Raw genomic sequence first — 72,089 nt, forward strand, 5'->3', positions numbered from 1 at the left:
TCTGTTGTTGATATTCTATGTCCATTATGTTGCTGTAGCCTCTGCCTTTGCTATTTCTTCTGTCTGTACCTCTGCCTCGCTGTTACCTCTTCATTTCTCTCTCCCTCGCTGCGTGTCTCTGGCTTAGGCACCTTGTTGATAGTTGGATTGGCCTTAATTACATTCTCTTGCCAAACGTCCAAAATCTCTACATTTATAACACTGTCCTTTTATTTTTGCATGGAATGCACTAGACTCATTTTTGCTTTTACTTTTAACACTTTTCTTTGTAAGATTTTTTTCTTTGATCTTAGATTTCACGAATTCCACAGTTCTTTGTTCTTTGGGTATTGAACCTATATTGTCTCCAATATGAAAATCTTAAGATTTTTCGTAAGTGTCATAAGGCAATGATTTAAATCACTTATTATAATATCATCGTTTAACCCTTTTAGCCCGTAAACTTCTTGCGTACAATAATTCTTATGCTTTTTTATATTGTAAGGTGAATATTTAAATGGGTGGGATGGTTTAATTAACCATACACACACTGATAAAGTTTGCGTGTATCGATACCATTGCAACTTCTTTTGGTATAAAATGCCTGTTAGAGTCGTAAGAACCTTGAATGTCTATAAAAAAATCCATGATGATAAACTACTACACTCTCTTATAGTATTTGTTCTCTGGACTAGATTTTTGGTTACTGGAGAACCGACTGGTCGTAAATTTTTTTACCGATAAAAACAGCGATTTCTCTTTTTCTTCTAGTCCTTTCTGCTAAGAAGTGAGGTCTGTTATTCTATAGTACCCTTTTTTATCTTACTACTTGTAAACATCATGAAATACTTAGTAAAAATTAAGTTGCAATATGCATTGATATTATGTTCTTACACAATGTAGCGAGATCTCCCTTACATGTTTGAGTTAATCATCAAAAATACAGGTGTAAGATTAACCATGTTAGGATAACGTGTACACAAACATTTTTTTATAACAGTATTTTCCTTGTCACCCTTTCCCCCTCCTTCCTGTATCCCTCTCTCCTTTATCTTAACGAGCACTCCAAAAAAAACCATGAAAACAATTGTCCTGTAACTAAAAGAAATAATAGAAGCAAGTGACTCACTTTTAAAAACTATTACCATCATTGTGTCTTTTTTTACGGCGTTGGTATTTAATACATGTTTACTATCAAAACCTTATAAAAAAAATATAAAATGAAAAAAAATGAAAGGTTAGTTAGTGGCTCAAGTGATAGCTATAGTCTATTAATAAAACAACTTTGGTGGTTTCACTATCCAAAGATACTTGATTTAAATAAACAGGCTTGTAGACACTTTACATATTTGTAAATATAAATTATTTGTTGCACCTGAAGAGGGCCATGGTATATCCGAAATGGCCAAAGCGTTGGTTTTCTTTTGAATGAAGTATCTTTGGATAGCGAGACTACCAGAGTTGTTTTATTCATAAAAATAAAAGGTTTTTTAATTATGTTGGGAAAATACTTTATTGATTAATAAGTTTTTTTATTTATGATTACAATACATTTTGTCATTATCTTTTGTAAGTGCACACCAACAGACGCACACTAGTTATTTCGACAATCGTCATTCTGTATGGCTATCGCATAAATATCTGTTTAAATATTTGTATTTATCATTAATAAAATTTTAGCAATTGTAATGATTTTAAATTCTTAAATATTATCGTTATGCTCTGCAAAGCTATGATAATTTATTCTACTTGAACTTTTTAAATAGCCTATAAATTTAACATGAAACATTATATCTGAAAGTGTTTTTTTGATGTACACTTTTTTTATACGATTATCTGTAGGCACATATCTGCTTTTTTCTTTTTAGTTCTATCAAGGTACAACAGAATAAGTGCCCCAATAAGCCTTGCAACGTTTGGCAAAAAGTTGGAAAGCGTACACATTTGGAAAATCTGCAAACTTTTTCAAAACATGAACATTTTGATAAAAAGCAGTATATTTAAATAGTGCGTTAGAGATCTATAATAAACCGATTAAGGTATCAAAGTAATTTTCATATACATAAAAACATGTTTTTTTTTAAATTTGATTTTCAACAACCTTAGAAAACGTCTATGTTTAACTACGTTCATTCATCGGTTGTAATATGTTTTTTCATTAAATGACCGTTGCAACATTTATGAACTACACTGGTATCACGTTGCTTTTTATTTAAACGTTGAACTTCATGAATATGAATTCTTATAATTCTATTTGTATCGATTTACTGCAGGAGTTCTAGTGTTCTTATGTTTAAGAAATATGCACACACAGAAGATGATTATATACGGTACGGTGTTTAACTGATCGTCGAGCTCTAAGCTTTTAATGGGTTTTTGAAGCATTTATATGACGTCTATAAAATGCCATTTATACTTAAATTACTGAATACTCTTTCTGGTGGACCCCACCCTTAAGGAAGTTGGATGTATGTCATCTCAACTTCTAGAGTTTTCGTGATGTTGATTATTAGTTTACTCTGTTTGATCTCTTTTCTTGGATCCCAGATATCTTGAAAATTTGAAATAGATACCTGCCGATCCTTTAGTTAACGTCTCCAAGTGCAAGTCTATCCTCACAAGATAATTACTCGTTGTGTAGTTTTTTTAATTACTGTTATAATTTTCCAGAAAGCATTTTTGAGCCATTATAAAGCATTTGCTGTATCCGTGGGATTGATAATTTTGAATTTTTTAGCGTGACAAGTTTTTTTAATGATTTTATAAATTTCTTCTTCATTGTTTTGTGTACTAAAGTAATACATTCTTTTAATCTTGATGTGTCTGGTTTATTTTTGCATGGCAACGCACTCAACGCCTTTTCCATCTTGACGCTCGTGATGATACGGGGGAGGCTCCTGGGGTTCTTCGATAGGAGCACTCTTATTCCTATCGGCTCTATCTATATAATAAAAAATAGTCGTAGCTAGAATGTAATACAAAAGTTTTGACGGATTTAAATGTATAATTTATTGTTTACCTTTGTTGGTGTTACGCGTCATAGCTACTTCCAACGAATCAGATGTCAGATACTTTCTCTAGCGGGCGGTCAGATTGATTTTCTACGCAATACTTTAAAATAAATATAATTTAAAAGTTACAAGTAATGATAAAAAAAGACATGTCTTTAAATATCTTAATTTATCTCAAGACATTTTTTTTTTTTTGTAAGAAAGGCTCACTCCTGACAACTCAGGCATACCATGGTCTGAAGAAACCTCCTGCTTTCTTTTGACTGTACAATCAACGTTTGGAAGATTCTTGGAACCTTCGAAATATATTTTTGGCAAATAATAAAGTATTCCGTTTAATTTTTTTCCCATCATGCAAAATTTTGTAAGCATAAAAATTTTTTTAAGCCTGTAGTATATCACTGACCAATTTTATCGTATGCCTTGTTCATTTCCTTCAAAATCCTGTTGTTCCTTGCAAAGCACTTCCTTGAACCACTTTACAGAGTACACTTTACGTACAGTATGGTCGCATATTGAGCACAACAGCATACGACTATAAACAGAGCAGTGATCATGGATACTCCAATTTTTAATTTTTTTATCAACATGTAGAAAACTAAGGTAAGCGCTGTAACTACCAAAAACTTATGCAACGCAACTGTAGAAATACACTGTTTCAGAACTTAAACAAGTTCAAGTAAAACAAAAAAAATACACGAACTAAGAAAAAATGGTGAAAAATGGTGTAGCTAGAGAAAACTAATGCAACGTAACAGTAGAAACAAACTGTTACAGAATTTATACAAGCTTAAGAAAATGCAAAAAATTCATTGTATAAGACATTCAAGTAAATTAAAAATGGCAGAGACTACGAATGCAATGTCACAAGTAAAGTTATTGCAGCGTATCAGCAAAAAAACATGATTCAGCTAAGAGTGTCAAATGAAAACTGGCTTTCAGTTACGTTTTTTGTTTTTTCCTTACTTACTTTCTTACTTTCTCCTTTTGGGCCAACACTTTGGATAAAATATGATTAACGTAACAGGTAAACGCAGTCAGACACGCTCACTCTAGTCATAGTCTGAGGAATTCTAGAGTTAAAGTTTGGTAGTAAAATATTTCACTGAAGGAGAAATCACTCACGTCCACCGTGGCTACTTACTCTTCTTCATATTGCACTACCACTGTAATCACTTACTTTCCTCTGCAACCGTTCGCAGATATTTTTCGGTTGACTAAGTAAGGGATGTCTTTTAATTTTAGGATGTTTGACGAGTTTTTCCACAGCATTTTATATAATACAATGAAAGACACACCATCTTTTCTTATAAACCACATATTAACAAAAAGTGTGAATGGGAGATTGCGCTACATATAAAAATTTTGAGTGGGGGGGAGTGCAACAGCTATACAAGTTTTTTAAACACGAGGGTCTTACTTTTGTATAGACCCATTAGTCTTCTCTACAACTTAGAAAACGGTTGACATAGATAATTTCTTCAGTGTCCGGAAAATTTTGTCGGTAAAGTAATTTTTAATTTAAAATAATTGTGTTGTGTGAATCTTTAAAAATGGCTAGTATAAAATCAAAACAAGTGCATTTTTCATCGCGTAATTTTTCTAAACATTTATCGGATCGTTTGAATTCTATAGAAAATCAAGAAGACAACAAAAGTAGTATAATATCTACTGCAAAGGTATAACTGCATTTGTATCCACCTAACAAGACGGCTACGAAAAAAGTCGTCGTAAGGCTTTGTTATAATGTAAGTCGTCAGTGTTTTAAGCATTTATTGCAGCTTTTCAAATGTCAGTTTACAAAAGGTGTAATTATAAATGCACATTTATGGAGCGAGCTTAAGAATTATTTTGCATTTGTAAATGAATAATTTAATGACAAAAACATTAGTTACGTGGAACTCATACAAGTGGGTAATATCAAGTTGATATTTACATTATCTTGTACAACACTGTACCTTTTTAAGATTGACTTATGCTGACATATGTGTAGATAAAAGACTACACCATATCGAGTGTACATAAATGCTAGTCATTAAATGCAAGAAATTTATTGTAAATATGTTAGCTGTCTTATTAGAAAGTATAAATCTAGTGAACAAAACCAGTGTGTCAAATTTGGAAAAGCTGATTCAAAATCGTTACGCAACTGTGTATCGTTACAAACATGTGTATTCTGCAATTTATAATTTTGTTTTAAAACAAAATTTTGACATGGTATTTTTAAAATTAACTACGTACCACTTAGAAATACTTTTAAATGGCATACATTTTAAATTGAATGGAAAAAGTATTATTGTAAAATATTGGAATATTTTGTTTAACGCTTCGTATCAAAATATTGTTTGTTTTATAAAACAGTTTTGCAAACTATTTTTAAATTTTCATACATCACCACTAAGACTTATAAATACTGTTAGGTTGTGTGAGTTATACGACTTCTTAATTTTTCCTTACGTTTTTATTTTTGTGATTAATCCACCTTCATGACCCTAGCGCCTTATGAGTAACAAACTGTTTCTTTAAATGTGAACACATTCAAAAATTTTATTTTATTTTCTTTATCATGGCTTTACATCGGCTCCGTCAGTGTTCAGTTATACGGAGAATCTATTTCGATACTTATTCTATGCATTTATATTTTACAAGTTATTTAATAAAAATAGTGAAATCTCGTAATCGTCAGTTAGAAAAATATCTTATACACAAAAACGTAGAGAATGTTTTTTTCGTAAATGCATGTCTGCAGAAGAGAAGATTTAAAAGAAGAAGTGTTATAATTTTAGAAATAATGAAATCAAGCTTAGAAAAGTGTTCTTGTTCCATTTTGGTGCATCCCGACCAACAGTGTAACACCCTCGCTAAGTTTTACTAAGTGTTTCTTAAACATCGACAATTAGAGGGAAAAATGTGTGCAGAGTATCACCTTTGTAAAAGTGCCCAGAATGCAGAATGATTAAAGCCAAGACATAGAGGTATTTTAGCCTTTTTGGAACTCCTGTTAGGAAGGTAGTGTTTATATGTGTTTAGATTATCAACCGATGTTGGACATGCAGTTTGGGAGGCTACTTTAATGTTTCGGACCCACCACTTTAGTCTTGATAAAGAAAACATACTGGAAGTGGATTTTGAAACAAATATAACTCAAGAGTATTTACCACCGATGGTCAACTTGTTATGTACCCAAAAAAGTGTTAAAAATGTGACTTTTTTTTTAGTAAAATAAGTAAGCTAAGAAGTATAAATAGGACAACACATTTCTATTAAAAAAGAATAATAATACTTAAACTTAATTAAGCAACTAACAAAATATATACTACCATAATTTTTGCTTTTAATATGGTACGTTTCCTAGATATTAGTCGATTTGAAAAATTTTTTCAGACTCAATGAACATTGAGAGTCATATAGTCATAGATTTTTAGGGTTACTTCTGGTGTCCTAGGGCTCAAAAGATTGGATTTAGAGTCTGAGACTGTGATAGCTTATGTCTAAATCACTAAAAAGTTTATAAACTTTGGGTAGTAAAGCTATTTTGTCAAAGATTATTTTTACTGGATTACCAAATTTTTTGAGGTAATGTTAGGTGTCTTATACGTCATAGGTTTGGCTCAAGAGTTTGGAGAGTTGAAGAGCTCATATCTAAAATAGTAACGAATTTATAGACATTTTTTCGTAAGGCTGTTAGGTTTAAAGATTTTCGTTACGAGGTTATGGGCATTTTGAGGGTTATGTTGGATGTTCTAAAGGTCATGTAATGATTTCAAGAGTCCAGAGACTTTAAAAACTTCTGCATGAAAGTAGTTAGGAGCTTATGGATTCTTATTAGAAAAGTTATTCAAAGTAAAGATTTACATTATGGAGTTGTGTGGGTTTTTAAGATAAGGTTAGGTAGATAACAGGTGTCTGATCAAATGACCTCTCAGGATAAAGTTCTAATGACAGCTGACGTGATGTATGCAATAAATAACACATTTAGATAAGATCGTTATACTTCCAACAACTTATGTCTTTTTTTTTGTAGATATGGACAATTCTTTAAGGTTAGAGAGTAAATGCAAGCTAAAAGAAGACTTCTGAGCTCAAATGTGTTTTCAGCAACCCAAAAACATAATATACAAGTGGTCCGGTTTTGGCATTATTTTGTGGTGCTCCGTAATTTTTGAATTTTTCCGTAATTATGGCAATTCCATTAAAAAATTAGCAGAAGACATTTTTTATTTAGAAATTTATGCAGAATAACACAATATTTTTTTCATTCAAACTACTTTTACTTTTTAATAATGAGCTGCCATATTAAACATCCCATTTTAAATATCTTGACATCTAATATTAAATTTTTAACGAGTGTCCTCCCTTCACCAGAGTATTTAACAATTTTGTCTTATATGCCAATGGTCAATTTCTTTTAATATGAGACCAAAATCTAGAATTTAAGCCAACTAGAATATTCTTGAGACTTTCTTTAAAATGCTGGGTCAATTTTCCAAGCGTGTTAATAGACCAAAAATCTAAACCCAAAAATAGTTTCTTAGATCTCAAGGATTTTTGGCCATACAAGTGTCTCGGTTAACGTAAAATTTCTTATATACGTGCGCGCGCGCGCGCGTGTGTGTGTGTATGTGTGTGTGTGTGGTTTATTTTACAAAAAATGCGATATTTCATGACGCCTGTGCTTACAAATGAAGAATCGAATAATTTCGAGTCAGAACTTTTTTCAAACCATGTTAACCAATTTTTCATTAACGCATTTTTGAGATCATGTCAAAATATTTTATGCGTGGCTGTAAGCCTGAAAAACAGGCAAAAATGTCTTAACGGTATTACAAAGCATTAAAAAATTGCATTTGCTATAGCTTTCGGTCCCTAGATGTTAATTTTTTAATTTTTAAAAGATGTATCATCTTTATGTTTAAAGTGTTAAGCACCTAATCTTATAGCTTAGAACCGAGAAATAATCTCATTTTTATGTACAGGACGTTTTATTTGTAAAACTTTCTTTTGCCACTTTTGAATTGTTTTTCACAAATAATTTAATTTGGCTCATTGATCGATTTTTTAACCCTTGGAATAGTTCATTTTGTGTTTTTGAGTATACTAGAATACTTTCAATTCTTTTGCAACGCCTTATTTTAATGTGGCTACTTGTAGTATCGCTGCTAGTACCTAGCACTTTTCCAGTAAAATAAGCGGTCACGACCGTAGCGCCCCTAATCTCAAAGGAATTTGAAATCATCAAGTTGATGACTGTTGTGAACGAAGGTGTATAAGGTGCAAGAGTGACAAACTGAACTTTGTTAAAAAGTTTTATCTTGGAGCTTCACAATTGCAAGGAAAAAACCGTTACGGTTATGACATACTTGCCATTCACGTAACGCTCTTTATAAATTAAAATAAAAATTCATTTAATTTCACATGAGTTTTTAATAAGAAGTTGTAAAAATGGGCTCAAAAGATTTCAACTACTAAAGACCTTATATAACATGAAAAAAATAATGAAAAAAAAAACACTCTAAGCATTTAATTTTAAAAATCTTGATCAGGTCATGAAAATATTGCAAATTTTGTAGAATGACCCATGTACACTAGTGAAGCTATGCCTTCTGTTTGCTCCGCATGCCTACTTCTATTAGCAAAATAAGAAATCAGATGGCATGGTCATATAACCAAACAATAATAATACACAAAATCATACCACAATAGTTCAAACAGACTTAGTGTCTTACTTACATGCTTATTACTCAATAACGATTGTAAAATGGCTACTTTTGTAATGTATGGATACCATAATTTTTAAACTACTACATTTATTCTTAGTCCAAAATAATATTTAAAAATAAAAATAAATAAAAAATTGTTTATTAGTTAAAAGCTTAATGTAAAGGTTCGAAGGGGTAATACACTTACTAAGGATTTTTTTAACAGCTTGTTAGAAAATGGATATTGTCAAGGATTTACTTGTACGACCCAGCCACTGAAAAATAATGGAACTGGCTTGTATACTAATGACATAATGAAAAAAGCTGAAACCTTACAAGCAATTCCTTTTAAATAAAAGTTTTCAACACTTGATCATTTTCTATTCTTTGTTAAATAAAATAAAGCTTGAAACAGTACATTGAAAAAACCCTACATTTTATTTGAATCACAATAAACCTTATTTAATAGCAGAACTCATTGATTTTAATTTACCACTTCCAATAAGTAACCCAAAAAAAGAAATAAATACTTTTATTCATGGCATATAGTATTATATGGAATCGTATTAAACGTAAGGCAAGCCGAAGCGGAAAAAGTACTGCATGATACTAAACAAAACATGAATTTCTACAGCAATAGCTGAATCTTGTACAAGGAAAAAAATGTTATGATGGAAAATTAAAAATAATGAAGACAATATACCTTAAAAATGTAATACGAAAATAATGTTAAAATTTTGGACGAAGCAATATAAAACGTGTCAGTAAAACATTTGAAAAAATTAATAATAATAATTGTAACAAAGCAAAGCAACTATGACCAATTAGTACTTTTCAGTTCAGCAAAAAACTACTAGACAATAACAGTGCAATGACTATTGCTTACGACAAATACAGTAATGCACCACGAGAAAAAAAATTTTATTTTAATATGTTATTTAATAATTTTAATAATGCAGGTGAGATTTAAAGTGATAAATTTACTTAAATAATGAATTAAACAAGACATTTACCTTCAGTGTACAAAGAACCAGTTTGTATACTACCTACTAATACATATGACATCTAAAGTACAATATGGCAACTAAAAAGTAGAAATGGTAAGACAAATGAAATGAGTTTATTGTTCTTTGATATTTTAATTTATGAATGGTACATTTAACATGACCTTGTGCTTTAAAATAAGTTAAAGTAATACCCATTTAGAAATTTGGAAGCAAGTAGAAATATAAAAATTATAAACAAATCTTACTTTTATCAAACTTTGGTAAGATATTTGGAAAATCATTACATTATGGACTTTCAACTTTTTTTTTTAAAACAACATATTCACTGAAAACCAATTCAGAATTGTGTGGACTAAGCAAACAGTGCTTTTGATAATATTTTTATATTTATTTATAATAAGTCAAACAATAGAAGCCAACACAATATAATACACCACAGTGGTAGTGTCACCAGAAAAATTAAGAATACTATAAAAAAAGACAATACAAACAGTAGAACACCACCTTTATGTAGGGTTAGTTTTTTATTTTAACTTTAAAAGTAACAAATATGTTAAACATACAATAAAAAGTGCTTAATAGTTAGTTTACATTTTTTACGAAATTTATGAATAAATATATTATGATACTCAAAAACAAACTTTTTACGCCTTTCTTTATAGCGAAGCAAGTAATGTGATAGTAGCATTTAAAAGGCTCACGATAATACTGTGAAAGTTGTTTAAGCAATACAAAATAGAATACTTAATACAATTAGCATAAATAGTTTAATATTAAACAATCTCGTAACTATGAGACAAAACTTTGCTCATAAATCCTTTTACTGACACTACCAAAAGCTAAAAAAAAAGTACATAAGTTTAAAAGCATAACCATAAAAAAATTGGTACCATTACTAGAATGTTAAAAACAGTTAGTACTTATAACGGTTATATATGTTCCAAGATATTTAGCTAAGGGATATCAGTGTATGAGATTTTGCGCTTTTATTAAATACTTTATCATAAGTTTGCCCACATTCTCTGTATTTCAGATTGATAAAGAGCAAAAAGTCATCGTTCTATAAATGGTTGATTTTTCAGGTACAAGTTTTAATTACAAAAAGTGAAGTTTAATGCAGGTTGTAGAAAATAAGACAAAAAAATTCAATATATACCTACATCTATGATAAAATTATCATTATATATGATAAGAACTTTATATACATTCAGAGAAAAGATTTGGTTTTATAACAATAAATTTTATTAAAATTATTTAAGGATTACTACGATCCAACTTGTTTAGAGTGTAATTAAAACTGACTTCATCAAAATTATTGTTAACTGATTCAAAATTCTTATTTAGCTGCCTAGTTGTCAACGTATGGTCTAGATGGATAATTTATACATATAGATGTTTTTTGTTTCTAACATTGCTTCCAAAGAGTACGTGAACATATTTGACTAATATGTACAGCAAAGTTCTAAGAGTCGTTATTATTACTAAACACGAAAAAGACTCAATAGGTTTTGCTAAAATTTAGCACGCCGATTCATGACACTCTCTACAGAGTTTTTATTTGGCCTGAATTTGGAAAAAAATTAATAACAATAGCGATGTATAAGCTTACAGTTTGGCAAAAGTAGGGTAGCTCTTCACTTCAGTTTAGTGAAATCTACTAGGTGCCGTTCAAGTAAAATAAAAACTACCTGCAATCAAAAAAAGTGAGCCTAGTTATAATATCTCTAAGCAAACAGTCAATTACTATGACCGTTCACTAGCAGGAGATCAAGAACACAGTTGTTACTCAAGCAGCTGTGTAACCCAGCCACCAATGACACTCTTCTCTCATAGACAAGCGAATTACGTCAAACTCTACCCTGATGACACTCTTCTCTAATAGACAAGCAAATTACTTTAAACTTTCTCTAAAACCACCAAGATCACCAAGTATCATGAAAAAACAAACGTATCTGGCGTAGTACATTGAGACGTCCATCCAGAGATCAATTTGCTCTAACACTTCAGGGTTTTACGGTTGTTCTTTTTACCAACGTGCTACCAGAGCAACTTATAATGCAACAGTAGGTTGAAAAAAATAACCCCAAATAGTTCGGGTAGCCTGATTGGGTAAGAATCTTATCAGCCTTCTCCTTAGTCGTACGTCCAAATAGCATACTTATTAAAAAGGTATTCTTAGTTTCTACTTCCTCAACCAACGGTCAACAGTTAAGTATCTTGAAAACAATCAGAAGACAAGATATTTTTATGGTAAGAATACAATACACAAAAATAGACAAGATAAAAATATGGTCTAAACATTGGCTCTGGGAGCGCAAAATTACAAAATACTCTGAAGCCAACCTAAACATGCAACTTTTTTGCTAAAAACTGTCTAACTTACTATTCAATAAATAAAATTTCATTAAAATTGGTACACAAACTTGTCTGGTAATGCCTAACATGATTCTATGCTTAAAACAGTGGCGAAGTAATCAAGAACACAAAATTTTTTAGTTAACAAAGATTCGTCGCACTTTGTACGTTATTCTTATTAAAAAGTAAATTGAGTAAAATTTCGATTTAAGTTATTGTTTTTGAAAGAAAAATTATAAGTATATCATTATTTCTCTCAACTTGCAAAAATGTTCTTTTTTTATGTATAAAAAAAAAATTTGTCATACTCATCAAGTTTCTGTAGACTTCTAGTCTTCCGGGGATGTTAACTACAAACGTATAGTCAGATCTCTGAAAATTCACAATAGTAATTCCAATGTGGAGGCCTACCATAAAAAAAGTTATTATATTTTAAATTTAAAAAATACTGTTTTATTGAACACTAAAATTTAAGTAAAAATTGTGTCTAGCATAATATTAGCTACAATCGTTGTTATCGGAAAGAAATTATAAATATGCAAACTATTTTTCTCACCTGGAAATACTGTATTACTAACAGTCTCAAGATTTTACTAAACGGTTACCTGATAACTAAGTATAATTTAATTATTTAAGAAGAAATGTGGTCAAACTAGAGAATTATTTGCATTAACAATACTAGTTTAAGCTTTATTATACCATCTTAATTATAAAAAAGTATCTTACGTACTAACCATGGACCTAAACTGACACCACGCTACTCTCAAACAAGCTAGCTATACAAATTAATGTTAATACTCAAACGCTCACACGTTTTATATCTATTGTAAATTCTTACAAACTTTTCACATCGAAAATATATTCACTACAATTATTGACCCTTATAACCACTGTATATTGTAAGTATACTTTAATTTGAAAGTTTGTAAAAAAGGGCTTCATTGCATGTAATCAACCAGCTTTTCATCGTCTCTCGATAGAATAATTCTATACTGCAGATTCTTCAGTATGCCAAGATCTCCCCGTAGAATGAAACGAATCCCAAGTGGTACTACAGGTTGACCAAGAAAATTGAAAAGGCCTTATAGCACTAAAGAAGGTAGACCCACAAAACATTTGAAAGAGGGGCTTAAGACAATGCATTACAAGCAAGCTAATGATATCATTTACTTAGCAGAAAACAATCTTAAAATATTACAAATAGTAATGAAATAGTAGATGAAATACCACTTAAGCCATGTATTGTATGCAGCAGACGTATTCGTAAGTCTGTTATTAGGTGTTTTGACAGTAAATAAATAGGATGCTTCTGATCACCATGAATTTTAGATTCTCTTTTCTCTGCTTTATTAAATTTACTTCTATCACGAAACGCTTGGCTTGCATTAAATGCAAAATTATTTTCTCCACCTCATGCTTCTCTTCCACGTAAATGTTTTTAACATGGTAATTTTTGTTAGACTTTTCAAAACATAAATAATCCGTAATTAATCCCGTTGAGTGATTTGAATAAGAAAATTGAGCAAACAAATCACAACAATAAACTGTTGGTAAGCAATTACCACGAAGTAAACGCTCAAAGCAGATAACTTTGACGCCCCTCGGCTAACAAGACTCATGCTGTATGAGCCACGACGAACCCAAAAGCCTAGTTGGATTTTGTATGAAGTTGGCAGGAGTTTGACCACGCGATAAGACATTGGCTGGATTGTCCATTGATCGCACGTGCCACCGTACTACTCTGCCATCGAGCGCTCGAATTTTTCCTTCTCTATTTGCGTCGAATACTTCTAAATCACGAGGTGACTTTTTAAGCTTAGAAGCACGATAGTAGCATCATAAAAGAAAATGATATTTTTGATAAGAAATTTAAATGCTGTGATACATTCTCTAAATAATCGGGCTTGTATTTCTGCTCCGTATAACTTCAAGCGTGAAGTGATAAGTGAGCTGTTAGAAGAAGCAACGCAGTGTGGTGATAATAACTACAACGTTTACAATAATAGGCATCGCTCTTATTTTGATGTGCATGCAAGAAACTTCTGCACAACTTTTTTATCTTTACCAGATCTGCTAATTCACTGTAAGTTTATGAATAGCTGGACATGTGTCAAGCAGATGCTTGGCATTAAAACTCACGCAAAAGCTTTTAACAGAGACATACGATATAGTGCTAAGCGTGATAGATGAATAGTGTCGTTATTGCCAAAGTTTTTGATGAACTTGGCAATGGCCGTGCTTCTACACGTTACCAACAGCTAAGTGTCCTATAAATCTAACCTCATAGGAAGCACTACATTGATTAAACGAAATACATTTTTTCCATCAAATATAAAAGAATAATTAATAAATTATTCTTACGTACATAGACATAAAGTCCTAGAGGGTACAACTTCAGGGGTAATTTCTCCATTCAAATTTTTATGTTTTACAATTAAAGTTGGATGTTATTCAAGAAGCTAACTTAAATGCATAAAAGTAAAAAACTTTGTATAACAAGAAGTAAAAATTATAAATATGCATACTTACTTAATTAGAATACGTAAACAGGATGTTAAATACATAGAAAGAATAGTTAAAGGTATTTAGAATTGAAGTCATAGTTTGGCGAGTCCAATGATATAACTTGATAAATCTTGATGATATCAAAGTGAATCTATGAGGATTTAAAGCGCGTTGTCCCTTTTCTCTAATCATCGCACTTATAAAGTAGAAGTGGCTCTTTTCCAGCGAGAACGGCACGAGTCGGCCAGTCCGTGACTGATCGTCATGCCCCTACATACTCAAGGCGAGAGTTCTATTGTTTAGTTCAAGTCTCGATACATTTCAATAATTTTTTTTTGTAAACTTGCTCAGCGTTCAGGCATCAACTATATTTACGATTATTCGTAATTGATCGTAGAAGTTAGACAGTTATAATAGTTAGTGGTGTAATAAGGATTGAAGTTACTTATATTTAAATGAAGTTAAGTATTAACAAGTGTCTCAATTCTTGGGTATGATTACTTAATTACTTGAGTACAAATCCCTTAATTCATGAGTATTAATACTTAATTACTTGAGTACAAATTTCTCATTTCAATTTAGTTCCCAAACATTTGGAAATAGCAGCTGCAAATAGCAGAAGTATAAATGTGATTGATTAGAGACATTAAGGTATTATATTTAATTATATGCAGGTGTGTATCGTTTGGATAGAACTTTGCCTTTTCTCTCGTTATTTTGATTTGTTATTTTAAATAAAAAACCTATATAAAAAACAAGTTAATGTACATACGAAAATAAGTAATTATTTTGAGAACTTTAAGAAAACTGGTTGAGAGAAAATGACTAGGGGAAGAGCAGAGACTTCTATAAAGGCCTTAGATTAACTTCTGTTGAAATTGAATGAGAATCATGAAGCGATTATGTCAATTAATTCTTTTGATGAGAATCACTTATATTTCACATCTGAGTTAATCGAGAAAGTCAAAGATCTGTATTATGCAGATTAAGAAGATTTTATACAATTTTATAAGAAAGGTTAAAGCTTAAGAGTCACCTATTATTTTCCCAACTCAATTTAATCTGATAGTTCAGGTAACTAGTAACTCGTATCTTTTTCGTATTGATCTACCTAAATTTTCAGGAAAGTATTCTGAGTGGGAGATCTTTCGTGATACTTTTGGATAGTTGATAGCAAAGATGACGTAGAGAATATTCATGTAAAATTCTACCAACTACGTGCGTACATAAGTGGAGAAGCTCTTGAAATGATTTAATCTATTCAATGGACTGCCGATTAATAGCCTTCAGCTTAGCAGACCTTGTCAAATTATAACAATAGTTGGTGCCATCTTGTAAATCATTATCTTCAAGGTACTATTTTATGTTAACCTATGAAGTTGGAAGCAGGGTTAGAACTAAAATGCCTTTGTTAAGAGATGCTCAACCCCATGGACTTACTTTATGCCTTCGGCCATGACTTGGGAACCGGTGATTCTTACATTGCTCTAGTTGTTTGCAAATTTGATGTTCTTACTACTCACGATTGGCACAATTTTTTTGGAAGTAGTACAGAACCACCCACTCTTGCTAATTTACGTGAATTCATCTCATCTTAGATGATAACTTTAAAATCTTGTGAGATCGTTAACACCACTCCTAAATCTCAAATAGTGAAATCGAATTCTAGATATCTCTCTACAATCTCCCACCAATCCCATGCTTATTCTGAGCCAATTGAAAACCAGCGTACTGTTAAGGAAATGCCGACTTGTTTAATGTCCAAAGGCGCTTACACTTTGAGTAAGTGTGATTGTTTTGAAGCTTTTTTTATCGAGGTTGGTAATAAATTTATTGTAAATGATAAACTATGCTCAAATTGCTTAGGTCAGCATTGGTTAAAGGATTGCAAATCCAAGTATAGTTGTCTAACGTACAAGAGAAGTCACCATACCTTCCTGCATTAACAAAAGTTTACTCAGAGTTAGGAACACGAGGATTATGTTATTTCCTTAGCACTAAAGAGACAAAATTTCAAGAAAACCTTGCATCATGTCAAGTTACTTCTCTCTAGTAAAAGTGGTGTATTTTTAGGTACGTTCTGTGTTCATGTCATTGGTCCAAGTGGTGTACGTTTGTTAGTAAGAGCTCTTATAGATCAATGCTCGCAATGCTTTATTGTGTATAGTTCTCTTTGCAACATATTAAAGCTAAAACGACATCGTTTTAGCATTCCCATCCCTGAATCTGGTGGCACTATTGTCGAAGTGGCGAAGGTAACTATTAGTTTCAGAACGAATCCAAGGTTTGCATCACAATTTAAGATGTTGGTAGAAGCTAAGGTTTTGCCACAGATCTTTTCTTATCAACCTTCAATTAGTCGATACGGAACTAGTTTAAGGTACTTGAAAGGCCTTAAACTAGCTGACATACATTTTACTAGCTTTGACAAAATAGACATTATCCTAAAAGATGAAGTTCATGCAAGGGCTGTAGAGGAAGAAATCTAAAGAGGTAGTCCTGACGAATCAATCGCCACTCATACTCTTCTAGGATGTATCTTATTGGGTCCAATAAATTCAGTTAAATCTTTTATTCACAGTACTATCTCTCTACACTGTTCAGAAGAGCCTCAGGTTTTTACAACGATTTTGGGAGATAGTGGAGTGTTCGGGTTTTCTTACCGACCGAGCGGGGACCCGCGCCCTGCCATGCAACGTCGGTCGCTGCACTCTCTCCCGGTTTCCCACCTCGTGCGTCACCGCGCTTGGCCGGTGGGACTCACTCGTGTACGAGGGCTCAGTGAGGACAGTCGCACGCCACACCTGAGAAGGAGAGAAGAAGAAGACGACGACTACACGCCGAAGCGACTATCCCTGGTGCCTTTCCTTTTGATTAAAGTGTTGTAACGCATTTGTAATCCAATACGAATAAATAAAGCAGTAAAAACAAACATTTGGTCCTTCGAGCCGGATCCCGAGGAGAAGAGCGTCCAACGCCACAGCTAGGGTGGTCACAGTCTGCGATTCGACTTACACAGCGTAATGTAAGTACAGTTTAAAGAAATGTTGTGTAATGGAGGTCGTCGTGGTCGACACAGTTCCCACGATTTGACACAGGTGTTCGCCACGACAAAGTCGTGCCGCCATTAATACTTGCCTTGCTGGCACTCGCGTTATCAACAGCGTGCACACGGTGGCTGCCACGGTCGCCACAGAGCCCGCGGTCCAGCAGCTGTGCTCGGCCACGGCAGAGATGAGGCCGTACAGCTGTCGATGTGACGCTTTGTTCGACGCCATTAAAACGTCGGAAAGCGAGGCTTTCGCGGCCGCCATTGTTAGCCACGATCAAGCGCTCGTGGTATCCTCATCGGTCGCGGCCACCATGTTGGCCCCGTATCGCGCGCGTCCGCCTCGCGTGGCGGAGCTGTTGCGCTTCGCTGGCCCGGGGGGTCGACGCTGAGGAACAGGCTTCGAAGCTTGTGTAGCTTGCGTGCGCGTGGTCTACGCACGTCCCTTCTGGCATCCTCGCCCTTTCGTGTTCTCTCTCACACTCTTTCTCTTTTACTCTCCTTCTATTTGTTTTGTCTGCCGTCGATGCGCCGTGCGTCGACAGCTGTGTCGCGTCTGGCGATGACATGGCCCTGCCACTCGTGGCCCGGAGGCAAGACATGCTTCGTGCAAACGTCAAGCTAGTGATCGTTTTTTCAGGTCGAACGACGATTGGACGAGCCTGCTCGGCTCCCAGAGCGCCTTCGCCAGCGTCATCAGCCGGTTCGCACGTGACGTCGAGAAGATCGACCCCCCGAACTGGAGCCTAGGTCTCGTGGAAGTGAGGCTCGAGCTGCTGGACGGCTACTGAAACACGTTCCAGGCCAATCACGTGAGTCTCCTGGAGTCACCATCGCCCAAGAAGCCAAAAGTCGACCCTGCGGGCCCACCTACCACCGACTCACAGCATCAGGGGCCTCCATCGTCTTGACTCACCGTACTTCCGAACGCTCTTGTCTAGCTAACAGGTCCCACTGGCCGACGAGTCGCCGGTCGAGCTCTCCCTGATGCGTGCTCTGAGGTTACACTCATCTCCATCCGGTTGGCCCAGCAGCTCGGCACAGCGCTAGAAGTCAACGAGGCGAGCATTCATGGGGTTTGGGGAGGGTTGACCATCCCTTCGAGAACCCAAGCGCATCTACGCCTTGAAACTGGAGAGCATGCACCGCCAATCCAACTGACAGCGCTGTGCTTGCCGCGGCTCAGGCTCACCTCTCTGTCTGGCCCCTTGCACCCAGCCGTGATGAGACAGTGGCTCGATCTTCAGCCTCTGGCCAATCCAGCGTTTGGCACACCTCGCCGTGTAAACATTCTGCTCAGAGTCGACGTTTACCACCGCCTCATCGAACCAGGTTACGTTCAGCGTGACAAGCTCGTCGGACAGCGCACGGCTATTGGCTGGACTCTCGTCGGCCGTGCCCCTGGTCTGGGCTCGAACGCCCTCATCGCAGGCACAACTCTGCACACGAACACCCAGTCGCCCTGGGATCAAGAGCTGGCTGCGCAGCTTTAGCGGTTCTGGGAGATCGAGGAGGTGCCACATGTCAGCCGCCAAGCGCCTGAGGATGTGGAATGCGAGCGAATCTTCGCCGATTATCATCGCGCTGACGACGGGCGTTACATTGTGCGACTTCTGCTGAAACATGACGCTGTGCGCCTTCTAGGTGACAGTCTTCAGGGCACCACCGCTGGCTTGCGCTCGTTGCATCGTCGGCTACATCGGACTCCCGAGATGGCTTCTGAGTACGCCTGGTTCATGGCAGAGTACATTACCCTCGGTTATATGAAGCCCCTTACTGATGACCAACTCGCTGCATCGCACCGTCCAGTGTACTATATCCGACATCATGGCACGCAGCACGGTGACCAAGGTCGCAAACTGCGCGTTGTTTTCAACGCGTTGAGCCCGACTTTCAGTGGTTATAGCCTAAGTGACGTGCTCCATGCTGGTCTTTGGCTCCAGACGGCTCTTCCCAGTGTGCTCCTGCGAAGGTTGGCCAGTGGGCTGGATGAGTCTTCAGCCAGTCCAGCACCACGCGTGAGTCTGACCAGAGGTGGATGCGACTCAGCTTGATTGGTGAAGCGTCCGACACGTGCTTGGCCAATCGTACGGCCAGCACTGCGCCGCACAGTTCGAGTCTAGGCAGCGACTAAACTTTGGTGGGCGCCAACTTTGTTTTTGCAAAGAGGAGCTGAGCAGAGCGATTTGGGTACACCGCATAAATCGCTGCTGAATAAGCTCGCTTTGAGGCGTCAGCGAATCTATGCAGGTGCCATTCCTCGGCCTTGAGGCCACCCAGCCACCACGGGAGGCTTATGAGCGAGATCTGTTGCATCTCACTTCGAAAGCGCGTCCAGCGTGGCTGGAGGTCATCGGGAAGCAGCTCATCCCACTCGAGGTTGAGGAGCCAAATATCCTGTAAAACAATCTTTGCACTTACGATCATCGGAGCTATCCAGCCAAGAGGGTCAAAGAGTCGCGCAATCTCTGACAGCACGACGCGCTTGGTGATTTCATGACCGAAGAACATCCCCTTTGGTTTGAAGGTGAAGGAGTCTGAGCTGGGCAGCCACTGCAGGCCCAGTGTTGACACGGCGTCATCCTGCTTGAGGTTAATGGCCTTAGCCGCTATTGCTCCAAGCCCCTCAAGGATGAAGGAGTTGTTGCTTGCCCATTTGCCTAGCGCCATGCCGGCGGATGACAGCAGCTGAATCGTCTCGTCGCGCAGCTCGCGCGCCTGGTCCAGCGTGTTCGCTCCAGCAAATAGGTCGTCGACGTAGAGTCGACGGCGTAGTGTCTCAGCGGCATGTGGGTGAGTCTCGGCGCCGTCCGTGGCGAGAGTTTGCATGACCTTGAGCGCCAAGTAAGGCGCAGAGGCCGTCCCGTAGGTGATAGTCGTGCACCGATAGTCCGTGATGGGCTCGGCGGTGGAGGAGCGCCAGAGCACTCGTTGCCAGTCCCTGTCGTCCGGGTGTATAAGGATCTGTCGAAACATTTGGACTACGTCCGTTGTAAATACAAACTTAAAAAATCTCCACAGCGTTAGCACTTGAGCGATATCCGCTTAAAGCTTGGGACCTGCCAGCAGCAAGTCTTTGAGCGAGACGCCATTTGAGTCCTTTTGCGACGCGTTGAAGACTACGCGCACCTTACTCGGATTCTCGGGCCGTCTCACTGCATGATGAGGCAAATAAAAGGATGGCCTGCTGAGCTCGTCAGCTGGCACGGGTTTCATGTGACGCTGGTCTATGTAGTCCTGCATGAAGCTACCATAAGACTCAGCGAGATCGCAATCGCGATGTCTGCGCTTCTCGGAGCGAATGAAGCAAGCAGCGGCGATATCTCAAGAGGCGGAAAACTTTGGCGTGCTTTGGAAAGGCAGCTTAACCACGAAATGGCCGTCGGCGTTGCGAAAAGAAGTCTGATGAAACGACTCCTCGCATTTGCTCTCGTCGCTCATGAGCAAGGATTTGCGTGGCGCGTCCTTGATTTCCCAAGACTTCTGTAATTCTACTGCAAGTAGATTATCAGTGTGAATGTGAAACGCACGAACGTGCATCGTGTTGCTTGTGTCAACGCTGACCAGGGGACCCGTGAGCAGCCATCCAAAAGCGGAGTTTTGAGCTAAAGGGGCGCCCGCTGGACCGCGCTTTGTCCCATCTTGAATCACTGACGGATAGACGTCGGCACCGAGGATGCAGTCTATCTGTCGAGACTCGAAGAACTGTGGATCGGCTAACTTGAGCCCTCGGATATGAGGCAATTCCGAGGTAACCGCATGCTTGTAAGGCAGAGGCTGAGAGAGCTTAGGCAACACTAACGCCGAGACCGAGATCGTTAAGTTGGATTCGCCTCGGGGTGCCACCTTGAGTTCAGCTTCGCAGTGCACTGTAGAAGAAGCGCTCCCGCCTACTCCGACGACCTTGATATTCACGGAACTACAAGGAAGTCCCAGCTCTGAGATCACATGATGCGTAATGAAGGAGCGCTCGGCCCCAGGGTTAACAAGAGCGTGAATGCGCAGCCGCTTGCCGTTGGGGCCAATCGCGATTAGTTCAGCGGTCGCAAGAAGAATAGTGCGACCAACTAATGCATTGTGCGCAGCAACAGGAGGGTAGGCAGGCTCGTCCGAAGGATTGTCATCCTTGCGAGGGGCGCTAGCGCGCGAGGAAACCTCCTCGTTGCGGGGCTTTGCTATTCTCTCGAAGTGCAACTTTGAGTGGTGCTTTTCATCGCAAGTCACACAACGATTGGGAGAGGGGCATTTTTCCTCAAAATGCGACACTCTCAGGCAATTTACGCAAAGCCTCTCGCGTTTGCATAAATCCCAGCGCTGCCATACCAGCATGGATTTAAAATCGCGGCATCTATTTACGTAGTGATTGCCTTTGCTAGCTACGCAGCTCTTTGTTGTTCCGGCGGACTCGTCCATTTGCGCAGCGTTCGCCGCGACGCGTTTAGAACGATCGCCGCTTTGTTTTGATGCCGAGTTAGCTTTTCCGGCGTCGCTCGACTGTGGGCCGACGTAAGCCTGCTCGAGCGTGTGAATTCGGCGCTCCAGGAAAGTGGTTAAATCTGCGTATGAAGGAAAGCCAACCGTCCTTTCCTGTTAAACTTCCCACGCTTCGCGAGACGTTAAGTCGAGCTTACGAATGACGCAATGAACAACAAAATTATTAGCTTGCTCGATCGGACAGCCGAGATCTATTAGCGCGCGAACCGATTCCTCCGCACGATCCATTGTATCGTTAAGATCCGCAACATTGCGAGCTTTAACAGCTGGAAGCTGAATCAAGCTCTCGATACCGTTAAACAAACGTATGCGTGGATTATCATAGCGACGAGTAAGCTTTGTCCATGCGACCATGAAGTTTGCGTCTGTGAGTTCGATACCCTTCAGACGTTGCGCAGCCGCGCCCTGCACAGCATTGAGCAAGTGCTGCAATTTTGCTATCGAAGGGACGGTGGCCTTCGAGACGACAAGCGAAGAAAAGCGCTGCTTGAAGCTCTCCCATTCCTCTTGTTTACCCGAGAAAGTGGGCAGAGCAATCCGCGGCAAAGACGCGTATTGCTCCGCAGCATTAGCGTTAATAATAGGCACGGGAAGTTGACCAGGAAACGGCGTGGGGCCCCTGAGCTCCAAAATTCGCGTCAAGAGGCGCGCTTTCGCGTCGCTATACGCCAGCTCAACTAGCGAGTATACATCGTCCTTGAAGTAGCTATCGCCAGCTAGCTGCTCTTTGTACTCGAGCAAGTCCTCGTGACGAGAAATGAAAGTTGACCAATAGTTCTCGAAAATACCTAGCCGCGTCTCGAAATGTGACAGAGTTTGTTTTTCTACGGCGACCTTGACGGTAGAGTTATCGTAGAAATTTGTTATATTTGTCGTCAATTTTGTTTGGAATCGGTGAAGCTTATCCATGCTGCTTAGAGACGTAAGCGTTTAACGCGATCAAAACAATGACTCGAGAAGTATGCTTGTGAGTCGCGGCTCACTGTGAGGCCAAGCGACTACAGCGAACAACAGAGAAAAGCGAGCGCGCTAGTAAACAAACGCTCTCCTAGTAAGCGACTAGATGTATCGGCGTACTCGCTCGATATAGCACGATCGGAATGTGGCCTTGAAGCCTTTAAAAACGAAATTTGCCGAACCAGTTGAGATAATTGTCTACTCACAGACCTTTTTCCGTTTGCTCTATTTATCGTAGCCGAAGAATGGCTCTCGGAGTAGCTGTTAGTGAAACCGATAAGACGAGTAGACAAAAGAAGCTGCTCGTTGCAATGCCACCAGAGAGCCCTGCTGTCCCGGCTAGCTGCACAGCTCTGTTATCGAAGATTTCCTCGTGTTTGTCAAGTTTCGCTGCTCTCGTACAGGCAACCACGCTCTGCTACCAATGTTTCGTTTTGAGCCTCTAGGTCGCGATGGACCGTTATCAAGGTCGCGGGGGGAAAATGTACCCGTTATCGTTGGCAAATGCCTGTAGAGAGTAGGAAAAATAAAACGCTTAACACGAACTCTTTGATGATAGGAAACAACTTGTATTTTTTCTTTACAGCAAACATGAAGATGAAGGCAAATCAGCAAAGAAGACCGGAAAAATGACGCTAATAATTAAATCAATTGTAAATATGGACTGTGCTTAGACGACGGAGAGAGAGGAAGGCTCTCCTTGGCCAGCGTGCGTCGCTTGGTCAGTGCGATAAAGACCAAAAACATGCCAATCGAAGCAGACGAGTACTTAAGTCACGCTCGTTCTAATGCTCTTCGATTGCAACTGACTCCCTCGCGGTTTGTCTGGAGAGACTGGACAACGCGGCGACAATTAAGGTAGGGGGGCCCTTTTGGAAGAGACCCCCCCGCGTTGCGGTACCACGAGGCCTTCGTCTCTCTCTCTTTCTTGCTCTCAATAAGCGTATACATACATACGTAAACATAGGCACTCGGTCATCCTGCCAAGCCGTTGCACGATCGTCAGGAGACTCGTCAAAGACACTCACCAGCGGACCCTTCATGGCGGGGTCCAATTGATGCTGTCGCACTTACGTCGCTCCGTTTGGATTTTACGGGGCCAGCGCCTAGCGGTTGGAGTACTCCACCGCTGTGCTAAGTGCACGCACCACGCTGCACGGAGCCCTAGCCAACTCATGGGCCAACTGCCGACTGCACGAGTCTCCTCGTCTCGTCCGTTCTCGCACACGGGTGTGGATTTCGCTGGACCGATCCCCGTCCTGTTTTCAAGAGGACGAGGCGCCAAAACAACCAAAGGCTACATCGCCATCTGTATTTGCACTGTCACGCGGGCAGTTCACCTCGAGGTAGCCTCTGACCTTTCAACCCATGCCTTTCTTGCAGCCTACTCTTGTTTCGCTGCACGCCGTGGAGTTTGCGCTGTGCTGTACTCGGACAACGCCACGAACTTCAAAGGCGCAGCTTACGAGCTTCAGCGCATGCTGGCCAGCTCTTTATTTGCTTCAAACATCGCCAAGAAGCTGGCAGCTCAAGGGACGGACTGGTCCTTTATCCCCTCTCGAGCTCCTCATTTTGTCGGGCATTAAAAAGTCGCCGTCCAAAGCGCAAAGCATCACCTCCAGCGCGTGATCGGCGAGACAAGACTCACCTTCAAGGAACTGTCGACGTTGTGCGCCAAAATTAAGGCCTGCCTCAACTCAAGGCCACTGTGCGCCTTGAGCAATGAAGTTACGGGCGAGCTCGCCCTTACTCCAGCACATTTCCTGGTCGGCTCTGCGTTGCTCTCTCACCCCGAGCCATATGACGAAGCGCAGAGGCCAATGTCACCTTCCAACCGCTGGAAGCTAATAGTCGACCTTCGTAACTCATTTTGGTCCAGCTGGAGAAAGGAGGTCCTGCATCAGCATCTCAAGCGATGCAAGTGGCAGACTCCTCGAACCAATTTACAAGAAGGAGACGTCGTTCTCGTGCGTAATGAACTAGCGCCCCCAGCCACCTGGCCCTTGGGTGTGGTAATTGCCACGCAGGCCGGGGCGGACAACCTTGTGCGCGTAGCCACGGTGAAGACGGCTGCCTCAACGCTTTCACGACCAATTGTGAAGCTCGTTTAACTGTTAACTCAACCCGAGCTCGAGAAGTGCTATTCCGAGCAATCAAAATAAACTCAGTGCTATTTAGTAGTTTATTCACTTACTAACCCATTAATTATTTTGAGTTTATGTTTGTTTGTTTTTTTTTTAATTGCAAAATTTGTAAATCCTTCATGTTCATGTCAGCTCGTGGCCAGGGTAAGCTACTAACACTATTGTATATAGCTGCACTAGCTCTCGCCGTAGCAGTAGGTTTAGCTCTATCCGCTTACATGCTTTTTTTCTATCTCACTTTTTTCAATTCATTTTGACGCGGTTGCCTCAAGGTCGGGGGTATGTTCACGTATGTGTGTATACGCTTATTGAGAGCGAGAAAGAGAGAGAGACGAAGGCCTCGTGGTACCGCAACGCGGGGGGTCTCTCCCAAAAAGGCCTCCCCTACCTTAATTGTCGCCGCGTTGTCCAGTCTCTCCAGACAAACCGCGAGCGAGTCAGTTGCAATCGAAGAGCGTTAGAACGAGCGTGACTTAAGTACTCGTCTGCTTCGATCGGCATGTTTTTGGTCTTTATCGCACTGACCAAGCGACGCACGCTGGCCAAGGAGAGCCTTCCTCTCTCTCCGTCGTCTAAGCACAGTCCATATTTACAATTGATTTAATTATTAGCGTCATTTTTCCGGTCTTCTTTGCTGATTCGCCTTCATCTTCATGTTTGCTGTAAAGAAAAAATACAAGTTGTTTCCTATCATCGAAGAGTTCGTGTTAAGCGTTTTATTTTTCCTACTCTCTACAGGCATTTGCCAACGATAACGGGTACATTTTCCCCCCGCGACCTTGATAACGGTCCATCGCGACCTAGAGGCTCGAAACGAAACAGAAAGTTTGCCCAATGCCTCACTAACTGCCACTTTGACGATTACCATAAGTAATTAAGATGTTTCTGTCCAAGTTGTTGGACTTATGTGGTTACCGTCCGAGAGTGTATTTCATTATTGTACCGGTGAACCTCTTACCTGAAAAATATGGTCTAAAAGATCTATACTTTCTTACATAGCTCGATTGTATGAACCTCTCAGTTGGTTAGCCCCAGTTATCGCTTGTGTTAAAATTCTTCTATAATCACTGTGGCTCGTAAGACTTGGGTGAGACTCTTAAGTTTTTAAGGACATATCGAATAAGTTTCAGAAATACATAAATTAAATAAGATTAAGGTCCCGAGGTGAAATTAACTTACTCTTACAGTCCAACAGATCGAATAACATGGTTACTCTGACGCCTCAATATCCGCTTGTGCAACTGCTTTATATACTTGCATAGCTTAAGGGAAACAAGTTAGCATATCACTTCAGCATTCTAAAACAAAGGTAGCTTTATTAAAGGTTATTAGTATGGCTTGACTTGAACTTGGGGTGGCTCACCTACTAGCTAAATTTGCCATTCATTTTTTTGAAAATTTGAAGATACGCATCAATTCTATACATTTATGGTTGGATTCGAAAGACGTTTTACACTGGATAAGGCCTCAACCATCTATATGGCTCACGTTTATAGCCAACCGTTATAGTGATATTCATCAGCTGGTTCCTAACGCTATTTGGCACCATGTATCGGATCAATACAACCCTGCTTATATTGCCTCTCGAGATACCAGGCCATCCTAGCTATTAGAACATTCTTTATAGTTTCTTGACCCTGAAGTCCTTTACCAAATCACCCATGAATTTCCTGCGTTCAAACTCGGCTCAGAATTTTGAGACATGCAAGCCAGTAAAACACATTTGTTTACTAGTCATCAACAGACTGTTATGCCTAACACTTGGGACCTGTATTATAGATTTTCTTGTTTAGGCAAACTTCTACGCGTTACGGCGTATTGTTTCAGATTCTTTTATAAATTGCTAGACTGAATTGGTTAAACATCTCAGTTACTTTTCCTTAATGTTGCCCTATAGCTTCACGTGCTAACTATACGATTACCGTTCCTGAACTTATAAGCGCAAAATCTTTTTTGGTTTATCTACATGAAACCATACATTTCAAATCTGAGTTAAAGTTGCTAAACGATTCTACAGTTAAAATAACCTCTGATTCTTCTCAATAAGAAACTATAAGTTTAACCCCTAACAATTCGTTGATTAAGCTCAAGCCATTTCTCAAAGATGGTTTGATTAATGTCAGTGGTCGTTTAAGTCATTTACTATTACTCTCCGAAGTTGAACATTTGTTAGTATTTGCCACCTTGGATCATCTTACAAGGTTGGTTATTGAATATGACCACACTTTAACGCTTCATTGTCGTATTAAGGTTATTTTAAGCATATGTCATCGCAAGCGTTGGATTATCCGAGGAAGACTAAATGTTCGCTCTGTCATTACTAAATGCGTTTCATGTTAACGCTTCTCTGCTAAAACTTTTTATCAAATCATGACAGACCTTCCTAGAGCTAGAGTTGTACCTACTGCAGCGCTTCAGTAGGCAGGTGTTAATTACGCTGGACCCTTTCCCGTTAGATTGGCCCTATTCAGAGATAAAGCTACAGCTAAGGAGTACATGGTCATATTTGTCTGTATGAGTACTCGAGCTGTCCTCTTAGAGATTGCTGAAGACTATAGCGCTGAAGGCTTTATCGCAGCATTTCAAAGTTTTATCTCTAGGAGCAGGCATTGCTTGGATTTGTATAGTAATAGAGAAATAAATTCCGTTGACGCCGATGTTGTTTTAAGATGCCTATGGATCAAGCTTTGCAATCCTTAGGATCTAAGTACGCAATTATCAACTTTAAAAACCAATTAGCACCTTAATGCTCCAGCTGCCCCCCACTTTAAAGGAGTTTGAGAATCCACCGTAAAGTCAACCAAGCATCACTTAAAGAGAGTAGTAGGTAATCAGATCTCCACATTTCTGGAATACTCTACGTTATTTTGTAGTATAGAAGATTGCTTGAATTCGCATCTAATTTCTTCTTTGATCGATGATCCGATGATATTTGATCATAAATTGGTAGCAGATGGCTGTTTGGGTCTTTTACTTCTAACATTGTTAATTTGCATACAAAAAAACTCAAGTTATGGTCACACACTCAGATAAAGTAACGAACTACATTTTAAATATTTGAGCGCGTGTGCTATTGCAAAAATAACATATCGGCACGAAAATGAGGTATAAGTTTTTTACATGAATATATGTATAAGACTATAAATGGTTATTAGTTAAATTGAAATAAAATTGTATCAATTAAAATTTTTTGCATTAAAGTAAGCAAAGTTTACTGCAAATATATTATTATTTTTATCAAACACATACGCAAGTACGCATGTAACATTATGTACATGACGTCAAAGTAAATAAATATATATTCACGTATAACGATATTGCTCTGATGCAACTGTACTGGATAGAAACGAATTCTGTACTACACAGCTAGGACAGTCTACAAACGTTTCACTACAGTTTTACTTAAAGTTGTTAATATAAAGATATTTTAAATATACGAATGTGTGGAGAGCTTTGTTTGTTATTTTAATAAACCTTGTCTATACTTTCACTATAAAAAAAAGTATTAGCTCTGTTACATGTAAGTATTGAGTATACATATTATAACGTCCATGTAAAGTGCAATACGTTTGTACATATTGTACACGTTTCTCTGTGTATGCAAAAGCACAGCTTATAAAGTGCAGACTGTATAAGCTGCTGCTTTTCAGCAGTAAATCTACATAGGTATAGGTGTAGTAAGTACTAAAAACAGTAAAACGATCTTGGAATGACACATACTCTCCTGAGTTAAAGTAGGCAGACCCATAAGCTATATAATTGTTAGTGCACATGCACATTTATAAGCTGCCTTTAAGTAATACATACACAGATATAGATATAGTGTGCATTAGAACATTTCAGATCTTCTTTGACTTGCAGGAACTTCGGCCTTTAAGGTGGAGATGTTTTATTCTGCTGATAGTATGGGGTATCCTTTTACTGCATTCTTTATGTTCTTCATGGGAAATATGGACAATGTCACTAATTATTGCAATAGTACGTAAAATGAATCTCAAAGAGAATGAAAGATACAAGTGAAATAGGAAGTACGTTATCTTTTTTTATTTTATTTCTCGTTTAAGTCATATACAGCATGCAAATTGTCTTAGTAATTACAAGTATTAAAATTAACATTGATTTCCAAACATGCCTGTATAAGTCATGTGACTGTGACGGAAGTTAGTATATTTTAAAGGCCAAAATGAACATATGCTTTAATATTGTAAAATATAATTATTATTAAAATATAAATATAATACTACATTATTGTAAAAACTAAGCATTCTGGGACTTTTACAGTAAAATAAAAGAGGGAAAAGTTGAGACATCCCTAAAATTTTTAATAGCAAAAATTACAAGATTCGTGAGCTGAAAAAAGTTAGAATCTCATCAGTGCCAAAAAAATACACGTTCCGAAGGAAAAAGTTATATTTACTAGCGTTAAAAATATGCAACTTGAGATAATTACAGTAGAATGATCCAGTTGAAAATTAAGAAATTTTAAAAATTTTTAACAGCTTAAATTACACGTAATGTGTGCTGAAAAAGTCTCTTTAGTGCTAAACAATACAAGTGCAGACGGAAAAACTTTTTTTTTGCCATTATCAGTGCGTCTTAAGACATATGCAGTAAAATGAGAGGGGTGAGCATTAGGATGTTCGAAAAATTTTTGATAGCAAAACTTACAAGTTCTGTGCATTGGAGAAAAGTTTGTATCTCATCAGTGCCAAAATGTACAAGTTCCAAAAAAAAAATACGTTTACGATTGTCAAAAATATGTGTTTTGAGACATTTACAGTAAAATGAGACAGGTGAAAATAAAGAGGTTGAAAAAATTTTCTTTTTTCTTATTAAAAATGTTCAAGTTAACTACTCGAAACAAAGGAAAAGTCCTATTCTATGAACATACTTTTTTTTTTTTAACTTAAAAATACGAATGCCGTTGGAATAAGAAACAAAAGTTCCGACTACAAAAAATATTAGGTTATATTGAGAAATTATTTGAAGCTTAAGGAATCTTATGTTCATTGAAATGGTTTAAAAAGATATACTTTCTTGCATTTGATAACTATAAGGGTGCAAAGAAAACAACAGTCCTAACAGTGAGAAAAAATATCAAGCTCTGGTTTCCAAAAAAAAAAGTTTCAACGGTGACGGATCAGGATTTTTACAGTGAAAGCTGTGCATTTTGAGGAATTCGACATTCAATAATGGGGTGCGTAAGAGTAATTTTTCTCTTACTTTAAAAATTTCAAGTACTGTTACAGCCCAATTGAAAATGGTGACAAAATTTTGTTAGGTATTTAAAACGTATGAAAAATACATAATATTAATACTTAGTGTAAATACGTATTGGTTTAGAACTTTTCTTCACGTCATTTTATTAAATATTTTGCAGTCATGAAGTATTTCTAGGTTAAAAAAAATTTTAAAATATAATTAAGACGTGCATTAGCACGATTGTAATACTGTTACAATCCGTATAGTAACACCAAAACACAGGGATTCAAGTATTTTTTCTTGAATTTCAGTTGTGTTGAGAAAACTTGAAACAAAAAAAAGGTTTCAGTTTCATCAAGTTCAAGAAAAAATACTTGGACACTATTGTTCTAGTGTTACTAAATGAATGATAATACTATATCAATCATGTTGATGGGCATCGTAATCATATTTTAAAACTATTTTAATATAGACATACTTTATAACTACCAAATACGTAATAAAACTAGATGATGAAAGGTTTCAAACGATCATGTATTTTCACTACATACTGATATGACGTTTTTTCGATATGTACTCAAATACGTAACGAAACAACGTAATTACTTTTAATTTTTAGCAAAAAAAATCGATTTAGTAAGCTGTGAGTTAACAATTAAAATATAATATATTAATTAAAAATGTCTGCAGAATAAAGTGAGCTGATTTTTCAGCTAATAAATAAGCTGACTTACGATGCAAAATTGTCACCAGATTTTTGTACATTAAAGTACTTTTTTTATAAAAAATACAAGTCCTAATTGAAAAACCAAACTTTGCATTATATAAACATTGTGTTTTTAGCCATTTTAGTTACTTACGAATACATTAAAAGTGTAATGCAATTAAGGTTATAAGAAGACAAGCTATGGCAATTCCGGCCCAGGTGGGCTCGAGTCACCAGGCAACTTTGGCCCACTCCCTCTCCGTGGCGAGTGGACCCCTCTTTTCAGGTGTAGTAGTCCCTCTGGCTGCCAATTTGCAAGCAGGAGCTGTGGCTTCTTCACACTCCTGGTGGGTGCACTGCTTGAGGTTGCATGCGCGACCTGCAGTGCTGCTTGAATTTGTGCGCGCTGTTTGAGTTTTTGCGCGCTGCAATGTGCATTAGCACCTAAAGCGCCGAGTGCACCAGCTAGTGACCTGCAAGGCAGTTTAAATTTGCGCATGATGCAATGTGCATAAGTTGTCTGTAGCGCTAGTTTGCGTGCGCTGTTTAAATGTACGTCATCGTGTGCAGCTTGTGCACTTGGTAGTTATATGCATACAAAAATTTTTTGTGGTATCAGGCACGTTGCATGATAATTGAGGATGTGGAGAAGTAGGATTATAATTGTTAAATATTTTTGTTTTATTTTTTAAATCACCTTACATAAAATAAAAAATGTACATGAGTCACAAAGCAAGACTCACGAAACACGCATGATTTATAAAATTCATTCTGTTAAACATCTAATTCTTAAAATACATTAGAATTTGACGGAAAAAGTTTATAAGTATTGTTCTTATCATGTGCTTCGCTTAACCAACCATGTTGTAGCCGGTCATCCATGTAGGCTGTTGCTATTGTCGTTTAGGCGTTTATATGCTGCATAATATCAATCACTGTCTTGCTTTGATGACTTGATTGGTGTGCTAGTCGGAAACCATTGTTTTAATAATTGCGTTTTATGTTGGGCACAAAATAGTTTTCTTTTTTATATTTTTTTTTCTCGTGTGTTAGGCATACTGGAAAGAGATTTTGTCTTCAAAGTCTTTGAAAAAACGATTTATTTGGGACAAATCGTGAGCTTCACGCATCAGAATTGAACTTATGAAACTAGCTTCATCACTTCCGTTTGTATCAATTGTTTGAGGTTCTTGGCAATAGTTATTAGATGATACTTTAAGTCATTCTAAGTAACATTACCCTCAAACCGTCCGACTCCGTGGATTTCTACTGTCTGATAACTCTTATGCTTTTTTATATCCAACGGTAAATCATTAAAATTGCAAGGTGGATTGATAACTCAATGGCCAACAACGTTTCCTTGCAAAGAAACTACAAAAAAAATTTTTTGGTATGAAGTATTTATCAGCATTATAAAAGTCATGATACTGATGATAAGATCCAAGAGATGTTTGATGTGTATTTTAGAATAGTAAATATTAAAGTTAAAAATTATTTTTCCTAATGTATTCTTTATTTCACTAGGCTGTCTTCCTCACCGTTGCTGCTACTACTTGTATCACATTGGTGAAACTGAGTGAATAGTAAGATGCAACCTATATTCATAACTTGTTTTTATCAGAGCTAGTAACATCTGCCCACCCACAGCGCTGCGTAATCTTTCTCTCTTTATGAGCGAGTACAAAATGCAGCTCTTCTTCTTTCCAAGTGCCGGAGTCGCTCTTAAGATTATGATCAGCCAGTTGGATAGGTAAGAAGCAAAACTTACTTTTAAAAATTATTCTTACATCCCATTCTTGAATTATTACTTACATATTCTAACAGTTCTTTATTGCTATTGTCAAAAAAATTTTTAGTTAGGAAAAACTCGATTATACATCAAACTAAGTATATTTTTTTGATTTAATTTAAAATATATCTAATCCCTTATTTTAGAAACATTCCTGATAGCACATAAAGAGTTTATGTTAAAGGCATGGTATTTGCATGGCAAGTAGTCTATGTTAAGATTTGCAAGAGCTGGGCATTCATGCTTCTCCATATTGACAACTCTCAAAGTGTAGAAAACATGAATGACTTGCACCTTTGTTATATTTTATCGTATGTGTGCATATATACATACTTGCATGTTAGTATTTCTTCTAGGAAATTTTTTTTCAAGAACCTTGACAAAAACCGTTTTCATGTCAACCAGTTTGGTTCGTTTATAGGGAGTGTTTTAGACATTTCAGCTCAAACCACGGAAATTGGTTATTAACCAACAATTTACTTTTTATCTGCATGTAATAAATTCTCCCTCTAGAAAGATGGCTTAAGCACTTTTACAATTGCCGTAGAATTTTTTCTCTTCCCAAGTTCAACGTATAAGATCTCTTGAAAAAAAAGATTATTATTTGAAGTCTTAAGATCCTGAAGATATACGGTATACTTTATCACTAAGAAGAGAAATATACCTTCTTCGGTTGAGGGTATACAAACAAATAAATATCACGTTAAAGCACATAACACTAAATATCTAATAAATTATCCCGACCCTTTAATGTAAATTAAAAATAACTCTTTATTTCAGTGTGTCATAAACAGATTTCTCACGATAAAAATTTTATTAATGTGAGTTATATACTTTGGAAACATATGAACATATACATTCAGTCACAAAATGCAGGCAGCAGCTTTGTCGGAGCTTTAAAAAATAGTGCAATAAATTTTAAGATTCTTTAATCGTTGAAATGCTAATACATTCATAATATGTTTGATTCAAATGCAATATATTTTACAACATATTTACAATTTATGACAATATAATTTGAGTTATTTAAATTTTAGTGTACGACATACATTTTTTTCATTTTATTATAAGGCTCTTTATCTGCCCTTTTTGTTTTTAATTCTTAAATTCAACTATTTCTAGAGATGATTTACAGGCAACTATAGAAAAATGGGTATGTCCGCAGCTTTCGGTAAAGAGAACAAATCAATAATTTGTGGCACCTGGGCTAGGGTGATGTTGTGCTTAAGTCAAGCAGTACTCTTTGTGGTAGAATATGCTAAACTGCTGTTTTGAGAGAGTAAGAAATCTCAATGTGTTAACAAGTAAGGGAAATTGGTAATTTCCGAGCTACTTCAATGTCACTGACTGAGAAATATGATTTTTTTAAATTTATTTAACAAAAAGTAAAAAATAATGTAAAAAAAAATGAAAAAAATACGAATAAACGTTTAAAGAAGAGTAGAGAAAATAATTACAGTAATTTAACTCATTTTTAAATATAAAACTTTTGAAATTGCCAGTAATAGTTGTGCCTTCTGCTGGCTGTAATACAACTGACATATTACGATAAGCTATTTGCCTCACTACGTGGTCTGCTCGAAGAGGGCCAAAACTCTTCGTGTATGGAAAGATCGGTGATTCTTGAACTTCAATAAATTTTAATAATAATAAAAATAAATAAATGAAAATAAAAAACGTTTGAATTAAAAAAAAAGCTGACCGATAACTTTCGAGCTTTCATTATAAGCTGATAAAAGTATCGATTCATCCCAAAAATCGTTGTCTATCAGTTACCCCGGGAAGATTTCATCTGAAATATCAACAACACTTGTCAGCATCTCGTTTATAAAATTTTGAAACTGTTGATTCTCTTTGCGTTCAATCTCGTTGATTTTATAAACAAGTTGCGCTCTTACCATTACAATGTTAATGTTTAACTGAATGGTTCAGAGTACTGTTTCTGAATGATGGACATCAACGAGCTACTCAGCTTTTCTTCACCTTCTCCGATTCAATAAGAAAACAGCTGCATCAGAAGAGGATTCAAGTATAACACGAAAATATCAGAGTTAGAAAAAGATGCAATTGCAATACCTGCCCCCACAGTTCTCTTCCTTTAAATGTGTGCAAAGCATGTGAAACTATGTTTCTTACCTATGGTATGCACAAAAATCCTCTCCCTTGGTTTCATGCATACAGGTAACTCTTCGAATGTATAAATTTTTTCTACTACTCTAGGTTTTTCAAATTTTTAAGTAGCCAATCAGAAATAACATACGCCTTATCCACCATTCTACACATTTGCATGCACTTTTCAAAGGATTTAAGGGTTGCTCTTAACCTTAATTTCAAATCATAGCTAGGGAATCACGCAAGGAGCCAACAACTTGGGGCAGTATTTACACGACTAGGAATCATCCTTCAAGAAAATGAGGTATTTTTATTTTATAATTTATTTAGCCTTGCTCTGTCCCATCCTCATCATTTTTTTTATTCTTTGTATCTTATCTATCACTTTAGCCGCTAAAATAATGGCAAAAGATCTATTTTAACACTTTTAGCAGAAATAATGTTAAGAGTTTGTTCAGTTTTCTATCTTCTTACTAAAATAACACTTTTACTGCAAAAATTATGGTAAAAATATGTTTTAACTCTCTCTGTAGGAATGTTATTAATAGTATTTCAATTTTTCTTTTTCTGATAAAAATTTAAAAACTTTTATACTTAAAATAATTTTAGCTTTTATGGCCATAAATTTTTTTACAGCATAAAAATTCGTGAAAAAAACAGCAACTGATCATATCCAAAGGTGTGACAAACAGTTTTTTCATCGTGCGTTAAACACTTTTGCAAATGAGTATCAAGAAAAGTCAGTTATTATAGACCTTATGGGTCATGATTTGCACGTGGAGGATCCCTAGCAGATGCTGTGGTAACAGCTTCAGTAAAAGCTGTGGGTTATGATTAAGATGCTGCTACGGATTCTCTTAGGGTTATTGCTCAAGATGCAGTACCCACAGCAGATTTTTTGAAAAAAAAATCAAGAAAAAAATAATGGTTTTTTATATTGAATCTTAATAGTTTGTACTTTTTTATTAATAAGTATTTTGTTCTATTTTTATCAGAAAAAAACTCCTTATAAGCATTTAAGGCTGCATGTATGGATAAAATATTAGCTATTGAATAACCATTGACAGATTTACTATCATCATTTTCGTGGTGGATGGCGCAAAATTATAGTTTCGAAAGAGTGTCAGAACCAGTAAAAGGAGAAAAAGGAGTAAAAGAGGAAAGCGTTCCGCCCGCTTTAAATTGAATAGTGCCGATAGCAGTAGGAGTAGCAGCCAATTGGAAAAACATTTTAACACTTACACCAAGTATAACGAATGTGGTAAAGGATAATGTAAAAGATATACTACGGTACGTTGAAAGTTTAAATACTATAACTATAAAAAAAGAAGTTCAGACATTAACTTTGTTTTACGTAGGAAAAATTTATTTTATTTTTCTGTCAACAACCACAGCTTACACGACAGCGAAGATTCTTTGCCGATTTCAGCATTAGTAGTACCGTTAGGTAACAAGCTTTTAATAAATAATCTACAAGAATAGATGGACAAAGATTGAAATATTTTAACCTTGAGGGCGGAGAAAGCTCTTTAAAATCAAAGGCCGGAGGTAACCAAACGAGAAATGAGAAAGATAATAAACGAAAGAACGAAGAAACGTGAGAAAATTTAAGAGCAGAAAGCCTGGTTTAAAAAGAGAATTGAAAAAGCAGAAAAGAAGAGTGGCCATGACAAAGCTGAAATAATAGAGTATAGCCTAAACCGCAAAAAAACTAAACAAAAAAAAAAGTCAAAAGCGATGGATTAAAGAAAACTGCTAGGATAATTTTTGTGAAAAAAAAAAAAAAAAAAAATTTCGTCAGTTTCAATTCTTACATTTGCAAAGAAACACAACAAAAAAAATGTAGTATTAGTAGCAGCAGCAGCAGCAGCAGCAGCAGTAGCAGCAGCAGTAGTAGTAGTAGTAGAGTAGTAGTAGTAGTCGTAGTCATAGTAGTTAAAATTGTGACAGTAGTAATAGCAAAAATCTTTGAATATAAGTTACTGTTACTTTAAATTTTATAAACTGTCAAGTAAATTTAATTAAAATAAATAAACTAATTTTGCTTCCTTAGTTTTGTTAAAAGTCTTATACAAACAACTATTAATTTTACCCCCGTCCCCATATCCCTACTTTTTTTCAAAACTTGCGTTATAATAAGATTGAAACTGCTCAAATAGCTCGTTTTTATATAATTTGTGAGCAAGTAAACTTGCAGTTTTGAGTTAGCTATGGCTACCATGAAACATTTAAAAGTTGTGGCTTACCACCTGTGGCAAACATATCAATAAACTGATAATAGATATGATGTTGCTCATATTTAAATTCAATTAGATACCAGTCTTACAGTTCTTAAGGAGAGTGATTTTTCTGACTAAAAAAATTGATTTAACAATATCTAAAATGTAAAAATTTGAATTACCTGTAGCTTTACTAAAAACTCCTATAAAGCTACTTTACGATTGGTTAGAAACAGTGGAAGCAGCAGAAAATATTTACTACTGAGTCTGAAGTTTTTGTATCAAACACTGATCGTAAGCTTGAAGCAGCAGTTACAGCATTCCAAAATAAACCTCAAGTGTTTGTAGCGAAAATTAATATAGAAATTGCGTCAACTAGCAAATTTAAAAATAATTCCGCAAAATACATTCAAGGTTAAGGTATAGCTGCAGGAACATCTACAGTAGCAGTAAAACTATCAACACTTCTTCCAGTTCCTGAGAAAAATAAAACAGTAAGTCTCCGAGATATTAATAGTGCTTTTGAAAGACGAGTCATGACAGCATTGATTGTTTACTTAAAACATTAAAGTTTGAGAAATTTTATTAAAGACACAAAGAAGTTGCTTTTTAACCTAATACAATAATCTCTTAGTGAATATGAAAAACTACAAGTTGACACAGTGTTGTCATCTGAATATGTTACAGTCAAAGAGAACTTTAAAAATACAGATACAGAATTTCTTAACACAAATTCACAATCCATTTACCAAACAACTAATTGAGACGATTGGTTTAATAAGAATGTGTAACAACTAATGAATCAAAGTATGGATGACTTTGAAGATATCGGTTTTGGCTGGTTTTCACGTTCAATAATAAATTTTTTCACCAACATCAACAAATTAAGTCCTATGTGAGGGAGCTTATTTATAGACTTACCAGACTACATAAAAGTAAGTGCTTGTGTAAATATTGTTATCACTGACAATCAATGCTTTAAATAGGCTTTTTCATCAGTATTGCATTTAGTGAATAAAAATGCAAATCGTGTCCCAAATTATAGAAGATAAGAAACGATTTTAATTTTAGTGATATTTTGTTCCCTGTTGCCCCTAAAAAATTTTCTAAGCTTGGGGAACAAAATAATGTTTCATTTAATTTATATTTTTTAAAAACAAAAGGTAATACTTATATTGTTTGTCATTGTCATTTATAAGGAAACAAAAAAGAATGATGTTAACCTTCTACTTGTTGAAAGTTTTTATATTGATGATAACAAGGAGGACGATAATAAAATCAATACAAAGAACGTTTCAAACACCGAGTATCAATATCATTATATTTGAATTTAAAATTTGTCACGTTTAATACGCAAACAGTTGTCCGAACATTGGCATGCCGCAAACGTATGTGACTGATACCTTTACTACTTTTAGTCTAAAGATCAATTAAAAGCACTTGAAGAACGTTGCAAAAATATAAATACACCTCAATAGTTTTACCTAAAAAAGATAAGAATGAGCACATGGGTAAGTTAAAAAGTTTTATATATAAGAACCAAGTATATTTTCTTGCTTAAGCAGACTTTTAATGTTTATTGGAATCTGTTAAAAATAAACATGTCTACCAACATTATATAGTGCAAAGTATTCGATGTTTTATCAAATGCAGTTATGATGACAGGAAATCAGATCATGAAAACTGTAGACAATATGATAAAAATGATGATGAGACACCTGCTTATTGGTTTGTCAATATTTTTGACCTTCTTGCTATAAAGCAAGAAGAATTGTACAAAAATTATATCAAGATGTTTGATTTGATAACAGCAGAAAAGGTCATGTGTGATCAAGCTTCTTTATGTCATACTAGCAGCCCCCCGTTTCGGCTTTGCCCGAGGCTTACTAAATGGAACACCACAGTGTGCTGACATGTAATGTGAAACGTTTTCAGTTAGATATTTTACATTTATTTCTGACTCTTCTAAGAACAAAAATTTTCTTATTGAAAACATATTTGTTCACAATCCACACAGCTTATTCGGTAAAATAATAAGCTGTAAAAATTAAAAAAAAATATAATTATGCTGAATAGTACCGTGCGTTCATTATGCCATTAAATAATTGTTGGCCTGAAGGAGCCGTTGATCTGCAGTTTTTTCCGTATACTTTTTGATAAGGGCTATTTTTTGAAGCTGTTTAGATTTTTAGCTCTCAAAAAATGTATATTAAAAAAAAAATTTTTTTTCTCTTAACTCACAACTTTATTACCAGAGCAACCAAGTCCTGAAGCTTAATCTCTACATTTTTTATTGCCACAAAAATACAAGTACATATTTTACCTACTTAATAATCTAGAAGATTAAGGAGATGACTATGAGGGTAAAAGTAAAAAGCTGATCTCTTACTTAATAAATTCTTTCATCATTTCCTTGACGCCTGAAATCGTATTCATAAGATGTATTTAAAGTTTTTTTCTCATTCCACTTCTTGTGACTTTTGGCATAGTTGAGACTCTTGTAAATCCTAAAAGCTATTTTTTTTAACTCTAAAAGGTTGATCTATATTTGTTAGCAAGGCAGTTTGACAGTCAATCACCCCGAAAAGGACCAGTGAGCTTCTTAAATTAACTCTTCCTTGACTAAAGTTTCCAGCAAACGTGATTGCCTCTATACCTCAGGGTAATCTTTTCTGACATGTTATTAAAGCTTTATACTCATCAGAAGAAAAACTAGAACGTTTAAAACTTTAGAGCTAGTTGTAGATCTCTTTCTCAATGTTTTCTGGTATAATATCGAAGACGTTGGTGTCTAAAGCACTTTTTCATTTGCAGACTCAATTCTTTTGGTAATCTGAGATGGGGAGATTGGTTCGTGATGCTTTCCCGTTGGAGACTGTCCCGTTGGCTCAAGTTTTTTTCCTTCATAGATGTTAGGCTCGCCTAGTGCAGACCTTAGAGAGGATTGGTGACTCCTGGTTGACTGCTTAGAGTCAAGAGGGTAATATGGGTCGATGGTCACTGGGGTTCCCAGCCTTGCAAAGAACAACTCAACTCGTGACAACTGCCAGTGAATGACTGACTTGGTTTAATAGTGGCCGTCTTTAGTTAACATAGTCTTTTAGTCGACGAATCTCTTCCGGAAATAGTTGTAGAAATGTATTAGTTGGCAAGGTAGTTTAAACTTAGGTGGCCCTTAAAAGAATTAATGAGATTGAAGGTTAAGTAGTAAACGTAAATACTTATATTGATCCTGAAAAAGGCTAGTGGTGAAATTTCCAGTTATTCCTTATTATTAATCGTGATAATGGAGAACCAGCTGTAGGTAGCTTGACTCTTACCCTCAGAATCTCTGTGTACGGACTACGTACATGAGGGAGATACGCCACTGACCAAAGTATACCTAGTCTTCAGATCATTCCCCGGATAACCAACCGCTCATAGTTAGTGGGAAAAGTGGGCCTGGAGAATACCTTCTTTGTAGGTATACCGTTGGAACGACCACTAAGACGTTAACCGTTATGGTTGACCGTACTTTTCAGGGCTGTTTTCCTTGGCTTACATTTGTAGTAAGAAATTCTCTGACAGCACCAGGCCAGATTGTGGTACGGCCACATAACTCTGAAGTATTGGAGCATGTTCTGCTCTTTCTAGACACATCTCCTGGTATTTTGCTGGAGACGTCATCAGTTATAATTTTTCATTGGTGGCACTCATTAATCCTGGAGGTTTAGGATGGAAGTAGACCTAGGTCACTGGCTCATTGGAGAAGAGTTTCGTCAGTAACCACCATATTTAGCTGCACCACTATCCTCTACATTCTCGATGCAGCTCGATGAACTGCTAGTAGACGACTGCAGAAATTTCTGAGATTTTTTGGCGTATTATTACCACGCTTATTCAATTCTGTTGTAAGTAGTTACGATTTTATATCTACGCTACCTAGCGAATCCTACTGAACTTAAGTGAAAAGCTGGCGTATTTTTGCAAAATTTTAAGCTTATTTTTCACAAAAAATTCTTACAAAATTGGCTTAGTAGTTATCGCAATTAGCCATAACAACGGTTTCAGCGACTTTGTTTAATATATGAGTAAGATATGTAACCACTCTTTCAGTTTTGTTGTTCAAAAAGTAATTGATCATTGTCATCTGACTGAAAAGTACGCATATTCTTCTTACTGTAGTAATAATAATTATTATTTTATAAATCAAACAAAAAAAAAATTTTTCCATTGCTGATTTTGAGGTTTCTCATAGCAAATGTAACATTATTTGTCGTGATTAATGAATGATATCTTAAATTTTACATATCTTAGGCGGTTATGATTCTCATTTGTTCATAAAAGAACTTGCTATTTACTTTCAAGAAAGAGTTAAAATCTCACCACAGTCAAATAAAAAGTACATTTTCTTTACAATATATGTTGAAGGAACTAATATTAGTCTACGGTTTATAAATACTCTCAAATTAATGGCTCCATCTCTCGACAAACTGTCATCATGTTTCGATGGATTGAAAATTATCCAAAATACATTCTTAACCACCAATAACTATGATATGAATCAAATAAATTTATTTTATTATACAACAGCTTATTATTCTACAACACCTGGCTTATCTTGGGATGCTTTATTAAAGTATACAAAGGTTTAAAAATATTTTTAAATCATAGTGCATTAAAAAATAAAAATAATATTTATAATTTCAAAAATAATAACACAATGGTAATAATTTATGAACGGTAAAACTTGAACCGCTAACTGATGTTAACGTGCTTATGTTTTTTGAGCGAGGTGTACTAGGTAGCATTAGTCAATGTTGTAATCACTATGCTAAGGCAAATAACATATACATGGAAGATGGTAAGCGCTATAATGTGGATGAAAAATATTTCATGTATTATGATGTCCATAATTTGTATGGTTGGGCCATGACCCAACCATTGCCGTACGCTGGTTTCAAATAGATTGAAAATGTTAACCCAACAGGTATCTGGAATGTAGAAGATGATGCTGAAATCAGGTATATACTCGAAGTTGATCTTGCTTACCTCGAAAAACTTTGTAAGGCACACAAGGATTTGCCATTCTGTGCCGAGCACATGGCACTTTCAGAATCCAAAAAAAAAAAAAAAATATTGATTACTCTGTACAACAAAAACCGAAATGTAATACACTATCAAGCACCTAAGCAAGCTGTGAGTTATGATATATTTTTAACAAAAATTTTTTGGGCTATACAGTTCAATCAAAGATCCTAGTTAAAAATATACATAAATTTGAACAGTCAAAAATGTCAAAATACAAAAAATGAGAAGATGTCGTATAAATTATTTAATAATGCTGTAAACAAGAATCAATGAGAAGTAAGCGCAAGCTAATTGACGTTAAGCTTATTATCAAGTGGGAGTTGGGGTAGAAGCATAATCGACGTGTGCGTGGAAGACTATCACAGCGTGACGTCGCTCCATGTCATTTTAAAAGGGATGACATCACGCTGTAATAGTCTTCCACGCACACTTCGATATATTGCACGTCCCAATTTCCATAGTTGTGAGATATTTACGAGCAGCTTGTTGCTATAGAATTAATGTGCACTAATGTTTTAATTAAAAAACTAATATGTTCATACAGAATTAGGCGTCTAAGACCTGTCCAAATCATTTGTGTGTAAATTTAATTTTAATTTTATGAGAAATCAAAGTGGGGATCAGTGCAAACTGTTGTATACCACACTGATAGTCCTATATATAAAATGACGAATAAAAATATCTATAACAAGATGCGTGCGAATATCACAGAATTTGACACATGGGACTATCCTATTAGCAATGACTTTAATATACCTAATGAAAACAAAAAACTTATAAGCTGTAAGAAGCCTTATATTAGGAGCTACGATAACCTTTGAAGAACAAGTAAAATGTCTGACTAAAAGTTCTAGCGTCACTTGAGAGCAGAAAATTACTAGATCGCGTCATTTGCAGTTATTCACTGAAAAAGAAACAAAAATTGCTTCAATTGCACATGACGATAAACGATTTTTGCAATCCGGTTGTACAGATACTCTATTTTTGGGTCATTCCAGCATAGTGGCAAAAGAATCATCCAATAAGAGGGAAGGATCGATCGCAGGGGTAGCCAATCGGGTAGAAGCTGCAAAGACTGTTCCTGTATAAGATCCCCCAGAAATATATAGAACACAAGCAGATGAGCCTATATTACACAGCATATGTAATGTATAAATAGTTTATGTTTACTTTCATGTTTTTCTGTTTTTGTTAAAGATGAATTTTGCAACACTTAAAAAAATTGCTGACAGTTATTTTCTGCCAATGAATAAGACGTTCCCAATTAATTTTCTATCAAAACTACATCGTGTCAAAACTAAGTCAAGTTTATACTGAATTTAGACATAAGATAGTTGCAAAATTTGACGATGACTTTTAAATTTTTCTGCAGACCGGAATAAGCTCAGCTCTAGTTAAAACTATAGAATTCTATAATTTATTATTGAATGCTGTGTACGAATTTATACTATTTATTGTATATGATATGAAAAACCCTTTTGTTTTATATATAATGTTAGAAAGTAAAAAAAGAAATTAAAATTTTCTCTAAAATTTTAGTATTTATTTAAAACATTCTTGCTGTATAATATTTAAATTATTACTTGATACATTCTACAATCTTATAGTTTTTAAACTTAAAGTTACTCAAAATGTCTAAGTTATTTATTCCTGCAACTATTATGAGTACTGTCGACGCCCAACCACTTCATAAAAACTTAATTGCCGTGACTATGAATGATGTTCTCTATGAGGTATACATCAGGATGTCTTGTTTACTGCTGTTTCTTCTCGTAGAAACCTCCAGAAGTAGGTTAATATTGATAATCTAATAGATCAAACGTCGTTGGATTGGTTTCTGTTACTTGCGTATTCGTAGATACTTCTGACAACCCGTTCGGTATAAAACCTATTCCGAATGCTTGTTTCGTCTTACTCACGTGTACTTTATCAACAATTTTAAATTCTGGCTCACTACTACTTTCCCATCTTTTGAAAACTTTTTCAAGACTTAAACTTCATTTTTAGCAGTGACGTCTTTTGGCTTTAAACCAATTATTCGCTGGTTCCTATTGTTATATAATTTAATTAACGTTTCTAACAAATTTAACCACTTATAATTGCCTTAAAAACTAATTTTTTTCACATAAAATTTTTAAGGTACGATTCAATCGCTTACATATTGAAACTTCATGATTGCTTTAAGTTCATTATAAATTCATTTTATATTTTTGTATAAGATTTTGAAAATTTACATTGTAGAATTCTTTGCCGCGATTAGTTTTCATGTTTACTGGCACCCGTCCTTTTTTCAATATCAAATGCATTGCTGCAGTTTTTTCTTTACCAGTCTTTTTCTTAATGGGTCCAGCCCATCCACACTTGAAGAAGACATCTATTTTCTATTACAGTGAGCATATACTGATACCCTTTGTTTTCATAAGCGTAAGGCTGTATCTTCGCAAGGTCTGCTTACCAAGTCTCATCTAAACTACGTATGCTTAATTTTTGGCACGGGGATAATTACACCTTGCTGCTTTATAAAAGTCCTTAATGTTCCATATATTAGTTATCGAGATTTAAGTATTTTGAATCAGCTTGAACAAATATAAATTTTTCTTGTAAGTTGTACATAAGAATTCAAAAACTGTATGTTTTTTTTCAAATCCCCTAATTACTTTAACTAAGTGAGCATAATTTACTGCATCTAAAAGCTGTTACGGTGCTCCAACATTGCATAGTCTTTTGTTATCTAAGTCGTACAGACCATCTGTTGTAAGTTTGTATCCAACACCAAGAAGACCTTGGCTACCACCTTCGGCCTTACCTAGTTTTCAACCAAATACATCGACACTTATTTTGATACTTAAGCAAAAATTATGCACATTGATATAAAAGCCCTCTTTAACGAAGCTCTTCGATAATTGATAAAATTTCATCGTCAAGACATGTATTTCCTGCCAACTTTTTAGCTGATAAAAAGTGTAAACGATGTACTAACTCATTAATATTATCCCAATGTATATAGTCAACTTGCTGCGTTATTTAAGCAGTTTCAAAATAAGGTAGCAATGGACTGCCTTTTTTGCGGACGATGATATCGAATGTGAAAAAAATAATTTTGTTAAACATATTGCTGCTATGGATTTGTATAGCTCCATTTTTTTTAAACCCTTTCCTATGAACATTCAAGGTTTGTAATATTGTGTATTATTTTTCCAAATCTTGATATACTACTAGAGATTTATAAGAATAATTTTTTGATAATTAGCTTCATTAATCCATGTAACGAAGCGAAACGGCCCTCATGTTGCAAAATGCTCTCGCTGATGCAACGTATATACGAAGAGCAGAAAGTCGAAGCTTCTCCGAATTTGTTTTTTTTTTGGGAGCCATATATACGCTAAGAGGAAAAGTAGAGGACGCCAAGAAATAACTAGCTGAGATGCAGACACAGCAGTGCCAATGTAAAAAGGCAAGAAAAATGCGAAGGCAACTACTAGGACACTCAGTAGCTACTAGGTCGAGAATGACTGCTAGGGGAGATACGTGGTAGCAACAGCAGCGATGGCCATTGCTCAAGCGAGAGATCGTGAGTCAGTCTGGAGTAGAACCTTAAACTGTATGCTTAAGTGTTAGCAGTGAGAGCTTTCGGTGGTTTTGCGGGTTTTGAGGCAAGAGTTGATATAGAGAAAGAGAGAGAGAGAGAGAGAGAGAGAGAGAGTGTATCGTAGATAGTGAGATAGAGAGAGAGAGAAAGAGAGAGAGAAAGAGAGAAGTAGTGTGTGGGTTAACGAGGCAAGGTGAACAAGAGACCACGAGGCACATCCTGGGAGTGCCACCATTGTTCGCGGGTTTTGTCATGTGTGAAAGTAAAGAGCAGTGTTGAGAGAGAGAGAGAGATAGAGAGAGAGAGTGAGTGTCAAGAGCTAGAGTGAGCTGGGCAGAGAGAGAGTATAGTAGGGACTAGGATTTTAGACAGAGTGTAAGTGTGTGTATGTAAGCGTGGGTAAAGGACGAGCGAAAGCCCCTCCTGATACAGGACGAACAGAACGTGGGGGGCGTGCGCTTGTGGCTTGCGTTGTGCGAGGTGGAGTCGCTGTAGCGCAGTTTAGGAGACGAGGTGAAGCGTTGTTGTGTAGTGTATTGTTTACAGAGGTACTGCGTATTAGTGTAAGCGATTAAATAAAGAAGAAATTATTTGTTTAACTATTTAACAGTTTTCCCCGTAGAACGAGAAAACTCCCACACCAATCTATCTTTTTCAGTAGAGGAAACCCAAGAGGTAAGATAGACAAAGCTGACAATCGTGATTGATATTTAGCAGCCCTGTATCGGCACCTTGTTTTATTTTTAGGTAAAGAAGCAGTGTTACATACAGCAGTTATTGGATGATTTATATTGTTAATTTCAGTACGATCGTTTTTAGAGTCTAATCGTAAATCTTCAAACTTGTACACCTTTTTTTTTTGGTTCTTCATACTTCAAATCTAATTAATCTTTCTTATTCTAAATAAGTGTTTTTAAATAAAAATTATTTAATGAATTCGTACTGATTTGCACTAAATCAACTGATTAATTTTAAATAGTATTCTTAAATTGGTATCATCATCACTTTCACTAATAGCCGAGTCAAATTTTATATCACTTTAACCGATGATTTGTCTGTTATTTTGATAGTTTTCTTTATCAGTTTTATTATTTCCTTTATCGTTTTTATTATAAAAATAATTATAAGTAACAGTATTAATAATTTTTTTTTGTTTTTTTTTGTTTCGGCGACAATTTACATTAAAGAGTCTGTTGTTAGTTTAAAAACTCTATTGAGCATTTTTTTAGCTTCATTTTTTTCAAACTACAATAGTCTATACTTTTTTTTAACAGCCTGTCATGTCTTGACTAATTGACGTCGAACGTCTTTCTCCTGTTTATACATAATGATAATGATGATGATGATGAAACCAATGATGATGATGCTCCAATGTCTTGCAACTGACTGTAATAATTACACTAGGTATGTCCTAAGTGTACAAAAAAATTATCAAAGCAATTGTGTAGCGACCACTATTTATTTGCTTATCTTTGCTTATAACAATAAATTAAACGTTTATTATCATTCTAGCAATGAGAGCATAAATTTTTTAATTAATTGTATAGCAATTCTGAGTTAATATGATAAGTATGCACAAGCCTAAGGTTAACTTTATCATGATAAATTAAAACTGAGAAGCTAACGTTATACCTAATAAGATGCTTTGGTACTAGTGCAGATGACTGTCAAAGATAGAAGCAGTCAACATTTTTTGGTCTGCCTACACAGAAAAAGGCATTCACATTATCTGGTTTTTTACAAGCCATATCATCAAAAATCATTACAGAATTTAATAGATCATTATCTGGGAAGACTACAGTCTTATTTTTACTAAAAGGTTAGTACTCCACATCCTCTATAGGCTTTAATAAATCTTTTAAGAACTTGTACTTTGGTTGATGAAGTGATTTAGAATACAGGGACACATTTTCAAACTTAACTTTTTAGGGATGTACGATTAAAAGCAATTAGCTATTAGATTTTTCATAGTTAGATGAGCCACAAAACGCAGGCTGATCCTATCAGGGAGTAGCATCAAAATTTGGAACTTGTTATTTTATGGATTGTTCTTTGAATTCCATGTCTACTATGTATGAAGAATAAGTTACAACTTTTTTTTCAATAAAAAAGTATAACGTTTTTAGAGTTTTAGCTCTTTATTGCAACAAATTTATCTACTTCAAATACAAAATTTTTTCTCTTGATGCTTAGTCATGATCCAAGCTCTAAGGAGTAATCATTATCATGCACCTTTATTATCATGCATCGTAAGAGAGGACGAGGTTTTGTAAATAAAATTATAAATTCCTTACGAGTAAAGCTTTATTTGCCTGAATATCAGTATTGTAGTCCAGGTACTAAGCTTGCGAAGCGTATTACTAGAGAAGATTCAGGACTTTGTTTGGTGGATGCCACGTATAAAGAGCATGATTTAGTGTACTTGAAAAATAAAAAAAATTTTAAAGCCAGACACGAAGCAGACAAATTTTAGGCTCATAAGACTTGGCAAGCAGTTAAAGCTTCAGATTAAAGTATTGGTAAAAAAGCAGCAGCTACCATGGTGACTAGCCCTGCTTGGTTTCACGCCCGAGCACGACAGCCGAGCGAGGCGTTGCGTGCACTTCCACCATGCTCACGGGCTTTTGCCTTGCTGGGAGCCGCCTCTGCGTTCGGGCACTTGAGCACTGCTCTCCAAGACGACCGGACGCCTATCCCGCTCACACTCACGACGCCTCTCACGCTGTAATTAACCCTCTTGTACAATACCTAATAAAGTGTTTTACCAAACATTGGTCCTTTGAGAGCCGGATTCCGCGGAGATAACCAGCGACCAGCAGCCCAGAGGACAGCCAGTGGTTCCACATTATTAGAAGCAATGTAAGTATAAGTGACAAACAAAGCACGAACATGGCCGCCGCGGGCACTATAGCGACCGCGGCCCGGCACCAGTCGTTCGGCCACGGTAATGTCGAAGCCGTGTCGCCTTGCACGCGTGAACTGTTGTGAGGGACTGCCGCAGCTGACAGAGCTCGCGGTCCAGTCATTTGGCCCAGCCACAGCGGCAAGCAGGCTGTGTCGCTGACGGCCAAAGTTAACGAGTGGTATAGACGTGGCCCGGCTTCATCAAGCCGCCACTGTTGCAATGATCCGCTGACGGCCTCCTTGTTGGCCATGGCGGCCATCTTGTCCGCTCAAGCGCGTCGCCTGCTGATTCGACTCGAATTGTCGACCCCCCTAACACCGCCAGCTGTGGCTCGGTGGCATATTCCGCTCAAGCGTCGAATACTAATGTTTTAGAATAGACGAAGGCTGAACCACGCTGTTTGGTGCTCAGTCGACTCTCACCGAGGTTGTTGGCCACCTGGCCCGCACCATTCATGAGATGGAGCCTGCCCGCTGGAGCTCGGGCATGGTAGAAGCGAGGTTGGAATTGCTCGGTGGATATTGGGGCGATTTTCAAGCCAACCATCTCAAGCTCATCGAAGCTCCGCCACCGGAAAAGGCGTCTCGGTTGGTCCAGCTGTACACTGACGTGAAAGCGCACTACCTCGACGCACGGTCTTGCCTCTACGATGCGAGAGACTCCTTGGCGCCGGCACCTGTCCCTCCCGGGCCATTTCCAGGCCCAGGGAACCCAGCTTCGGCCCATGGGCCTCGCTTGCCGAGAATCAGCATTCTGAACTTCTCCGGGAGACGAAAAGACTGGGAGAGCTTCCGTGATCTCTTCCGAGCGCTGATCCACGAGGACTGCCAACTCACCAACGTTGAGCGCCTGTTTTATTTGGAGTCGCTCGCTCAGGGAGACGCTAAAACGGCCCTCAATACAGTCCAGGTAGCCGAGGCCAATTACTCTACGGCATGGGCTCTGCTTAAAGCGCGCTACGAGCACAGCCGCCTTCTCGTCCACGACCATGTCACAGCCCTGCGGAACATCAAGCCACTTAGAAACGAGTCCGCCCGCGGGTTGCAGAGCCTCTTGGACACCATGGAAAAACATCGCGACCAGCTTCGTGCTTTAGGTCGTCCCGTAGCTGGCTGGGATGATTGGTTTGTCTCGTGTGGAATGACTGGCATGGATCCAGCGACGAGGCGTGCATGAGAGGAGGAGCTCCAACGGTTGGAGAGTACCGTTTCCGGCTCCGAGGTTGACGTCGCCACATTCGCCACCTTGACCGACTTCCTTCGGCACCGTTGCCGCGCCGCCAGCTCTGTCGAAGCCTCGCAGCCTGCACGTCCCTTCAGCGGGACAGCCGCACGCTCGAACTCCTCGACATCAGGTCGCAATTACCACGCCCTCACCACGAGCAACGATACGCCGTCGTGCCCGGCGTGCCATGAGGGCCATTACCCCGGGCGTTGTGAATAGTTCCAGGGGCTTGATGTACGCACACGGAGTACGCTCGTCTACCAGGCACGGCTGTGCTTCTATTGCCTCCGATCCGGGCACGCTGTGAAGTACTACCCCTCCCGGTCGGCTTGCCAATATTGCCGAGAGCAGCATCACAGCTCACTGCACGACGGTGCCCGTCACCGTCGCTCGGGGCAGCCCGACGTCTCTACATCATCGAAGCAGCCCCGCACGGACCCGCCCACCTCATCATCGGAAGAGCACTCGACTGACCCGTCACCTCAAGCGTGACTAACCGTGCTTCCGACCACCCTCATCCATCTGAGTGGTCCTCTTGGTCGTCGAGTTCCGGCCCGAGCGCTGATCGACGCGTGCTCCGAGGTCACCGTCATCTCTGTGACTCTCGCGCGCCTGGTCGGCGCACGACTAGAAACCATCGAAGCCAGCATCTCCGGCGTTGGTGGCGAGTCCCCCGTCTGGTCCAGAGTCCGGGCCCATCTCCACCTCGAGCTTCCAGGGCCCGCACCACTGGTCGCGCTGACAGCGCTGTGTTTGCCTAGGCTTGGCCTGGTATCCCCCTCCACCCCGCTGCACCCAGAGGTGATCTGGCAGTGGGCTGACTGCGAGGGCCTCGCCGATCCTTTTTTTTGCACGCCACAACGCGTCAACCTCCTCATCGGTGCCGACTACTACCACTTGCTGCTACGACCCGGCTACACTCAACGAGGAGAAATCGTCAGGCAGCGCACAGTCTTTGGCTGGGTATTGGCAGGCCGTGCCGTTGGGCTGGCTCCAAGTACGTCGGCCGTCTGTGCAGCCACCCAATCTGACGTGGCTCCGCCTTGGCACAACGAGCTGACCGCTCTGCTACAGCGGTTCTGGGAGATGGAGGATCTTCCTGAGGCTCACCACCGCTCAGATGAGGACATCGCAGACCATCGACGCGCCACAGACGGACGGTACATCGTGCGCCTCCCGCTGAAGGGCAGCGGTTCGCTTCTTCTTGGCAACAGTCTTCAGAGCGCCAAGGCCTCCTTGGCAGCCCTGCAACGCCGGCTTCGGCGAAACCCTGACATGGCTGTGGAGTATAGTCGATTCATGGCTGACTATCTCGCGATGGGCCACATGCGCCCGCTCACCAGCGCTGAGCTTGCAGCTACAGCTGGGCCCGTCAACTACATCCATCATTATGGCATCTGGCAGCATGTTAATCACGGGCGCAAGCTCCGAGTAGTCTTCAACGTGTCCAACCCCACTTTCAGTGGCCTCAGCTTGAACGACGTCCTCCACGCTGGACCCAGACTCCAAGCCACGATCCCATCGGTGCTTATGCGCTGGTGGCGGCACCGCATCCGCATGATGTTCCGGCAGATTTGGATCGACTACCTCGACGTCGACCCAAAGCGGATCGTCTGGGCTGCCGATCCTAGCCAGCCTCCAACCCACTACCAGCTGCACACTGTGACTTACGGCGAGTCATGCTCACCTTATCTGTCGCTGCGTACCCTCCAACAGCTATGCCAGGATGAAGGCCACAACTGGCCCGAAGCTGTGTCAGCCGCCCTGTGTGACCGCTACGTCGACGACTTTCTCTCCGGGGCCGACGACATCACCGCGGCTCGGCACCTCCGCGACCAGCTGAGCGGGCTCATAAAGGCCGGTGGCTTTCCCCTGCGGAAGTGGGTGGCCAATGTCCACGAGCTGCTCGACGATCTGCCTGAGGACGTCCGCTAACGTCCGACCTGGGAGCAGCTCAGCGCTGAAGGCCTTGTCAGCGAGCTCGGGGTCAAGTGGGATCCACCGTCGGACTGCTTTCAGTTGATGCCTCCACCACTCCAGCCACAGAGCACAAAGCGGACGATGCTCGCGGCGCTCGTGGGTCTGTTTGACCCATGTGTCTGGCTTGCGCCGATCGTGTTGAACGCCAAGCTTTTGCTCCAAGATCTCTGGCGCGCCTGACTGGGCTGGGACGAGCCTGCGCCGATCTCAATGACTCACCGATGGGCGGCATTTACCGCCGAGCTCCAGTCCATCTCCACCTTCACCTTGCCGCGCTGGATCGGAGTCACGCCTTCTTCCGAGTTTCACCTGCACGGTTTTTCTGACGCCAGTCGCCGCGGGATGGCAGCCACCATCTACTCTCGCCTCGCGCCCGGGGCTGGGCCAGCGCTCTGCCACATTCTTCTGGCTCGGACAAAGCTCTCGCCGATTTACTCGCTCAAGCCGGCGCCAGATACATCCGCGCGCATGACGATTCCGCGCCTCGAGCTCCGCGTACCTGTCGACCGCTGTCACGCATAGTGCGACTCACAGATCGTTCTGCACTGGCTGCGTTCAGACAGGCCAACTAACAATGTGCTGATCGACAACTATTTCGCCCAAATCCAGGAAATCCTGCCTTCAAGCGTCTGGCGATACGTGCCGACCCAGTCAAATCCAGCCGACCTCGCGACCAGAGGTGCCGACATGACCGGCCTTCGCTCGCAGCGCACTTAGTGGGAGGGCCCCGCTTGGCTCGCCGAGGACGTCGACTCGTGGCCCCTAGTTCCGCTCCCTGCACTGAACCAGCATTCATCCATCTGCTGCGTAGTGCAGCAGCTTGACGCCAGCTACCTCGAGCAATTCTCTAACTTACTCATGCTACTAAGCTTCCTCGTACGCATTTGTCGATTCATCCGGAGCCACTTGGGCAGGGGCCCCGTGCTTTCAGTCGCTTTACCTCTTACGCCGACCGAACTCTACGACGCTCTTCTCGCGTGTGTACGCCTCAGCCAGGAGAGATCATTCTCGGCCGACCTCCAGTGTCTTCGACGGGGCGAACGCCTGCGGAAGACGGACCCCTTGGTACCGTTAGCAGCCTTCCTTGATGACGACGGGATTCTGCGCGTCGATGGGCGGCTCGAGCATTTGCCGCCGACCTACGAAGAGCGGTACCCGCCGATCCTTAGCTAGGTCTCTTCCCTCGCTTCCATGGTCATCGCCTGGGCGCACTCTCGGGCGCTGCACGGTGGATACCGTGTCACCAGTGCCTACGTCTGTAAGCGCGCTTGGCTCCTTGGTGGGCCCTGGCGGATCAAGGCTCACCTCCACAGGTGCGTCGTCTGCATCCAGCTGCGAGCGTGGCCGGCGACTCAACTCATGGCCCCACTGCCGTCGTCCCGAGTCTCCCATTCTCATGCCTTTGCCTGCACCGGAGTGGACTACGCCAGCCCTTTCCATGCACTCTCCGCCAGAGGACGAGGAGTCCGGACCACGAAAGGCTACATCGCCATTTTTGTGTGCCTCGCCACCAAGGCCCTGCACCTGGAGCTGGTTGGCGATCTCTCAGCTGCGTCCTTCTTGGGCGCCCTCCACCGATTCGCTGGACGCCGCAGTCAGCCTGGCGAGATATGGGGCGACAACGCGACTTGCTTCCGCCGTGCTGATGTCGAGCTGAGCGACGACTTGCTGACAGCTGAGCTGGACTGGGGATTGGTCGCTCTCGCCGATCAAGGAATTGCTTGGAAGTTCATTTCACCAGGTGCTCCTCACTTCGGTGGCTTGTGGGAGGCTGCCGTCAAGTCAACCAAAAGTCACCTCCGGCGTGTCATGGGGTCACGCCATCTCACCTACGAGGAATTATCCACGGTGCTCGTTGGCATTGAGATGGTCTTAAATAGCTGACCACTGACACCGCTATCTGGAGACACTGGAGACCTCGATATTCTTACCCCAGGGCATTTCCTCGTCGGTGGCCCTTTCAACTTCATCGATCTGCCCGGCCCCCCTGCGGAGAGCTTGGATGCGCTCGCCCACTGGGAGCTCGTTCGGGGGGTCCGCACCCAGTTTTGGTCCCGCTGGAGCCGAGAATACCTCAACACATCATCTCATTTCATCATTAGCATTCATTTAGTCGCCCTTTCAATTTTCTGTATACAGACCTTAATGTTAATATTTAGAATCTTTTTAAGTTACAGTCAATAACTAGTGTTTGAGATGATTTGAGTCTCAGCTTCTCTATATCTGACTTTGAGAATAATTTTACACAGAAATATACATTTATTAAGATCCATAATCTTTTTTCATATGAGAGTTGATCTTATCGACTCCTAAGATACATTATTAAAGTAATTAAAGCTAACCTGTTAACATGTATAAATTATACTACTAATAAGTATTAACTATGTATATAGGTACTATAGTCAAAGACTTTTGTCTTTTTATTGTAATTAACTAATTATCTTTTCAATTTATCTTTTCAATATTATTTTACATTATCTGCAGTCTACAATTTATTTTAAAAAATGCCTTACTCTTTGAAATGTCTTTGCTGTGAGCATAAAAAGAAATTAAAGGATGAAAAATTTGTTTGTGTCAACAATCTGAATTTATCAGCTATCAATAATTTGAGAAATACTTATAATACTAGAAAACAAGGACTTAAAGCTATAGAGACAATTCCTGTAAGCAGCAAAATATGCAGACTGTGCTACGACTGTGTTCAAAGAAATCCTGGCATTCAAACTTACTCTACGTTGCCAAATCTGTCCATTTGTAAAAAAGGCTGAAGCTCACATAATCGATGTACATTTCGTTCGAAGAACCCATCAAGATTAATTGCTGTTTCCAGCAATAAACGTGAGCTCCTTTTAATAAATTATAAGTTCTTTGTTGAGCCTTATGCCCGTATGTGCTCTGAACATTTCAATTATGTCAATTTTTGGCCTTTAGTAAAACAAATATTTGAAGAAGTATTACCGACGGAGCAAAAGTTTGTAAGTGATATCATGTTCGAATACTATCAGAACTAAAATAAAAATGTGGGTAGTACATTCCATATCAATGCACTTTAGACTATGGCAGATGGGCCTTTTAAGTCTTTTTTCAGATTTGAAAAAAATTAATTTAATAAAATATGTGAATTTACCAAGAACTGTAAATCAAAAGATGTAGCCATTCTTCTGTGTAAAATTCGTACTGCACTTCCACAGGAACAATTGGCTTATCTCTTTGGATACAAAAGTATTTCATCAAATTCTAACAATTTAAAAAAAGCAAGAAATGATTTAATCCAAAATTTGGTTCCTTACTTTCTCAACATTTCCAATCGTGAGACCTTAATAGTTAATCATACTCCATTGGTAAAAGAATTGTTTAATATACCTGAAGATAAGGGCTGTATTATTTTTTTGGCCACTTATCGGATAGCTCAAAAATTAAAAAACTTTGCTGGTCAAAAGCAGTTGTGGAGTGAGCAAAAGAGATTGCCACTTGTTGAACCCATGATGGGATGCACGCCAAATGGATTTGTACTACTTGTCTTGGGTCCTTTTATTGCGAACCATAACGATGCACAGATTTTTAATAATTAATTTTAAAGAAATGATGAGCTATTATTCATGCTTCATGAAAATGATGTTGTCTTAGTCGATAATGGATTTACAGATGTAATAGACTTTTTAAAAGATGAAAAGAAGCTTAGAGCATATATTCCTGAAACTGAAGAATGCGATACGTATGAAGCTCATCGAGCCAGGTTTTTTACCAAGGTGCGAAAAATAATTGAGCAAGTATTTGCGCGACTTAAAAAAAAATTTAAGTTGCGTGCTGTATCAGCTCATAATGCCACACTGTCCTATGACTTTGATTACCTGTTAATTGCTTGCGCGTTACTTAATTTATTTCACAAACCAGTTCTATCTGATGATAAATATGGAAACGTTGGGGAAACTGTAAGATCAAGATTGAATGTACCGAATAAACTGAAAGTAGTTGTCACTGATCTTAATCTTTCTTAACAAAGAGTTTCATTCGATGACACTTTTTTTACTTCTTTGTACAATGAAGAAAATAATTTGCTAATGCAGTTTTCTCAGCTTTCATTGGACAATTTGTATCAAATTTGCCTAGGCTCTTATCAATTGAAAAATGCCATGTCACACTGCGCCAAACATGTGGCGGATGATACATTTTTAGTACAGAAATTCAATACCAATGCAAGACATAGAATCGCAGGCTTGGATTTTTCTAAGTATGGCATTAACGTTATCGATCCACTGCTCATGAAAGCACATATGAAATCTCGCTATAGAAGTGGAAAAAGCCATTATATTTTCGGACTTGTTGATCAAGCTAAGAGAGGTAGACTGGCTATAGTCGAATATTTTTGCAAATATGAGAGCGGTTCACGGACAGTTGGATGCTGCAGCCACATTGCTACTATTATATGGTACTTGGGATACGGTCAATATAATGTCATAAGGGTTCCTAACCCAGGTATATTAAATGTCTCTATAACTATAAAAAAATTAAGTTTTGTGGTTTATGACTTCAAAACAATATGTTGTTCTAATTATTTTCAAATGAAATTATTGATTAGGCATATTGAATTTTTGCACATCTGACTTCAGATGCGTGATCAGTGACTATAAAAACTTATCTGAAGGTGATTTCAGAATTTTTTTACGATTCATTTAGATTTGACCTTCAAATGATCTTGAACTATTCGTTAAAAAGGTCATCTGACCTAGGATTCGGAATCAGTGACCCAAAAATTATAATCATATAGTGGTTTGGTAAGTTACGCGAAAACACTTTTCATTTTGTAAGACTCACTGTAAACCTGATTTTTACGGTCATTGTAATTTTTCAATATCTTTTACCTCCTATATCTAAGAAACTAAAGCTGCTCTCCTCTCAAAAATTTACCAGGTGAATGTTCAAACAATAAAAAATGATTTGATAAACAATTTGGGACGATTCTTGAGGTTGCAAAAACGGGTTAATTTCAAGCTATTTTTGGAGTCACTCTTTGGTATGGGGCTAGGGAAGGAGAAAAAGAAGAAGAAGAAGAAGCAAGGTATTGATAAAAACGAAATAAAGAAGAGTTGTTTAAAAAAAAGTAGTGCTTTTAGTGTAATCATTAAAGTTTCTTTATGAGACATAAATACCAAAAGCAAAAAAGCTCGAGAGATCAATAGTAGTGTTTTAAAAGGGCTTGTACTACAGTTAAACAATTTAGTGGTAAAAACCATGTTAAAATGACCTGCATCTTACGTCTCCTTAATCAAATGAGTGGAGATTTACCTTTGATTTTCTTGTTTGCTGGTTTGAAAGCAATCAGTGCTTATAGCTTATGGAATAGCAGTAATTATTCAAAGCATCAATGCTTCTAAGTTAGGTAAAAAGCAGCTAGTTAAGAGTCAGAGACATAATTAAACCACAAAAGCTATAGCCTTTTGAAAAGGTCTTTATCTTAAGCCTCATAAAACTTGATTAGAAGTCTATTTAAGGCCTCACGTCGAAAAAGGTTTAAAGAAAAAAAAAAGAAAAAAAAAAGAAAAAATTAAGGTAGTAACGTTACTTGATCAAGTTCTGACCAACATAGATTTGATAAAATATCCTAGAATCTTTAAAATTTCTTGTTTTCATGGAGTATTCATAAAAAACAACTTATCTGCTGAGGGTCAACGGTTTTCTGAAACAGCTATAGTAGATGTTAATGATAGGAATGGACCGAGAAATCACTAAGTAGCTTATCGAAAACGTGGTAATAATGTTGTACATTTTGTTAGTTTTGGGGATTTTCTGCCACCTATCGACTTATTGTTACATCTAAAAGTTAATAAGATGAAAAATAATCATAAGCGTTGTTAAAGATGTAACTCTCGCAAGTGTGGTCATTTGTGCTTAAAATTTCTTTAAAAACGAATAAAACTTTTTTACATCGAGAGAAACATCTTAGTTATACTTTGACAACGATTAAAGTAACATTAACACTAAGCCTTTTTGATACTTTTTTTATCTTAGAAGCACATTACTTTTAACCCATTGAATTATCACCAAAATTCAATTACGTTTTTTGCTGAGTAAACATATGTCATTCAACTCAATTTATAATATTGAAAAAAAACTGTAATACATTTTACGTTGACGATCAAGTTATTGTATGACAAACTGATGGTTATAAGATCAAAGATATTGAGTTATTTTTTATTGAGGTATTAAAACTTTGCCACGTTACTTTCGATATCAAGCCAAACAATAATACACTTCGAAGTGTTATCAAGTGTAGTCATACTCTAGATCTTAGACCTAAGGGTATTATAAGCCATCTATTCGGTTTTTCTCAAAGAGTTCTAAACAATAATACCACTTGTTTCGCATTTAGCAATTTCCAGTGAGCTGTAACAGCTTACCTAGTAATGGTTCCAGTAAAATTGGGTACAGATTATATTTATTAGTTATCTTATCTTTAAATATTTAATTGTGTTTAAGTTCTGTATGTTGGATCATGTGTAACATGCAAATGAATAATGACTAGTTTAATTGAGGAAAAAATCTGACATAAGACCCTTTTTTATTCAGAACAACATGTTACATGCGACATAGTAATTCTTCCTATTTACAATTGAATGACTCTTTTCTTAAGAAAAGAAACAATGAAATTGAACACAATTAACTTTAAAAAAAAAGAGAGCGTGAACATAATTTGAATACATTGAATCAAGCGAATGAAAGGTTGATCGATCATCGCTACATATTATTAAGTTTACCATATACGTATACGAGAAAATGTTGATTGACAATCACGTGGACTGTTGTCCAGCTTGCGGCCTCAAAGTTATCTGTACTTTAACAAGAGTAAACCCTATTAGTGAAATTGATCGCAAGTCATTTTTTCTCAGACGAACACATACTCGCAATTATAGCGACGCACTTCAAAGGGAAGAAAAAAAAATAAAACGAATTCACACACATACACGCATCCACCCAACCATAGCCTACCATCACCAATACTATCCTATCGCCATATATTGATACGTCACTCACCGAGAAATTATTTATTATTCGATGATTTTATCCTTTATCAACTATCTGATTCTCTATCACTTGTTCCCTTATAATCGATTTGAATCCGGCAACCTTCCTCGTCCATCACACTCACATGACCACGCCCATGATGCCCTTTTTTCTCACAACAACACGGATAGCTACGTGAAATTTTAATTTTCAACAAGACGCGATCTTACACAATTCCCACACCATTAATAGTTGCACTTCCACGCACAATTAGGAAGCTCTTTACAAAGGAAACCACAAAACAGACATACACTGACTGCATGTTATGCGTGACAACAAAACTTTGGTACACAACATCACTAAGCAGTTTTACGTGCACACGTGAATTTCTCTGCCTCCTTTACTAGGCCTATATTTGACATGCTTACTATTATTCTAATGACTATTTAGTGTTTACCTTGAACAAGAGTAGACGCATGTACAGGGAGCCTGGTAATTCAACTCGGACTCTTGCGTTGTCGAGGTTTCGTAGTGTTTTTGAAGTCACTGTTTGTCGCTGTCCAAGTTGTGCTTTCTCCCACGAACGTCTGACCTCTTCTCGCGCTGCTTTTGTTCTAACCGTTTTTTCTCTCAACCGCCCGCGTTCCTGCAAACATCCCTCTCCTTTTTTCTCCCTCACTGCTAGCTACTCCGACCATTGTTCTCTTTCCTACGCTTCCACGGCGTATTTGAATCTCGGTAAACAAAAACTGTGACGTCCCCTTTTCAACGGAACACCACTTATATTCCAGACTTATTTGTAGCTGTTTTAAAAATAAGCGCATTAAGAGTTAAATGTAAAATTACAATTAGAACATACGTAAATAATACGAAAGTGCACACAATTCATAAACTTTTTTGAGCTGCACAACCAGGACACAAGATTATTAAAATTACTTTACAAATAGTTTATTTACTGATTATTGCACGTATTATCGATCATATTTTACTACGTATGGTATATCAATACGGTAGTTTTATTAATTTCTGTGGTGAAGTCATAACCATAAGATTGCATATGAGACCCTTTTTATAATGGGTATAATGTATGATCAATTAAATTGTAGGGGCAGCTTAAGATGCGCTCCAGCACTGAGTCAACTAATCTTTCAAATAATCTCTCAAACCGTTGAAATGTCAGAGAAAACAGTCCATCGAAGCATCAAGACATTTAAGAAAACAGCCAACACGTCAAAAACTGACCTATCAAAACACACAGTTTGTAAAAAGTCTCGGTTCAAAAGTAAAAGACCCTGGTAGAAAATAAGTTAGATACTGTTATGTTGTATACAAAATGGACGAAATTTTCAAAATACTTAGTTTCTAGTCGCATTTGATAAACATATTGGGCACTATGAGAATCATGTTCATCAGCCGTATGCATCGTCAACATATTACAACATAATTTAACATCAAGATTTGTGTCTTTTACTATCCAGAAGTTCTTTACATGTCTATGAAAGATTGTTCAAAGCAATTGAAAATACAGCAGTAACGCATACTGCGTTCATAAACATCATCATCCACCGCTTATTTGAAGAAATAAGAAATAAGATAAATGCCATAGAGGTTGACAAGTGTAAAAATGTTGGATTAACAACCTTTACGAAAAATTGGTTATCATTTCGTCTTGATTCAAAATCTATGGCAAATGCAGGTTTGCTTGATATTGGGAAAGAAGATAATGATCTTCCTTATTATAACGGCTACTTTGATATTATTCTACTACTAACTAGGATTTTAGGTTTTGCTGAAGACTATCAAAATATAGTTGTTAATGTAAAACATGAGCTTATACTTACAAGAGCAAGAAAATAAATAAATGCCATGTTGCAAACTGCATTTGATGCTGATCCCACAGCCGCGCCGTAGCAACTTGGCAAGATTTTAAAATAGTAATATTGAGGCTACAGTGTTTTATGTGGTAATGTCAGATTCTTATAAAATTTGTTTATTAAATTATATGTGAAAAGAATTGTATACCTATAAGTTTTTAAACGTGGAAATCATACAAGTATTTTCTTTTACCTAGCACATCCAAATATACATGGACAGTCAAAACATCAAATTAGTTGGAAAAGCCACTTGACGTTATTGAAGCCTTTTAAACTAACCGTAAAAAAGAAAGATATAAAGATTGAAAAAATATGATCTAAGGGGAAATCGAGAGATAAGGACTGTAAACCTGTTTAAAAATTTATGTGTTTAATAAGCTCTACTTTAATCAATACGTCACAAAAACCGTGTGACTTTACAACTAATGTTAAGTATCAAAAAATCTTAACAAAGGATGATGATAATATAAATAAGAAATTTGGGCTAAAGGACTCTGTTGACAAATATTCAACCAACAAAGGAGCTTGTCCTCGAAATAAAGGTTATAAAAAAATAAAAAAACTGGGTAATAATTATGTGCTCAAAGAATTGACCATCCTTCCCCTCACTACTAACGATGCAGAAGCACAAATATTTCTTTTTAAAGCACTCTTTACCTGGCAAAAACTACCGAAAAAGTATAACCATGAAAATTTGTACCATGAACTTTGATATCATGGACTAACCTGGGACTCAGAAAGAAGTAAGTATACGGAGATAAAAAATATTTTACGAAAGAATCTTGAAAACGCTAAAAAAAAACATGTTATTGGAGATTTAAAAAAAAAAGGCTTCAAAGATTTAGCTTTAGAGTTACTGATATGACAGACTATCCATCGTTCGAACTCTCTACATCGGTACACAGCACACAGTACAACAGAGCCTACAAATCCATGTGTGCTCTTTATAATGTGAAGTGAATGAAAAAATTTTATTTCAATATGTAATGGGATGATGTTGATGATAAAGACGACAACAATATAGAGCTGGAAGATTTCATTGTATTGTATAGTATTTTAGGAACAGGATGTTTAACAAAATTATTTTGTAAGTTATGTACATTTTTTATTCAATAGTAACTTATTTTCAGAATAAAACCAACAATGTTTAACAATTATCTTCCTACCACTCCACATCTAACACTATTATGCAACGCGCTCGCTAATGCAAAACAATTTTCGTATGCATATAACTACCACCTGCGTAAGCTGCACACGATTTCGCATATTTATACAGCGCACGCCAACCAATGGTGCAGATGACTTATGCACGTTACACTGCACGCAATATTAAATTACATTGCATATTACCAGCTGGCGCAAGTGGCGCTCTAGGCGCTCATGCATATTGCAGCGCGTATAAACTCAAACAACGCGCAGAAATTCAAGCAGTGCTGCAGAGGGCCCACGCATACTCAAGCAGTGCACCCACAAGGAGTGCGAAGGACTACAGTTTCTACTTGCCCATTGGCGGCAGGAGGGACTACTCTACTTGGAAAGAGGGGTCCACTCACCACGGAGAGGAAGTGGGCCAAAATTTCCTGGTGACTCGAGCCCACCTGGGCCGGAATTGCCATAGTTTATCTACTGATATACATGGTTAAAATTAGAAGTTGTGTGATTGTAAAAAAATACGAGTCCCAGAGAGTATGAAAAATTACAAGCCGTAATAGAAAGTACAAATTTAGGCATTTAGTATACGTTACAAATATTAAAAAATGTAATATTTCGGTTTTATTTCTGAGAAGCTTACAAGTTTCTTGATCACAAAAACTAGAGTGGCTACAAGTGTATGCAATAACAAGTCTTAAAAAGTGAGAATATTAGTAGACATTATAAAAAAAGTTGAATAAAATTCTTATAAGCCACAAGATACGTTTTTAATTCTTAAGAGTATCATCCACGTTTTTAATCATTCTGAAAAATGCAAAAGTTTTATAATCATATAAAATATAACTTCTACAAGTTCAACAAATTCAAAGTACCGCTGGTCCAAAAAGCTTCAAGTTTCAATGAAAAAGTCAGAATTTCAATAACACAAAATATAAATTCTTAGACATTTTAAGACGATTATAAATTACAAGCAGGTATTTTTTGGGTATTTTATTCTGAAAAATTAGCAACTTTTACGACCACAAAAAAATATAAAACTCACGAGTGCAGCCCTGATAAAAAAATTATAATTTTAATACAATACAGAATATATGTTTCAAGAAATTTAAAATTTACTATAAGAACTATAAAAAGTTATTCCTTCGGAACTGTATAAAAAAAAATTAACGAACTTTTCAATCGTAAAAAAGTTTCAGTCCCACAATTACAAAAAATCTCAAAATCTAATAAAAAAAATTACATTTTGATAATACACAATTTGCATTTGAATGGAAGTTGTTAATTTTTGAAGTGCAAAAAAATACTCTTCTCTACCGTTATAACTTTTCATAACAAACACTTTGTATAGTCAAATTTTACCCTTTTTTATTGGGGATTTGTATTTTTTCATGCTACAAAGAATTATATTTTATCACTAATCTGGAACTTAAAAAAATTTTTTAAAAGTGGAAAGAATACTTTTTTAGACGGTTAAAACTCCTCGGGAGGCACACTTTTTATGCTGTACACTTAATGCCTAAGAACGCATACTGTGCTTCCTGAAAATTCTTACTTCTTTATCACGGCTTGTAATTGTTCGCACTCTCTGGGAGTTGTATTTTTTTGTTATTACAGAACTTCTTATTTTAACCATGTATAACCTTAATTAAATTACATTTTTTGAGTATTTACAAGTAACTGAAAATAGCTGCAAACACAAAGTTTGTATGTGCAAAGTTTTTAAATTGTGACTTGTGTTTTTTGTTCTTACGTACTCTGATTCTTGTTCCTGGCCATCCACCCACACCAGACTGACCCATGCTGTGGGTAGCAGTGTTGGCGCAAAAGATGTTGTTTCGCTTACCAAAACGTTGAGAGGCTCGTCTCATCGAATCGGCACATAAGAATTCGCAGAGACTACAGCTACATGGGTTTTTTCCTAAGCGTCAACGTGTATAGACGTGTGGTGCTTAGCCCAACAAACAAAACAAGTCCTTCCGGAGCGACAGGTTAAAACTTCGTGAGAGCCCAAGCAGTTCTCACATAACTGCTTCTTAAGCACGAATTCCCTCCTTTGCATTGGATTCCTGGCTTTGAAGGCTTCGCAAGTCCACAGCTGATGACGCAAGGAGCAGAGAGAACATACCGGCACCTTCGATCTGTATGATGCCTGGTGCGCATGCATGTCTATTGACAGCTGCCCTTTCCCGTTGCTCGAGGCTACGCTTGACAGCGTCAGGATGCATATCCCTTGAGAAACTCAGTCAGCTTACTAAATGCAGCTGGCTCTCTCGAAGTTCCGAGCGATTTTTTCCAATCGCGACGTGTTACGGCATCCAGTCTATTTGCAAGGATATAAACTAAGACGTAGTCTGAAATTGTTGGCCGTTTAAAATTTTCAAGGCCTCCGACAAGATTTTTGGCGGTTGAAAGGATCCAACGGAGGTCTGCCGCATCCTCACCACTGACACACTTCATCAAGAAGAAGCCTTTTAATAGTGCATCAACTTGCACGCGTGGCACTTCAAATGCATCCTTCAGCGCGTCCCAAGTCCGTTGAAAATTGTCACCCTCGATAGAGATGCCGTGGACGAGCTCAGCTGTGTCTCCGGCCAGACTTGATTTTAAATTAAACAACTCTTCAACGTTGTTTAATAGCGAGCTATAAGAAACGCCAGAAATAAACAAGTCACGAAACTCTGGCCACAACTTGTAGTCACCCGTGAAGGTCGGCAACTTGATCTCAGGCAGTTTGCGCGAAGATGACGTAGGTGCTGACGGAGCTTGAGAAGACGATGCGGCAGTCGGAAGTATCGGTGCAGGATAGGTCTCGAGAAGCGACAGCATAGTGGCAAGGGCAGTCAGATAAAATTCCTCGGTTTTTGCGTAGACATCGTTTTTGATATAATCCTGCTCGCTTAGATTTCCTTCTAGGCTAAGAAAAGTAAGATGATTGTTTTTGAATTCCTTTCAATTCGTATCCAGGCTATTCATACGAACTGTGATAACGGCGTTAGAAAAATTTGCTGTGCCCAACTTAGTAAGGTTTTCCAAAGCATTTTTTATAGCATTTTAAAGGTTTTCCTGGCGTGCGAGTAATGCATCAGTCAAACTTGCCATGCCGCCCACCGTGCTAGAACGTTACACAAAATCAAAAGTTCACGGCACTGACTGGCACACAAACACGATGGTCACTGCACTAAGCGTATATTGTGTTAGTTTTTTAACAGTCAAATGTCACTCTCGCAATCCCGAACCACGCTCTGCTACAAAAATGTTACGTTCAAGCAAAAATGCTTGACGAACGCAGAGATCTTAATATCGATTGTTCGGGAATTACTGAGAATCAATAAGCTGTTGAGTAATAGTAGTTTAAATAGCGTTTATTTAATAGCGTATGTATTTACAATAGCGGTTAGTGGAGCTCAGAGCGCAATTGATGTTGGCTCTTTGCTTGTTGAGACGTATCTGATTTATTACAATAATGGTGAAAAGAATAACTAAAGTTAACTATACAAATATACACTGTAGTCATTATATGAGTCAGAGTAGAAAAAGAGAGATAAGATAAGAAAATATAAGTTCTGAAATTAAAGTGTGTATAAATGTAAAGTAAAAGTTATAAAATTGATAAGTGTTACTTTTAGATGATAAAGCAAAGATAAAGCTATTAGAATTCCAGGAAATATAACTATTGCATTAAACGTATTTTGCTAAAGAAAATTAGAAAATAAAGAGAGAAAATTAAAAGTTTACGATTGGCGTAAAAAACTTACTTTTTCTGTTTAAATTGCTGAATACAAATAAATAGTGATTGCTCGTAAAAAGAGAAAAAAAAATTTAATGTTCATAAAATCTACTAGTTATTTGACATCACAAGTCAGCTGATTTAACTTTTTTAGAACAGTAAACTTGTAACTTTAACACAAACTTGTAATTTTATTACCCACATTGTCCAATTTCACAGAAAAAATCTATAGTTACTCATTTGGTAGAAAAAAATTTCAAAACTTTTTTCACCTCAATATTTTTCTAACAATTTTAAATACATTTTTACAGTATTATTAGCAAACAATTACACTCCACAGTTTATCAAACGTTGTATCAAAAAAAGATTATGTTTGTAAAGATATGGACCAAATATTAATAATAAAAAAAAAATAAAACAAGAAATAAAGAAAAAAATAAAAAAAAATGTAATAAAATAAAATGTAAAGAAAAAAAAACAAGAAAAAAAAAAAATAAATAAAACAAGAAATAAAAAAAAATAGAAAAAAAAAATTAAAAAAAAAATAACAAACCAGGGGGGATAAATGGGTAATGGGACCCATGGTAAGAACGAAGTTCTTTAAACATGAGATGAGTATAGACACAATTTCTCAGGTAACAAGGGGGTCGCCAGACCCACAGGAAGAACAAAGCTCTGTAAACGTTAGTACTGCATTCATGTTATTTACTAAAACAAACACTTGAAAAACGAATAAAAAAAAAAAAAAAAAAAAAAATAGTTTACTACTCACGATGGTTGAAATTCGTGAGTACTGTATTTATGCACTACGTTTTCACGAAGTTCAACCATCGTGAGTAGAAAACTATTTCGTTTTTTTTTATTTTATTCGTATTTCAAGTGTTTGTTTTAGTAAACAACATGAATGCAGTACTAACGTTTACAGAGCTTCGTTCTTCCTGTGGGTCTGGCGACCCCCTTGTTACCTGAGAAATTGTGTCTATACTCATCTCATGTTTAAAGAACTTCGTTCTTACCGTGGGTCCCATGACCCATTTATCCCCCCTGGTTTGTTGTTTTTTTTTATAACGAAGTTCTTTATGTCGCGTTACTCGGGGGGCTGGAATTTTAAAACCGACAGATTTTTTTTTTTTTATTTTTTGTTTTTTTTTCTATATTTTATTTTATTACATTTTTTTTTATTTCTCTCTTTATTTCTTGTTTTGTTTTTTTTTTCCGTTTCTTGTTTTTTGTTTTTTAATATTTTATTTTATTACATTTTTTTTTATTTTTTCGTATTTTCTTTATTTAAATTTTTTCTTATTTTCATATTTATTTATTTTTTTTTTCATTTCCTTTTTTTTTTTTTAATAATTTATTCATAACATCAATTAATAGCATTACTGTAATGCAAAAAAACCTCAGGTTTAATAAAAATCGGTCGGTATTTTACGCATCAAATGCATAAAATACAAATATTTAATGCGTAATAACGTGCCTTAGTATGTTTAATCTACAGAACCATATTTATGCTAATTAAATTTTTTTTTTTTTTTTTTAGAACACAAATACATAATTTATTATGAATTAAATGTAGTATCAGTAAATGCATATAAAATTGGAATATTATAGTTACGAACCACACGATAAGTACAAGAAACCGATTCACTCTAGTCGGCAGCGCTCGTAGCAGAGTGGGTAAGGTACTCGATTCACATGCGGAAAATCGAGGGTTCAAACCTCTTTATTGGAAAATTTTTTTTTTTTTTTTTTTTTTTTTTTTTATTGTGAAAGAAAAAAATTCAAAGTCAAAGAAAAATTATTGTGGGAAAATAAAATTAGAAATTGTTAAAAAATTAATTGTTTGGGAGTGTGAGGGGGAATAGTGGGTAAAGGTGTGCAGAAGAGTAACACGGCAGGATTGGGAGATATACATATATAGTGGGGAAGTTTGTAGAGAACGGTAGGTGAGGGGGACGGGGTAAGGGGGGAAACTTAAAAGAAAGAGACTTCGGGTGAAACCACTTTCGTTTCCAAAAAAAAAATCTGTCGGTTTTAAAATTCCAGCCCCCCGAGTAACGCGACATAAAGAACTTCGTTCTAAAAATAATATCTAAGATCCTGTTGAAGTAGTTGGCTCATTGGTTTTGCCCTTCAATCGTAAGTTGGATTATAGGTTGAAGAAGTTCTGTGCTAAAAACTTTATCAAAGTTATTTTTAAAAGTAATAACAAATTGCCTTTCAATAATATGTTTGGCAAGGATCCAATAAAAAAGCTTGATATTCCGAATGTTTTTTATAAAATAGATTGCTCTGACTGTATCTACTGTTATATTGGCCAGACTCTTAGGAGACTTGGCATTAGAATAAATGAGCATGCAAGTGATGTAAAACACAAACGTGAGAAGTCAGCTCTATATCAGCACCAGCTTGACACAGGGCACTCTTTTGATTTTAATGAAAATGAAATTGAAATTGTCGATAAGGAACAAAACTATTATAAAAGATTACTGTCTGAAATTGTTTTTATTGAAAAGAAAAATATTGATAGAATTTTAGACTGTGATAATTTAAATAAGGTTTTTTAAAAGATACATCCATTTTCTACTAAAATAAAATAATCGCTTCGCTCCTTAAAGAAATTATGTAGCTCTTTGTAAATCATATTTTCACGTGTTTTGTTTCGTCCCATGTACTCTGTAATGTTTGACTATATCTTGTTTCGTCCTATATACTCTGTATTATCAAACTTCATGTATTGTTAATCATCTGACGTAGTGCCCTCGTTGGGTATAGACGTGTTTGATTTTTCAAACAGAAAAACGTATTTGTAAGTTTTCTATATTGTTATTTTACAAATATCTTATACATATTCCTTACATGTTTACTATATTCGTTTACTCAGATGTGATGACTATATTAGTGATACCTCTTGTAATTACTTGCATTGTATATTTATTACTTATACTTAGGACTTGAAAAGACTCCTTCCCAAAGAGGAGAGAAACGTCGTCAGGGAAATAAATTACAGTTTTTAACAGCAACAGCGATTGGTGTCAGTATTAATGACATTTTGTAACTTTAACGATTGGAAGTTTTTTGAACATCTAAATTTTTATCCCTCTCGTTTGACTTTATCTGTCCCAGAAAGCATAGTTTTAATGATGTCAAAAAAAAAAAATTCTTTATGTCTAGAGTTACATTTTTCCGCACTGGTAAAACTTTTTTAGCACACGAAGCTTGTAATTTGTGTTTTCAAAAATCTTGAGAAATACTTGGAATCAAGAGGGGCAAATAGCTATTGACACACTTAGGGTGGTTAAGTTAAGATGATTTAGATCTTGTATGTATTGTTACTTGAGACAAAGCTAAGGGTTGAAGATATCAGATATGAGCAATTGTTACTTCCACCTTTGATGCGTATATGATCTGAGATCTTCTGTTCCTTGGTTGGTACAAATTATCATCAGTATAGTAGGTGGTAATCTTTACTTGTTGAGTAACAGTGACGCAAAAACGTTTTGCCTGTAAACCCTAAGTAATTATAAGGATGCAAGGTGTAAAAAATGTACTCAGTGCTCATAAAAGGCAATGGTATTTTTCACCGCAAAATTAGCGTCGACTCCAAAGCTTCTTTAATTCATGTCTGTTGTACCCAAGATAAACAGCACTTGTATACCAAACAACTTTTTTTGTCGTGACGTTACGACTGATATTTAAAAACGCTTAAGGTGGGAAAGAAGTATAATGTTATTGTTTGTTAATTTTATGTTGCAAATGAAACCTTAGGCGACAGTAATTGATATCATGTAATTCAGTAATACAGGTGAAAAAAATGAGCTTATGTTAAGTGTTATTGTTTGTGATATTATTAGATCATTAAAGTTTTTAAATCTTATTTAAATGAGGCATAAAACTAATTGTAAAATAAGATTACATTGACACTTAAAATCTATAAAGTGCATTTAAAAATCTGATTTCATGTAATGTAAATGAACGATCACACTGCAAGGGAGCACTTCTATCACCTAAAATTTACAATACACGCTTTACATTTATAATTATTATCTTCTATTTATTATATTTTTTGTTATAAAAAATCCGTCTAATAGACAATTTAACAGTACAAATTTTTTTATACCTATATTTTATTTCTATTTGAAACACGAAAATTCAAATTTGAACGCCGCGCGCGGAGAATGTGCGTCTAGTACGTTAAGAAAACGCTAGAGCACGTTTACCCAAAGAAGGGAAAACCTGCTACTCAAAAGGAAAAAACGTTAGCATAAAAGGCACCAGCGCGCAATGTAAAAAAGGAGTCCTCTTCCAGCGAGCCTGGGACGCGGAAACTCCGTTTCTCACCCAGACCTAGAATTTTCCCGTGCACCGGTATAACACCGCGACGAGCACAAAGGAAGAGAAAGAGACGAAGTATGAAGGCTGATAGCTGAAAAGTAAGTTTGCACACCACCAACAGGTAACACTTTCACCAACCGGTATCTACTTGGAATTTCGGTGCTCGACCGCTTTAAGCGTGAAGACGACGCATCCCCAAGTAGTCGAGGCACTACTAACTAACTAAGTAGGGTAAGCGACCACGTTCTTAGGCAAAGTTCCTGGGTCGACGACTTGAGCAGTGCTCAAGACATCCAAGGGCCCTGAGAACGACCTAACCTTACGTGGCTTGGTAGGATAGGTAGTTACCTAACACTAACTTTCCGTGGTTGTAATAAAAACTCGTATTAGTCTAACCTAACGTGTTTAAGCAGAAATATTAATGCGGGAAAATTCAAATTGTCATTTATGTAAAATTCTCTATTAAAAGGGCGGATAAATTTTAAGTATTTCATCGAGTATATTATATATTTCCTTTTTTTATTATTAACGTAAATAATCGCGATTACTCAAATACAATTAATACATGTAAAAATTGAAGATACAATTTTCTTAGAATTACATAATTGAATAAATATAAGATAATTAAAAATAAATTAATTGTACTTATTTAAGCAAACCTTTCCCTCCACGTAAGATTGCAAGTTCCTCTTATAGTTTAAGATAAAAACTAGAAAAATAGCTGTTAAGATTTGAAATCAATTACATAAACTGAGAATGATTTCTTACTGTAACGATCGTCTTAACGATATAGACTGAGCCTGATGAGGTTGGCGTTAAGACCAACGAAACGTTGCTCAAACTAACACCTGACTTTGGAGTTTTTATTTTCACTCCTAAATTAGCTCTTACTGATCGTGTGCTTATGCACAAAACCTCAAGAAATCATGGAAACAATTGGAAGCAGAACGGCACGTTCAACAAACACCGTAATAAACTGAGAATATTATCTGGACCCCAAAAAGGGGCAGGAATAAAATAAAAAAAAAAATTAGATTAGAAAAATATTGAATCAGTTAAGAAAGATATTAAATTATCAAATTAATTAAATTAAGGGAATATTCAGGAGAATTCAATAAAGTTATAACCAATAAACAATTGCTGTACATGGTGCAGGAATTAATTAATTATTCAACAGATAAATTTTGAAACTTGTTAATAATTATTTTTAAATATTCGATATAATTGGCAATCTGAGCAATTTCGCTCTTTTACACAGGGGAGCGAACCCGCCCTCCAACATATAAACTCTATCGTTGTTTGTGTGTTGGTTCCTAATCTCAGAGTTTCCTCGGTACAGATAATATTCTTAGCCGATTGTTACCAGCACGAATTAACCAGGGTTATACTCAAAGAAAGGGAAGTCGTAATACTCACCTCAGCCCATTGGTAGAAGAGTTTTCCAGCCGCTCGTTGTAGTACATAAGTACGCCTTAGTCCTGTAGGATAGCTTCGGTTATTTACGGACACTGATGATCTAAACACAGGGAAATTTAGTCTCATCCATACTGGCCACTGTCCCTTATTACACTGATGAACAAAATGAGCACACTCAAGTAGTACAGCAGCTCGAGCAACTACTGGTGCATATGGCTACAATAAACAATAATATTTATTGTCAGTTATTTCTTTGCCACGCAAACGTGAGCTGTTAGCATTAAAAAATGTTTTAGTATGTATCAATGCTTATATCTGCGTACGATGAGCAATGTTAAATATTAAAGTCGTTACTGTTACCAAAATAACTTGTTGTTGGACTGTTTTGAATCGCTCAGTTGTAAACAAATGCATATGCATATGTATATATCCCTGTATTATATGGATGTATGAACAAAAAATTCTCAGTTCCCCCATTATCTCTGCTGCCCTTCAGCTTTCTTCAACTTCCCCGTACTTAACATAGTTATACTCTCTTTTTATATGATTGTTGATACAATTATATTTAATCAAGAAGCCTCCTACCT

General features: G+C 37.3%; 5 protein-coding genes across 5 annotated transcripts; 3 read left to right on the forward strand and 2 right to left on the reverse strand.

The window, feature by feature from the left end:
* Positions 1–19,735: 19,735 nt before the first annotated feature.
* On the reverse strand, positions 19,736–20,581 carry LOC149375782 (uncharacterized). The gene has a single exon (XM_089596459.1). The coding sequence runs from the start codon at positions 20,579–20,581 to the stop codon at positions 19,736–19,738; it is 846 nt and encodes a 281-aa protein (XP_089452585.1).
* A 69-nt stretch (positions 20,582–20,650) lies between these two features.
* Positions 20,651–23,008, reverse strand: LOC106643847 (uncharacterized). Its single transcript, XM_089596469.1, has 3 exons — positions 22,237–23,008; positions 20,986–22,161; positions 20,651–20,928 (listed from the first exon to the last, which is right to left on the reverse strand). Exons 1-3 carry the CDS (start codon positions 23,006–23,008, stop codon positions 20,651–20,653), a joined length of 2,226 nt encoding a protein of 741 aa, XP_089452595.1.
* Positions 23,009–23,301: 293 nt separating this feature from the next.
* On the forward strand, positions 23,302–25,167 carry LOC149375783 (uncharacterized). The gene is made up of 4 exons (XM_089596475.1): positions 23,302–23,482; positions 23,731–23,914; positions 24,024–24,599; positions 24,660–25,167. The coding sequence occupies exons 1-4, from the start codon at positions 23,302–23,304 to the stop codon at positions 25,165–25,167; spliced, it is 1,449 nt and encodes a 482-aa protein (XP_089452601.1).
* A 25,036-nt stretch (positions 25,168–50,203) lies between these two features.
* Positions 50,204–52,176, forward strand: LOC149375784 (uncharacterized). Its single transcript, XM_089596479.1, has 3 exons — positions 50,204–50,319; positions 50,544–51,909; positions 51,970–52,176. The coding sequence occupies exons 1-3, from the start codon at positions 50,204–50,206 to the stop codon at positions 52,174–52,176; spliced, it is 1,689 nt and encodes a 562-aa protein (XP_089452605.1).
* Positions 52,177–53,187: 1,011 nt separating this feature from the next.
* LOC149375785 (uncharacterized) lies at positions 53,188–53,880 on the forward strand. Its single transcript, XM_089596487.1, has one exon. It carries the CDS (start codon positions 53,188–53,190, stop codon positions 53,878–53,880), a length of 693 nt encoding a protein of 230 aa, XP_089452613.1.
* Positions 53,881–72,089: the final 18,209 nt, after the last annotated feature.

Source organism: Copidosoma floridanum, unplaced genomic scaffold (assembly GCF_036245765.1).
Source record: "Copidosoma floridanum isolate Cflo_tuat_1 unplaced genomic scaffold, Cflo_Japanese_pri ptg000004l, whole genome shotgun sequence".
Classification (NCBI taxonomy): domain Eukaryota; kingdom Metazoa; phylum Arthropoda; class Insecta; order Hymenoptera; family Encyrtidae; genus Copidosoma; species Copidosoma floridanum.

Bases quoted from the DNA above. Each gene is read 5' to 3' on its own strand.
- LOC106643847 (XM_089596469.1), bottom strand. From the start codon at position 23,008: ATGGATAAGCTTCACCGATTCCAAACAAAATTGACGACAAATATAACA. The intron at 22,162-22,236 runs GTAAGCTCGACT...CTTCATACGCAG, and splicing joins TGTTGTTCATTGCGTCATTC to ATTTAACCACTTTCCTGGAG. The intron at 20,929-20,985 runs GCCATTTCGTGG...CCGCCTCTTGAG, and splicing joins TTCTTTTCGCAACGCCGACG to ATATCGCCGCTGCTTGCTTC.
- LOC149375785 (XM_089596487.1), top strand. From the start codon at position 53,188: ATGGTCATCGCCTGGGCGCACTCTCGGGCGCTGCACGGTGGATACCGT.
- LOC149375784 (XM_089596479.1), top strand. From the start codon at position 50,204: ATGAGGGCCATTACCCCGGGCGTTGTGAATAGTTCCAGGGGCTTGATG. The intron at 50,320-50,543 runs GTGAAGTACTAC...CATCCATCTGAG, and splicing joins GCCTCCGATCCGGGCACGCT to TGGTCCTCTTGGTCGTCGAG. The intron at 51,910-51,969 runs GTCCACGAGCTG...ACCTGGGAGCAG, and splicing joins TGCGGAAGTGGGTGGCCAAT to CTCAGCGCTGAAGGCCTTGT.
- LOC149375782 (XM_089596459.1), bottom strand. From the start codon at position 20,581: ATGTTTCGACAGATCCTTATACACCCGGACGACAGGGACTGGCAACGA.
- LOC149375783 (XM_089596475.1), top strand. From the start codon at position 23,302: ATGGCTCTCGGAGTAGCTGTTAGTGAAACCGATAAGACGAGTAGACAA. The intron at 23,483-23,730 runs GTTTCGTTTTGA...GACTGTGCTTAG, and splicing joins AACCACGCTCTGCTACCAAT to ACGACGGAGAGAGAGGAAGG. The intron at 23,915-24,023 runs GTAGGGGGGCCC...ACGTAAACATAG, and splicing joins ACAACGCGGCGACAATTAAG to GCACTCGGTCATCCTGCCAA.